Below are 72,089 nucleotides of genomic sequence, written 5' to 3'. Positions count from 1 at the left end.
GATGAAACAAGAATAAGAATTACATTATGCTTAGCCTTCACCAATTTGAATTGATGACAAGCAACGGATTTTTCATACTACTTATTCTCGTAGAAAGGATTGAAAAGAGATATTGCTCAACTTGGGAAGGTCTTCATCGAACCACCGGTAGGATTGAAACAAAAAATAAATTGATATGATAACGAAGGAAGAGAAATCTTGAACGAACCACCGCGAGAATTGAAAACAATTGAAGAAAAGAGGACGAAACACCGTAGGAATTAAAGAACGCGCGAAAATACTCGAGGGAATTTAGATACATAAGAACGAATAGATCACGAGCTGGCTAGAGGATACTTGAACGATGCACCGGGAGAATATGGAGATGAACGAAGAGACATCAATTTAGAATAATTGGAGAACGAAGCTGAAAACTTAGAACGAAGAAATCTTCTGAAATGATGGCCTCCGAAGAATCAAACTGAAAAGACTCCTGAAATGCTCCGGATGGGTGAAAAGAATTCTCACAATCAAAAACAATTATGAGAGGATGGCATCAAGCTAGAACCATGAATCTTGAAGAGAATGGAGCAAGATTTAAGAGAAACTCTTCTTCAGTCTTCAAATGTTGAGAATGATGACGAGAAACACCACCATGAATTGTTGAGATACTCCGGGATGAAAATTAGAAAGATTGAACCAACAATGAAAAGAGTTTGAAAGATCTTGGAGAAAGACATTTGACTGATGATAATTCATTCTTACGTCAAACTTTGCAATGAATTTAAGAATAACTCCGGAAAGAATTAGAAGAGTTAGGTAAGATCCTGGGAAAAAACCTGTGGGTTAGGGCCCACTCAAAAGAAACCCCGTTGGAATGATTTAAAAGAAAGATTGCGCCGGTCGAATCAAATGGCTTGAATGTGATAACAACCTCGAAATAGCTTGAACAGATTGATAATGGAGACACAAATCTTCTGAGATATCTTCGGCACTCCAGAACAAAAGAATGGCGAGAAGTGGATGATTAAGAGGTACACCGGCATGAGAAAGCATTTGAAACGAGGAAAGGGTATGATCGACAAAGCTTGAATTGAATCCACCGGAGAAGAAAAGAATGAACAATGATAAACTTGAAGCTTCGTTAGTATCTTCATGGGAAATCACCGGATAAGAACATTGAAAGAAAAGAATGAAGAGACTTCTCACAAATAAAAGGATACATGGTTGAGAAATCTGAGTCCTTGAAGAAAAAGGATGGGAGGGCGGGAAAAAACAAAGGCAACTTGGGACGGATGTAACAAACAACGTTGGGAAAAACTGAGAGGTGATCTTGTGAATGTTGAAATGATCGGATCCACTTGAAGAGAAGCACACCGGATGAAAAGAATTAATATGACAACCTCAATGATCGAAAGGATTAGCAACCACCTAGAAATATGAGAACACCGCTTAGAATAAGGTATGGAATCAACACTTGACTTCGAAGCAACTCGAATACCACAAAACAAAACAAAACAAAGGATTTGGCTTGCGGAATAAGCCGTAACAAACATATGATAGAGATTTCGTCCGAAGTTTTCGTGGTGGGGCCCACACGGGCTCGATCGTACAGCACCATCATGTACAAGGCAGTGCACATGACATACGAAGCGTCCCCGAGTCGGCATAGCCAAGGACTCTTTAAGACACTACGAGACCACTGTAAAACCAACCGTGGAAAGGCGGACCACTAGACGTCGAACCCCAATCTCATATCATGCATCTGTCGGAAAGCTATCCTAGGAGCTACTTGAATTCCCACTTATAAACTCCCGAAACTTTCTGGTTATGCAATCAGGTGTTGGGGATACAGGGGACACAATATATCTCACCCAAACTAACAATACCTAGATCCAGCTGTATCCATCCTTCAACACATAACCAAGAAACCTTCGGAAATCATTTACCTCAACCTTCGAAAAGCATCCGTTATACGAGTTATGGCAATACTCCCGAACTCCCGCCCAAGAACTGGGTGGCGTCGAGGTGATCTCACCAACAACTGCATAAAAGAGATTTTCGATGTCGGCGAAACTCAGGTATTCCAGAACAGCAACGATAAAATTGTGACGACAACACCTCGGAGCTCAACTCCCCGGGACACTGCCACAACCCCTAAATGTCAGGAGGCACCAAGAACAATGTTCTCGTCACAAAACCGTCGGAACGATTCCAAGATACCCGCGTGATCCTAATTTTTTTTTGTGAAATTTGAGGAGAGAAGAGTCAAAACTTGTACGTCAGGAGACCTCACCAGAGCGACGAAGGGACTAAGGAGTAAAAAGAATCCTACTCTCCGATATATATAATCCTAAGACTCAAAACATTTTTGTTCTAGACTCAACAACGCCAGCGATTCGATCAAGCAGGGGGCTCCTAAGTCGGGGATGGCTCTGATTACCAACTTGTAACGCCCACGATGCGGCTATATCTCCCACGTGTCGAGGCACGACTTAGAGGCATAACCGCATTGTGGTTTGTCGCAAGAAGGGTCATCTTCACACAATCCCATGTAATGAACAAGAATGGGATAAAGAGTTGGCTTACAATCGCCACTTCACACAATACATAAATAAATCATACATCAATCAGAGTACGCACATAGACCGACTATGGTCAAAGCCAAAAGAAAAGAAGATAACCCAACTTCTAGATCCCTGATCATCCCAACTGGGCACCACTACTGATCAACATGAAAAGAAACAACACAACGAACAAGATCTTCATCGAGCTCCCACTTGAGCTCAGTTGCGTCATCTGCACTGGTATCATCGACACCTACAACTGTTTTGGAAGTATCTGTGAGTCACGAGGGCTCAGCAATCTCACACCCGCGAGATCAAGACTATTTAAGCTTATAGGAAAGGATGGTGTAGTGAGGTGGAGCTGCAGCAAGCACTAGCATATATGGTGGCTAACATACGCAAATGAGAGCGAGAAGAGGAGCAACGGAACGGTCGTCAACTAGTAATGATCAAGAAGTGATCCTGAACTCCTACTTACGTCAGACATAACCCAAAAACCGTGTTCACTTCCCGGACTCCGCCGAAAAGAGACCATCACGGCTACACACGCGGTTGATGCGTTTTAATTAAGTCAAGTGTCAAGTTCTCTACAACCGGACATTAACAAATTCCCATCTGCCACATAACCGCGGGCACGGCTTTCGAAAGATAATACCGTGCAGGGGTGTCCCAACTTAGCCCATTATAAGCTCTCACGGTCAACGAAGGATAAACCTTCTCCCGGGAAGACCCGATCAGTCTCGGAATCCCGGTTTACAAGACATTTCGACAATGGTAAAACAAGACCAGCAAACCCGCCCGATGTGCCGACAAATCACGATAGGAGCTGCACATATCTTGTTCTCAGGGCACACCGGATAAGTCAAGCTACGAGTAAAACCAGACCTCGAGTTTCCCCGAGGTGGCCCCGCGGGCTGCTCGGTTCGGATCAACGCTTGAAGGAGCACTGGCCCGGGGGGTTCTAAAATAAAGATGACCCTTGAGTCTGCAGAACCCAAGGGAAAAAGGCTTAGGTGGAAAATGTTAAAACCAAGGTTGAGCCTTGCTGGAGGAGTTTTATTCAAAGCGAACTGTCAAGGGGGTCCCATAAATCACCCAACCGCGTAAGGAACGCAAAATCAAGGAACATAACACCGGTATGACGGAAACTAGGGCGGCAAGAGTCGAACAAAACACCAGGCATAAGGCCGAAGCCCTCCACCCTTTGCCAAGTATATAGATGCATTAATTAAATAAGAGATATTGTGATATCCTAACATATCCATGTTCCAACATGGAACAAACTTCATCTTCACCTGCAACTAGCAACGCTATCAGAGGGGCTGAGCAAAAGCGGTAACATAGCCAAACAATGGTTTGCTAGGAAGGTGGGTTAGAGGCTTGACATGGCAATATGGGAGGCATGATATAACAAGTGGTAGGTAGCGCGGCATAGCAATAGAGCGAACAACTAGCAAGCAAAGATAGAAGTGATTTCGAGGGTATGGTCATCTTGCCTGAAATCTCGCTAGGAAGAAGAACGAGTCCACGAAGAAGACAAACGGATGTAGTCGAACGAATCCTCACAACTCCGGAACGAAACCGAAGCTAACGAGAGAAGCAACCCAGAAAAAAAAACAACATAGTAAACAACCACCACATACACATGGCATGATGCACACACAAGTATGATGCATGTCCGATTTAATGAGGCATGGCATGGCAAAATGCAACAAACAATACTACAAATTAAGTGGAGCTCAATATGCAACGAGTTGCATATTGAAGAACACCACATCAATTGTTTAGTTCTCTCTCGTTTATGTACCCAACAATATTAAATGTTATTAAACATGGCAAAGGTGAGGCATATGAAAACTACCTAGCTAGGCAAGTTTAAATGAGGCCGGAACAACAAACAACAATTCCGGAAAATCCCCATATGCAAATTTAGCAATTTAATGGAAGCAACAAATATAAACATTTTAAATGTTGTTATCATGATGCAGATGACATATGCAAGTTTTTAGCAATTTTTATGAAAATGTTGACATGAGCATGTTTTATGAAGCATTTGTCACCGTGGTGGAAGAAAGGGGTGCCACGGCAACGAATCCGAAAATGATGCCACGGCAACATATCGATTTCGGTAGCTCATGGAGATACCGGTGCAAAAGAAGTGGGCGTGAGCGTGCCATGCAAGATGGTGGGGTGATCCCGGTTACCGGGTGTCCCACAAGACGGTGGCAAGGAAACAAGTGACAGCGTGCGACGAACAAGTCGGGCACGGTGCAAACGCAAGCGACTCATACAACACATGCATTCGTTCACGGGCGGTCGTTCTCGGCGGTTATACCTTTGATGCGTGTATTTCGGGGCGGTTCAAAATCGTCAAGGGAAGTAGTGGTACACACGAAGGTAGTTGAACTTGACGGTTCCGTTACACGGGTCTTCGGCGACGGTAGTGGAAGTAGTGGCACACGTTCGTTTTCGGAGAGGTACTTGACGGGTCCGAGGTCTCCGGCGTAGTGGTACACATCTCGGAAGCGGTTCACGACGATGGTAGCCGAACTTGGTGATCCGAAGGGGTACTCGGCGAATGACGACCGTAGTGGTACTTGGGGGAAAATCTCGGAGACGATGCTTGGCGGTCCTGGTGTGGCCTTGGCGTCCAACACAAAACAACACAAGCGGCCTCGGGATGCCAGCAGCAAGGAGGCGATGGGGGGGCACGTCAGGGCGGCGACTGAAGCAGAGGAGGGCCGCGGCGGTGCGTCGATGGTCACCGACAGCGGTGGGTCCAGGCAGCGGCGCGCCCAGAAGAACTTGGCGGTGGCGGCTTCATGGCGGTTCGGGCACGGGGACGAAGGTCAGGGCCGCGGTCGGTGGAGGAAGGCAAGGCGACGCTCCGGCGAAGGGGCATGGCTCCGGTGGAGCTGCTCGCTGGCGGCGGCCGGAGGCATAGGCGGGGAGGTGGCGGCGATCCAGCGATGCGGTGCGGGAGGGGGAGGCGCGAGGAAGGAGGGGCCTGCATGGGCGCGCGCACAGGACGGCGGCCTGCTGGTGGTCGGGAACTCGCGGGCACACCATCGGGCAGAGGACGGCGTGGGGCTCTGCTCCTCTCTGTGTGTCGCAGCGCAGGAGGAGGACGATGGGGAGAGGGGATCGGGCGTGAACGAGAGAGGGATGACGGCGCGCGTGGGAATGAGGAGGAGGAGGAGATGGATTGGGGTGAGGCTAGGGTTAACAGCGGGGCGCGGCTGGGCCTTAGAGGCCGGCCCGGTAGAGAAAGAAGTGGCCAGAGGCCTGGCTGGTCTCTTTTCAATTCCCTCCTTCAACCCTCTTCCATAAACAGAAAAGCAAAGAAAGAAGGGGAGAGAAAAGAAATGGGTGGACAAAGAATTGGGCATGGGGATTATTTTCCCGGACTCACAAAAATACGCAGAATTTGACAAACATGGCCTGAGGATTTTTAGAGGAAGTAAAATCCACACGCGTTGGATTTAACTTGGCAAGTTTGAATTTCGAAACCCACTCAAATAAGCTCCAAATGGGTTGAGATTAAAGGAGCTGCCCCTACACACCAGATGTGATTTATGGGCAGATTTGGAACATTTATGGAGAAGTAAAATTGCAACTCCATTTTACTAAAAGGACGAAAAGGAAGGATAGGAAGTTGAGTCGGATAAAAGAAGAGTTGAAGAATAATGCAAATGTGTTATGAGTGATTCCCAGCCAATGGAATGGTTTAATATAGCTCCCTAAATATTAGGAGGATATGTTTTAAAGAGAAACCACCATGTGAGTTCCCTCAATTTAAATGGATCAAAGATCCATGCAATTTATTTAGTTGAGTTTTAAAAATTTAATGACATGATGCATGATGACATGATGCAATGAAAAATAAAAGAGCAAGCACAAAAGAAACACACGGTGATCACGAAAATATGGAAGTTTTCTGAAGCGTCGGTCTTGGGGCGTTACACAACCTCTACAGCCTGGTAGGCGCGCTCGAGAGAGCACACCGCATCCTTCTCCTCGCAGGCGATCGTGATGATGTCGTGGTTCCCTGGCATCTTCAGTACATTGTAACCATGATGAGTCACCGCCATGAACTTGGCCAGGGCTGGATACCCAAGGATGGCATTATACGGAAGGCGGATGTGGGTGACGTCGAAGTCGATGAGCTTGGTGTGGTAGTTGTCACGCTGGCCGAAGTTGACAGGGAGGCGGATCTGCCCTATCGGGGTGGTGGAGCCGTCGGTCACTCCTGAGAAAGGCTTGGTGGGTTGTAGCTGATCATAGGGCACTTGGAGGCGGTCGAACGTCTCGATGGAAAGAACATTGAGCCCCGCACCGCCATCGATGAGGGTCTTGGTGACAAGGACATTGCTGATGACGGGCGAGCAAAGCATCGGGAGGGCGCCGGCAGTTCCGGGCACTTGAGCTGGTCGGACAAGCTAAAGGTGATGGTGCACTTGGACCACTTGAGCGGACATGTGGCCTCGAGCCTGGGGAGGGCAGCGTTCACCTCATGAGCGAACTACTTGAAGATGCGCTGAGAGGCTGGGGCCTGAGCGCCGCCCAAGATGCAGGCGATGGTGCGAGGCTCCTGGAAGCCCCCAGCCCCCTCGTCCTAGTGGTGGCCGTCGTTCCTTCTTGGTGGTGGTGGCAGCGGAGGGAGGCCGGCGTTGCCCTGAGGACAGTCCTCACGAGTCTGATCTCTCCAGGAACCCTCGCGAAGCTGGCCCTGCTAGCGGTCCTCACGAGGCTGGTCGCGCCACTCCTGGCGGGGGCCGCGGTCGTCCCAGCGTCCCCCACTTCGACCTCCTCTGCGGCCGTAGCCTCGATCACTGCGTTCGGGGCGGCGACCGAGGCGCCTATCGCGGATGGCCCTGAGCTCTTAACAGTCATTGGTGTTGTGGTTGTGTATGTTGTGGAAGACACAGAACGGACGGCTGCCCTTGGATGACTCTGGGTGGTCGCAGCCGCGCTTCATCTCCAGCTCAGCCGCGAGCACGGCCGCCCCCTTGCGCTTCACATCCTTGGCCTTGGCCTTCTTGTCTTCTGGGTCGGCCGCTGGGAGCTCGAGGAGGGAGAGGCGCCCTTCCTCAGCTCTCGCGCACTTGGTCGCCATGTTGAACATCTCCAGAGCCGTGCACAGGTCCTCGTGGATGGCGAGCTCCTCCTTCATCTTGACATCACGGACGCCATCGTAGAACGCCGAGATGATGGCCTTATCCGAAACCTTGGGGATCTTGAGGTGAACGGTGTTGAAGCGCTAAATGTACTTCTGCAGGGTTTCCCCTGGCTACTGCTTGATGCGTCGTAGGTCACCTGCGGCAGGCGGGCGGTCGCGAGTGCCCTAGAAGTTGGCGATGAAACGCTCGCGCATCTCGCCCCAGGAGGAGATCGATCCCACGGGCAGGTTCAGGAGCCATGAGTGCGCGCCATCCTTGAGAGCCATGGAAAACCAGTTCGCCATGACCTTCTCGTCGTCGTTGGTCGCCTCGATGCTCAGCTCGTAGAGCTGCAGGAACTCCGCAGGGTCAGGGGTGCCGTCGTAGCACGGAGGCAGGTCGGGCTTGAACTTGCCCGGCCAGACGACGTTGTGTAGCTCGGGAGTGAAGGCTCGGTAGCCTGCAGTGGTCACGGGAGCCTGTCATGGAGGTGGAGCCTGGTCTTGGCGCTCACGCGCCGCCACCGCAGGCGGCGCGCGGTCTTGATGCGGTGGTGCAGGGAGCGCTGGAGCACCTTCTTGTGGCCGCTGGACCTCCTGGCAGCTTTCTTCTTCGTGCGCGGGTGCCCTGCGCGGCGGGTCACGCCGTGGGGCTGCGCGCCTGGGACCGAGGGCGACGTCCTAACGGGGAGGTGGTGGAGGCGCTCCATGGGCTACGTCGCTCGCAGCAGGCGGCAGGTGAGGTAGCGAGAGGGATGGTGCAAGCGAGCCCCCAGACGCGCTGACAAGCTCGGTGATGCGGTCCAGCCAGCCCTCGTAGAAGTCGTCGACGGGGCGGTAGCGCAGGAGCTCGTGCGCCATGAGCAGCGCAGCCTGCGCGTCCGCCGGCCCGCGACGAGCATGAGACGACGAGCCAGCCGTAGTCAGCGACGGGGTGGCGGTGCGCCCATCATGCCGCACGGAGGGGTGCAGCGATGAAGCTTGCTGCTCGTGCCCCGTCGGGCCGGTGGCGGCGTTGGCGGCAGGCGATGGAGAACGACGGGGAGGCCCGCCGACGGGTGCTGTCTGGCCGACGTGAGCGGCGAGGGCGGCCCGACGCTCAGCACGGGCTCGACGGGCATTGGCCATGGAAGCAGTGGAGTGGTGGTGGGTCGACCGGCGGAAGAGAGGCTCCGACGCACCCCTACCTGGTGCACCAAATGTCGGATTCGGGGTTCCGCAGACCCTTGAGAGGTTTGAACTCTAGGGTGCGTGCGAAGAACTCGTCCTCCCCAGTCTGCCCGCTCAAGGATTGCAATGCCTAGCTCAACGAACCCGAGGGACAAGAGACACGACAGTTTATCCTGGTTCGGGCCACCTCGCGGTGTAATACCCTACTCCAGCTTTGTGGTGGATTGCCTCGAGGGGCTGAGGATGAACTAGTACAGTGGTTGAATAGCCTCAGGAGGTGAGGTGTTCTTGAGCTCGATGAGCTGGTCAGGGTGGAATCGATCCGTCCTCTCCTATGGTGGTGGCTAAGTCCTATTTATAGTGGCCTTGGTCCTCTTCCCAAATGTAGGCGGGAAGGGATCCCACAACGGCCAAATTTGAAGGGGGACAACTAGTACAAGTTATCCTGATAAAAGTAGTCTTCGCCTGCAAAAGGCTCTGGTGGTGACGTTGCGGTGGGCTCCGCGATGACCTCCGTCTTGCCGTCCTGGCGGTCTTGGTCTTGTTGCACCGATATGGAAAGCTTTGCTTGATTCCTCGGGACCCCGCGCCTGCGCTTGCCTCCTTAGCACCAAAGAGGAAACTGGTACACTATGCCTGCTGGCGCCTGCCTAGCCTTGGTCGTCATGGCTCACGTCATGTGAACCTCGCGAGGTGCGCCTTGCATAGATATCTCCGCTCCTCGGGAGCCAGCCTAGTGAGGCCACCCCCAGGGAGGTCTTGGTGTTGTCCGCCTTGCGAGGCTTGGCCCCTCGCGAGGGTCTTGGGTTGTTGTTGCTGAAGCTAGGCCGTACCGGGCCGTTGACGGAGCCACGCCGTGGGCCGCAGGCAGGCAAGTCTGGGTACCCCCGTTCCCAGGACGCCGACAGCTTCTACCACGGTTTTTCCGTCATGGACGGCCCAAAGAATGTCATGCAGCTGCGTCTCCGGCCCGCCCAGGACGAGGACGAAAAGCCCATTTTCTGTCATGATTTTTTATCATAGAAGTAGGAGCCCACCACATCTATGATGATACCGGGTTTTGTCACAATTATCATCATAGAAGTGTCATAAGCATGACAGAATTTTTTTTTTGTTCGGCCCAAAATGTCAAGGATGTTTCTTTTTTTAGTGCATGCATGTGTGTGAATTGACATGAGGCATTTTCGCTGCGCAGTGTCACCGGGAGGCGTGCGAGTAGTTGTGTGAAATGATGGTAGGAATGCCAGAACTCCGCCGCGCAGGCTCGCCGGGAGGCGAGACAGCCTTTGACCGCCACCTATCTCGCTCCCACTGGTCTGTATTAATTGTGCGCCCGAGCCGCCGACCATAATAGGCGGCCGCACCCCCGGTCCACAGTGGTCAACAACGTCTCTGGACTCTGGAGTGTATGAGGATGCCTCTGAAGCGCACCATCAGAGGGAGTGGCGACGCCGGGGCTGGTGAAGCACCCGCGTAACGCGTGAAGCTGGGCACAGAGGTTGCCGTCGCCGCCAACGAGGTCTCGCGCGGGCAGCAGCACGGCCTTGACTTCGTCAGCGCCGTCGTGCCCCCCCCAGCAGGAGGTCAACAGCAACCCGGCAACGACTGCGACTCCGACGGAAAACCGGTTAGTCATCTATATACCCATTTGTGCGGCAAGCATATCATGTGTTTTCTCTAGTTACCCCCCTCTCTAATTTTCTTGGAATACAAAATCCTATGGTTATGTTCTCTTAGTCCATGAAATCAGAGTAATTAAGATCTGTTAGATGCACATAGTGTATTGATTGTTTGAATGGTATCCGTATAGGGTTAGTGATTAATTGTTTGTTCTATACAAATGATTTTTGCTAATAATTCGATTAGGGTTAGCGTGCGTGCTAATAATTCATGGCCAGATCTTGAGAATTGAATTTGAACGTCCTACATATATGGTTGTTCCTTTTTTTCTTCCAGATCTTGAGAATTGATTTTGAATGTCCTACATGTATGTTTCTGCCATTTTTTTCTTTCAGATTGGTGTGTACACAGATGAGGCTCCGGCCAGCGCCGCCACCGGATGTAGATCTTGGACCCAGCTGCACGGCCAGAAGCGGCCACGCCCTGCCCCCTGAACCTCAGGAACCAGTAGAATCTCCGGCGGTCCGCATCAGCGATCTCCCGGACGCCATCCTTGGAGAGATCATCTCCCTTCTCCCCATCAAGGATGGATGCCGCACACAAGTCCTCGCATCTCGGTGGCGCACTTAGTGGCGCGTCGCGCCTCTTAATCTCGACTATCGTCAGCTATCTGTCGATGATGATTCTGAACTTCCCGGAGCCATCATCTCCTCCCACCAGGGCTCCGTTCAACGCATCTGCATCCCGACATGCTACATCCTGGACATACCCTCCATGGTGGCCACCTGGCTGACATCCCGTCAATTCGATAAACTCCAGCAGCTTGAGTTCTAACATTACTACAGTAATAGGTTACCACCAAGAGCTGCATATGTGCCCTCACCACCGATGGCCATCTCATGGTTTTCCTCCTCTCTCCACACCGCCACCTTGCCCCGATGCCATCTAGCAGACAATCTGGTACAAATGCTTCGACTCCCACTGCTAAAAAAACTTGCGCTTGTTGGTTGATCTATCGGTGGCCTCACTGCACAGCATCATCCACTGCAGCTGCCCTGCACTGGAGCGTTTGGTGCTTGTTTTTAGAAAAGGAATCAATATCCCTTGTCTCAAAATAAAGTCGCCACCTTGTAAGCATTGGAATTCATTTTGAAGGACAAGAGCTCATCATCGAAGATGCCCCTTCACTTAATATACTCCGTCTCCATTCTTATGGCATCTTGTTTGCCCAAAAAATGAGGTTGAAAAGCTTGGTTAGCCATACTATTGCTATGTCCCCGAGGACTTTCCATACCTCAGTGGGGATACAATCAGGGCCTATCGCCTTGCCTCCTTTCATCCTTTTTAAAGCCTCCTTGACCTCAGACTCCTGGATTCTCCGCATAAAACACATGCTAGTATCATCAAAGGAGTCGTCCAGTTCAATGGTAGAACTCTCATTCTCCCCATTGAACAGCTTGTCGAAGTACTCCCGCCATCTATGCTTAATCTCCTCGTCCTTCACCAAGAGTTGGCCTCCTCCGTCCTTGATGCATTTGACTTGACCAATATCCCTCGTCTTCCCCTCTCGGATCTTGGCCATCTTATAGATGTCCCTTTCGCCTTCCTTCGTGCCTAACCGTTGGTATAGGTCCTCATATGCCCGACCTCTTGCTTCACTGACAGCTCGCTTTGCGGCCTTCTTTGCCATCTTGTACTTCTCTACGTTGTCTGCACTCCTATGCAGGTATAGGCGTCTGAAGCAATCTTTCTTCTCTTTAATCGCTTTCTGGAGACATCATCATTCCACCATCAGGTATCTTTATCTTCACTTCTCCTTTCCCCGGACACTCCAAACTCCTCCGAGGCCACCTTACGAATGCAAGTCGCCATCTTCATCCACACATTGTCCGCATCCCCTCCTTCCTCCCAAGGGCCCTCCTTAATGACCCTATCCTTAAACGCCAGAGCTACCTCCCCCTTGAGCTTCCACCACTTCGTTCGACAGACTTTGGCACGCTTATCCCGCTGGACACGAATCCGAAAGCGGAAGTCAGCAACCACCAGCTTATGCTGAGGTACAACACTCTCTTCAGGTATCACCTTACAGTCTAGGCACGCACGCCTATCTTCTCTTCTCGAGAGGATGAAATCAATCTGGCTAGAGTGTTGGCCACTACTAGAAGTCACCAGATGTGATTCTCTGCGTTGGAATTGGCAAAAAATTAAAGTTCTGGAATTGTCCTAAACCAAGTCTATATAAAAATATGTCAACAACTACAAAACAAAAATTACCTCATTAGATTAATTATGAAATGTATTTTCATATTATATACATGCATGTATTTGAATTTATAATTATATATATGTATTTTTCTATAGACTTGATTAAACTTAAAAAAGTTTATAATTTATAAAAATCCTAAGACTTCAATTATTTTGAAACAGAGGGAGCAATAGTTGAGTATAGTAGAGAAAAAAAAAGTTCTAATGAGGTCCCCAACCGAGCCGAACGTGACGGCCACGGCGCCACCTCTGCACCGGCAAGACTCGACCTAAAACCCTAAACCCAGCGCCCCCATATATACGCAACACCCACAGGAACTTGACGACTTCCCTTCCCCCAACCGCCGTTGCCGGTGTCGCTGCCGCCCGACATGTCGCTCGACCGGAGCTTCTCCACCTCCGCCGCCCTCTCGCGCCTCCTCGCCCGCTGCCCCGCGCTCGGCGCCGACCCGTGCCTCCTCGCCCTCGCGTCTGCGCCCGCCGCACCTACCTGGGACGACGTCGCCGCCGCGCTCGCCGAGCCGCTCCTCCACCCACGCTACACCGTCCCCATCATCGGCTGCTTCCGCCCACTCGCGCCCGCACTCGTCGACCACGCCTCTGAGCTCCTCCGCACCGCAGCGCCCGCCCTCCTCGTCGACAGTGTCGCCAGCCAGGAGGAGGAGGTCGGGGAGGGGGATGCCCGCGTCGTTGAGTTCTACCTCTCGAGGGGAAGGGGCTTGCGGCTGCACGAGCTCGCGTGCCTCGCGCTCTCCCGGGCCCTCGACCTTGCCCCCCACTTGATTCGGTAAACTGGCTGTCGTTTCCCACGCCACTCTCGCATGATTCAATGGAATTTAAATTTCGAGTGCTACAATCAACGCGTTTATCTGTTTGCACATCTGTATTTCGGTACAAAAAATTGACTCGTCATTTAGTTCGTTATTACTCAAGTCACCGCAACACTGACCTTCTTTTAGGTATGGACACACCAAAATTTCCATGCCACTAGAAATGTTTGCATTCGTTTAATGGGTCGAGTCACACAGAAGGTTTAACTTTCAATGCTTTGTACTCAGTATAAACGTCTTCTCTGTAGACTTTTGACGATGTGTGGAATCTGACAAATCGTTTTCAGTTTTGACTTTTGAGTTCATCTGAGTCAGGCTCTGTATCAAATTTTCTTCAGTGTTGCGTTCATTTGAGTTAGATTCTGTATTGGTTTATATTTTGTGGTATAATATCCCATATCGTGTACTCTGGGACCAGGTCTATTTTAACACACACGAACCCATTGACCTCCCATGTTCCTGGAGAGCGTTGCATTACATTTGACTTTACAGTTATCAGAAAAGCTAGGGGTTGCGTCACACAAAGTTCTGCATTGACACTTAGAAAGTATGTGTAGTGATATGCCATTTGCTGAGGCTATCTACAATCCTGTTAAAAGGCAACTGCTAAACACTGAAGGGCAATGGAAATCAATTTGTAGATTTTCGCAGTTTGATAAATTATATTAGTGGTATCTCTTGCATTTATATAGGGAAAACAAAAATAGCTACCTTTATGTCGTATGCTACTACATTAATGAGGAAATAATGTAGAAAAAAGAGGTTGGCGGCACTGGTTTGAAGGAAGAATGACCCTTTGAAGAGGGTGGCAGATGGTTCTTGCTGAGGTAAAGAGGAACTAAATCAAGGAGAGGCGGTCTAGACTAATTCATCTAATTTTCTTAATTGTAACAGGACAAGTCCTCTCTTAGTTATCTCCAATAACCAATGCAATGTTATCAAAATAATTAATGCATCTAACCTCAGGTCTTAGCTAACAATAACGATGCGGTCATTTTGATCTGCCAGTTGGACAATTTTTGCTTGACCAGGATCATTGTGTATGGTATGTCCATGCTGTCCTCAGAGTTGAATGTGCGTGAAAATTTGCTGCTTCCTTTTGTGTCACTGTCTCTGTGTCCTGGTTATTTCCTTTAGCAACGACCCTTGGTATTCACAACAATTAACATAGATTTATGTATGATTCAATAATTTGCATGCGGAATTTACCCTAAATGATTTCCGGTGGATCTGCTGTCTATGTTTGGCTAGTTAAACTTCATTCAGTGCTGTTGCCCCATCCTGCCATTAGCCGTTTAGCTTGGAAAGTGACATGGACAGAGGTCTTCATGAAATTCCATTTCTTCCACATATATACTTAGCAAAATATGATCAAAATGTCCTCTAAATCTCCTCTGGTCAGAATTGAGGCAATACCACGTGTACCGTCCATGCCTGTATATAGTGAGTATGGACAATAGTTCCTGCATTTGACAGTCTCTCTGGGTAGGTATTTAATGGTTCACTTAAATCTTGGAATTACATATAGCAAGTCCACGTCACACAGAAAAACTTTATGGCAGGCTTTATTAGTTATTTTATCTTGACAAATCTGTAAAGCTACAGTCCACTAGTCTCAGATAGGATCAAGAATTCAAGAATGCTTACACATGTATTGTAATTTTCAGGCAGGACTTACAGTTTACAAGGCGCTTGCATATTCTTGGATCATCAATTTTACTACTGAAATATGTACTCCCTCCGTCCCATAATATAAGAGCGTTTTTGACACTACATTTGTGTCAAAAACGCTCTTATATAATGGGACGGAGGGAGTATTATACTGTACAAAACAGTACCATTGAATTTGTATATGAAAGACGTTTCTAATAGTATACTTTCGGTGGCATATAACTCACATTTGGTTGATCAAAATGATCTAGGAATACACGTGTGCCTTAACAAACCAAAAAGGAGGGAATATGTTGTGATATTATTTCACTTGGTGCTAGAGTTATTTCTTACATCCCAAGGACTAGTGATAAATTCATTGTATTGAAAAGTAGCATGCAGTGATTTAGTGGTCTACTTCTCAGCAAATCACATAAGCCCATCAGAGAGAACTAATGGATTAGAACTCACAAGACGTATTTGGTTTATTGGTTTGATAAATTTTGTAATAACTGCTGTTCACTTATTATAAATTTCATCTTCCACAGTTACATTAACGATTTCGTGCAATCATGGCATTTAAGTGATGATGGGCTGCTCTATGTTATATAATTAGCTAAAACTGTTATTTTTGCAGACGCGTATTAAAGTATTTCAAGTTTTCTCCACCGCCATTCCAGAGACTTCTTCGTGAAGGTGTTCCATCGCTTACTCAGGTATTAATTTTCATGTGGTAAATTTGAAGCCCATGTTAACTTATTTGCTTGTTCACATAATGTTACTCCCTCTGATCCATATTAATTGTCCCCGATTTAGTACAAGTACAAAGTTGTACTAAATCAGTGACAAAGTAACATTATTTTGATGAATGCAGTGTGTTAATGCGAGTTTAAAAAGTGGAAAGGTAGTGTTGCTAAAATATTTATACATTCTGTGGAGACATAATGGGATTTTTGTGCTGCATATTTTTTTTTGCATGTGGCACTACTAGCCTTTTTCTCTAGGTGCGTCTTCCGCAGAGTTCATACTAATAAACCATTTTTATCAGTGCGGTGACATGATTATTGTTATTTGCTTTCAGGGATTACATCTGTTCCTTGATGCCACCCAAGTATCATACCGGTTTCTAGAATTGGAACCCAGGGTATTTTGTGAACAATGGGACTGGTCTTGCTTTTTGGACCTTGTAAATGGTACAACTGATTATAGGCTAGTGGACGACTCACTTCATAGTGTTGTATTGGATTTAAGATGGTGTGCAATACAAATACTCGTGGTGGTTTTTAAAGCAAGTGATATGGGCAATGCAAGTTTTGGTCTTGGGGCGGATGATGCATTTACATGTTTACTGAGGTTCCTTTTCACACTGTGTTTTAATATTGTTTTCTCTTGATGTCGACTTCCATGTCTCAATGGTACACTTATTGATCTTGTAGATGGAAGGAGTTTTGCACGGACACTTCGTTAGAGAAAGCCTCTTTGTATCTGCAGACTGAGGAAGGCAATTCTAACATTGATTTAACTTCTTTGGCTGATACTTTGTTGGATTGGTCAGAGGTTACAACGGGAAAGGAATATAACATTGGATGTAACATATGGTATGAGCATTTCACCTAACTCCAATTGCTCTATGGCTTGCTAGATTCATCTTGCTTATACAATTTCTAAGTTGTTTTTCTCTGTTAGTCCGTTTGTGCTCACAGCCACTATGCGCAAGAGTCATGAGGTAGCTCTGATGGCAGTTAGCCAGAGGTGGCCTGTACTTCTCTATGGTCCTGTTGGAGCGGGGAAAACCGCACTCATTAATGAGTTGGCACAGAATCGCGGGAATCGAGGTATATATCTGTATCCTGCAACTGGTATAACGTTTAGAAATCTGCTAGAAGGTTTTACGCAAGTTCAAAACTACCCTGAAGGTTCTGCCCAATTGATTTTTCTATAGGATTATGTACTTATATATGTATAAAAGAGAGTGCACATGGAAACTGTTGCATACTCACCTGTAGGGAGTATACCATGGAAACTGTTGTATACTCACCGGTAAAACATTCTATTGTCTGCTAATTTCTGACTTGAAATTTGTTAATATACATGTTGGCCTTTTTATTCCAGAAAAGCATGTACAGCCAGTATTCAGTTTTGTATACAACACAATCTATTTCACTGTTAATGTGTTGACACTTGCACTTGACAATCAGAAAGGGGAAATAGAGGTTCGTTAGATATTTATATCATGAAAATAGCTGCATAGGAATGTTGTGTTCCAGCAATAGAGAGGTGAACTCCCTGTTTTATCATCGAGTACTTGAGTTAAGCCAAACCCATGGTCTGCACTTGTCATAGTAAGTTTGAATGAAAGTGTTCTTTCATTGTAATTTTGTCCATTGAAAACTATATCTTCTCGACACTTTTGGAACTCAACTAATCATGTCATCCCTGATACTGGTAATTCCAGTGCATATTTTTACTAAGTGCTTATTGCCAATTATGTTTGCAGTACTTTTTATCCACATGGACGAGCAAATGGATGGCCGGACATTAGTTGGGAGTTACGTTTGCACTGAAAAACCTGGTGAATTCAAGTGGGCTCCTGGTTCTCTCACACAGGTCTGTACAGGAGCATTGCTCTCTCTCTCTCTCTCTCACACACTCTCTCTCTCTCTCTCTCTCTCTCTCTCTCTCTCTCTCGACTCTGTATGTATCTATGTATGTATCTATGTATCTATGTATGTATGTGTATATAGGTAAATTATCTGGGGCACCGGTGCCTTGGCACCTTGATTTGGTCAGACCCTATATATATTTCTGGGGGATTGTTCTCATATATTTATCTTTACCATCTTATGGGTCAGGCCATTGTCAAAGGGTTTTGGATTGTGTTTGAAGACATCGACAAGGCACCCACTGATGTGCAGTCAATCTTACTACCCTTATTGGAAGGTTCAAGCTCCTTCTCAATTGGGCATGCGGAGGTGAAATTGCCTTTTTCTTTTAATTGTTTAACATAATTATAACTACAATGCGACTGCAAGAGGTGTATTATTTCTGTTGTTAAAAGTACCGAATATGTGTACATTTTGATAAATGCCACTTGCCTGGTGGTGCTTACCAGTTGCGGATTTTTAATTTCTAACGCAGGCAGTTGAAGTTGCCGATGGTTTCCGTTTATTTGCTACTGTCACCACCTCAAAGCATGATTTTTCACATGCCCTGGAAGGTTTGTCCATTTGATTAAAATACTGCATAATATGTTACATCTTGCTTTACTATGCACCACAGAACATTTGTGCTCATAGGTGTGTACTTGAAAATTACATAAAACCAGAGTCATGATACAAACTATTCAACCACAGAGTGATAGTTGTACATTTTTACAACCCCACAACTTCTCATCTTCAATGAGCAAAGTAGTGACCTGTGATAATCTGACAATCATTCATTGTTTGAATCTTTTCAATCAGGGAGGTTAACCTATAGTGGCCTGTGGAGAAAAGTGATGCTGGGAGAACCTAACCGTGAAGACATGGTTAATATAGTTAATGGATGCTACCCAAGCTTGGATACTATCTCCTCTAAACTCATAGGTAGATAGAATTATATTGTCGTTTTTGTTGTTGTTGTGAATTGTGTAACTAACATATCTCCTTGTAGATACCTTTGAGAAGGTCAATTCTCTGGTATCTTACCAGTTTGGTGGGCTCAACTTAGCTGGAGGTTTTTCTGATGGCATTCTACACAGATTCTCATTAAGGTGCATAATTCTTGCTGTTACGGTGTATTTCTTATTTTAACATTCGATGAGAACAATCCTTACAATCTTCATTTGTTAGGGACCTGCTCAAATGGTGTAAGAGAATAGTTGGAGTTGATCTCAACTTTGAGGGTCTGGGACTTGCATCTAGTGGTTACCAATTCATCTATTATGAGGTTTTTGTTTTCTCTTCCTTCTAATATGTATTTTGACATTCTACCTGTGGCTACCGGCCCTTGTCATTGTGGGAAGCCTGCAGTCAAATGTTGTGACTTCATAATCTAGATTTGTCACTTTTAAACATGTTTTGGTTTGCCCTATCTATACTCCCATACCATTATAACTAGAATTAATGTGATGAAAACCAGCTTGTTCAACTTGCATCTTGGACATGATTGAAAGTATTTTTGTTTATGAGTATTCGAATGCGTGCATTGAGAAGACAAAATGACTATTTGATTATTCTGCTTTAATGAATGTAATAACACTTTGAGAACTGAACCATTGTATAATTTTTCATCATCAGGCATGTACTTTACGATCACTTTGGATGCAATACTCCAAAACACTACTATTCTTGGAGTTGAATTCCAATCCCATAATACAAGGCCAATTGTTGGCAGCTAAACTTTGTCTACAGTATTTTTATTTAAGGATATAGTGTTAATGGACTTGCAGTATGGTTATGCTGTATAATGTAGAACAGTACTGCTGCCTGTGAAAAGGCACCTACATAAAGTACATGGAAGGAAACATGATTTTTTTTGATATGCACTCATGTTGCCATGCCATTTTCCTAGTGGGAACCAGTGATTCATAAGAAACAACTTCCCATGGGGATACCATGAGCTTTCCAGGCTCTTAGTAACCTTTGTCTTTCCTAAATCCAGGCTGCTGATATTTTTGCTGCTTCCTTATCATCTCCGGATAAAAGGCAATATGTAGCAAGAGAAATTGCTAGAATATTGGGTTTATTTCATCAGGCAGAAACCATGCATCCTACCGACAAGCCCATTATTCAGGCATGTGTAGCAATTTCTTATCTATAACACATGTTTTGTTTATTTGGTTTTGACAAAATTAATAGTTCCTAAAACACAGGCTCGGCACACCGACTTGCAAGTTGGCAGAGTTACTCTGCAATGCAGCGACAAACCAGTAATTACTATTCCTTTCTTTAGTACATTCTCCCTCTGTAAACTTTTATAAGACGTTTTAGGTCACTACAGAGGTATTATTTTGTAAGCTTCTGTTTGTTTGCTCACTCTGGGTTTAAAAACTATGCAGGCATTAATTCAGAAGGGGCCTTTTGCTGATATTCGCAGCGCACTAGATGTTCTTGAGAGGGTTGCATGTTCAATAAAGTTCAATGAGCCTGTTCTTCTTGTTGGCGAAACCGGCACGGGGAAGACCACTCTCGTGCAAAATCTTGCTTCCTGGCTCAAACAATCTTTGACTGTAGTGGTACGGACAAACAGTAACAAATTACCTTGTGTTGAAAGCATAACTTGTTTACCATTGCAAATCCATTGATTATCAAATTTGTTACCCAGAAATTGATTGTATCTGCTTATGTGGGTGCAAAAGTTTTAATATTGTGGAAAGGATATAATCTCCTAAAGCACCTCTACACCATTCAGCATGTGTCAGTGTTACTGTTTACAAATATTTGAAAGGACAGAAGATTATCAGCTAGTGGCATAAAATCTGTATTTCCATTTTTGCCATGGCATGAAAAGTCCAAAATTTGTTTCTCTTTTGTACTCCCTCCGTTCCTAAATATTTGTCTTTTTAGAGATTTCAAATGGAAATATTTGTCTTTTTAGAGATTTCAAATGGACTACCACATACGGATGTATATAGACATATTTTAGAGTGTAGATTCACTCATTTTGCTCCGTATGTAGGCACTTGTTGAAATCTCTAGAAAGACAAATATTTAGGAACGGAGGGAGTAATTTATATGATCTAGCGGGGTCGCACAATTTTTGAGATTTGCAATATACTAATATCTTGTCTTGACATCTTTCAGAACTTAAGCCAGCAAAGTGATATATCTGATCTCCTCGGTGGATTTAAGCCTACAGATGCTCGGTCAATATGCTTTCCTCTTTATATGGAGTTCAAGGATCTATTTTGTCAAAGTTTTTCTAAAGAGGTGCGGCCATTGTTGGCTTCTTATGGTTTTGCCCCGTACTAACCTGCTCAATATAGCTTACAGTTAGCTTGGGATCTTATTTGTAATAGATCATAAGTTTAAGATGCGCTTACAAGACAAATCTTAAAAATGTTATTTTGTTCAGCTTAAGTCATATAAACTTTCTTTTTGTGGCTCGTGGTTTATTGCAAGGTTGGCTTAAGCTTGAGGGTGAAGTGAACGATAAGTTGCATTATTGACCAAGATTATCTTGTTCATAAGCCTAAGATTTGCATACACCATGCAAGCCATAGAGATCATCTACTTTGATTTATTAATTGAATTGTTTGGTTGTTCAGGCGAATGAAGATCTTTTACGTTATTTTGATGTATACGTAATGGAGAAGAATTGGGTAAAATTATTAAATTCGTTGGCGAAGTGTGCTAAGAATGCTCATAAGCTACTTGAAGGCAAGAAGAGAAAAAGGTCTTTGGGTGAATGGGACTCCCTTTTTTCCAGGCTAAATGTTGCCCATAGTCAACTTGGTTCAGCAAGTGGCATGTCATTTCAGTTTGCAGAGGGTGCTTTTGTTTCAGCTTTAAGAAATGGCCATTGGATTTTGCTTGATGAGGTCAACCTTGCACCTCCAGAGACTCTTCAGAGAATTGGTGCTGTACTGGATGGAGAGAAGGGCACGCTGTGCCTTGCTGAAAGGGGTGATGTGGATTATATTGAACGTCATCCTCGCTTTCGTATGTTTGCTTGCATGAATCCGGCAACGGATGCTGGGAAAAGAGAGTTGCCATATGCTTTTAGGAGCAGATTTACAGAATGCTTTGTTGATGATCTCATGGATGATGATGATCTCCGTCTTTTTGCCAGTAAATATTTGGATGGCCTGCATACTGCTAAAGGAGTTATAGATAGCATTGTTTGTTTCTATAAGGCGGCGAAAAAGGAATCTGAGGAGAAGCTGCAGGATGGAGCCAATCAGAAGCCCCAATTTACTCTGAGATCTCTTTCTCGTGCATTAGGTTATGTAAAAATTGCAGAGAAATCTTTTGGCTTCAGGAAAGCTCTTTATGATGGCTTCTGTATGTTCTTTCTTACAATGCTGGATGTCCCTAGTGCAAAAATCATTAAGAACATAATAGTATCTCTTTTGTTGAATGGAAGAGTGCCACCAAGCATTTCTTTTGCTGACTACTTTGTTGAAAAGCCTAAGCAACTAAATGATTCCGAATCAGATGAATTTTTGTCCAGCTATGTGTTAACCAGCAGTGTTACTGAGCACATTGTCAACCTTGCCCGAGCTGTTTACATTAAAAGATATCCTGTTCTCCTGCAAGGTCCAACATCAAGTGGCAAAACTAGCTTAGTGAGGTATCTTGCTGCAAAAACTGGCCATGAATTTGTCCGCATAAACAACCATGAGCATACTGATCTTCAAGAATATCTTGGTACGTATGTCCCGGACAGTCACGGGAAGCTTCAGTTTCAGGAGGGTGCTTTGGTGAAGGCTGTACGTGAGGGGCACTGGATTGTGTTGGATGAGCTAAATCTTGCACCTTCTGATGTTTTGGAAGCTTTGAATCGGCTGTTAGATGACAACAGGGAGCTGTTTGTTCCAGAGCTTCAAGAGACTATTCCTGCTCATCCTAACTTTATGCTTTTTGCTACTCAAAATCCACCTGTGCTCTATGGGGGACGTAAAATGCTGTCTAGGGCATTCCGCAACCGTTTCATTGAAGTGAATGTTGATGAAATCCCGGAAGATGAGCTAATCACAATTTTGGAGCAGCGCTGTATAGTTGCTCGCAGTTATGCCACAAAAATGGTTCAAGTTATGAAAGATCTGCAAATGCATAGACAAAACAGTAGAGTGTTTGCCGGCAGACATGGTTTCATTACACCAAGAGATTTATTCCGTTGGGCCAATCGGTACCGAACATTCGAGGGGAAGTCATACGAGGATCTGGCTAAGGATGGGTATTTACTTCTTGCAGAGAGATTGAGGGACGACAATGAGAAAATAGTTGTTCAAGAAGCATTGGAACGTCACCTACGTGTTAAACTCAACATCCCTGATCTATATAACTTGGTAAGTTGAATCTTTCTATGGCGTATGGCTAACTATTCATTAACTTTCTTTCTTCTATTCGATGTCATGGTAGATGAAAGTCCACTTTTTTAAAAACACTTGTGGATAAATCATAATGTTGCACTGATATCATGTTATATGGCACTTGATACTAAAATAACATGATTTAAATTTCTGAAAATGCGTGGATGCTGCTTAGCAGGTATTCAATGTAAAAATGAACTGGACTGTTTTTCTAAATGCGAGGTACTAGAAGGTGTCGATTTGTAGTTGATGTACATGTATGAAATTTTGCAATACATTGGAAACTATATGCTGACATACTCTACTAGAGGACGGATGCTATTTGATGGGCGAGGATTCCCATTCTAGAAAATACTTCTTTGTTCTTTTGACATTGTTTGCTCTGCAGTGACCTTTCCCTGTTATGTTATTTATTAATGCAAAAAAATATTAAGTAGAGTTTCTGCATGGCATATTTATGCTTTTCTGTATTTTGATACTTGTTTGATGATTGCTGCATGGCCTTTGAGCCAGTTGTCTAATTGAGTGTTTTTTTCTTTGCAGGAAAGCATCTACGGGGAGAGCTTATCTTCTCATGCTATAAGACAAAGAGTACAAGAAAGCTTTGGACAGTGAGTTCTCATTTACTTTAGGCTACAGCATGTGTTTTTGCCTTCTCCTCATCTAATGCAATATCTTTTTGAGCTTTGCAGTATCACTTGGACGAAAAGTATGTGGAGGTTATTCTTCCTCATTGAGCGTTGTTACAGGTCACGGGAACCTGTCCTCCTTGTTGGTGAAACTGGTGGGGGGAAAACAACAGTATGCCAGGTCTTGAGTGCTGTTCTTGGAGTGAAGTTACACATTTTGAACTGCCACCAATATACTGAGACATCAGACTTCATCGGGGTAGGTTTTGTTGTCTCTCAAGTTTTTACCATGAGTTGTTATTTGCTGTTGCTGTGCTTCAGATATTTGGTTCACTAGCATAATGCTGTTACTTGCAGGGATTTTCTCCTGTGCGTGATAGGTCAACAATAGCGTTGGAGTACAAGCATCTTATTTCAACATTGAAGGGAATGAAAATTTTCATTCATGTTGCTGGAGATGTGGTATGTTCTTTGTTTTTAACATGTGGTATTTCAACAGCAGATTGTACACTTCTCAAATTAGGTAACTGATTCTCTATTGTTCACAGCTATTTCCATCTGATATATCTGGAGCCATTAGCGTCGTGAATCGTATGAATGAAATACTTGATAGATACAGAAAAGAAAAGGAACTGTTTCCGGAGGTGCCACCTCAAGATATTGATGACATGGAGCAAATTAAGTTGAAATTGATGCATCTTCATCAGAAGTCGAAGGCAATTTTTCTTTGGCAGGATGGGCCACTTGTGCAAGCAATGAAGAGCGGAGATCTTTTCCTTATTGACGAAGTTTCTTTGGCTGACGACAGTGTACTTGAACGGCTGAACAGTGTTCTGGAACCTGAAAGAAAATTGGTATGCTTTCTTCAGTTTGCTTCTTTATGCTGGAATTGCCTGCTTTTCTTACTAAAGTAGCAACTCATGGATAATTAGGTTAATAAAAAAGGAGCTGAAATTGCAAATTTAGGGGCCTAATGGATCAACTCGAAAGCTTATGGACCTAAGTGATACAACCTTGCAAATTTGGGCACCTAATAGATGATAAACCTGCAAACTATAGGGCCTAAATAACACAATTTTTAGATGACACATATACATTTTACTCTAAATGTTACTCTCTCCGTCCCATATTATGGGACGGAGGGAGTATTAATATGGGATGGAGGGAGTATTTGTGCATTTACACTGCTGATATTGTTAAGTTCAGTTTCCTGGTGTAGAGGTGTTTGAGCCAGCTTTGCATTGCCATGCTTTGCTGTGGAATCTAGTTACAGTAAATCCTTAGCAATCTGGTAAAATTTTAGGTTTTCATCCATTCATGTAACGTATAGTTTTTAAGCTATAAACTTAGGCACATGTCTTCATTAAAATTCTTTATCGATTTCTCTTATCATGATGGAAAGGCAGATCTTATCTTGTTACTAACTACAAACATTTTTTTGCGGGGATGGTTCGATGACATGGCTTGAAGAGGATTGGGTTTTAGAAGGGATGTACATATATTTGGATGAGAGAGGGGTTTAGAGATAGCAAATACAGTGCAAGGTGGTTCTTTTCATAGCCCTGGCCTGACCTATCCCCTAAGATTCATAGCCCTGACCTGACCTTGTTCCTTGTTCTCATAAAAGACAGTTCCTTTCATAGCCCTGACCTGACCTATCCCCTAAGATTCATGTAACTCTACACTATTCTGTGCCTTTATAGTTCCTCTTAATAGTTCTCTCATGCTTACCCCTGCTTATCCAATCATGCAATTGTTGTCTTTGATTCCAAAGGCGTGTTGAACAATCAACTATTCTCTTTTGAAATTCAGTTTTATTAATTATGATTGTGCATTTGTGTCTTTATTATTTTTGTAGTCACTGGCCGAGCAAGGTGGTTCTGTGCTAGAGAAGATTGTAGCACATCCAAATTTCTTTATCCTTGCAACAATGAATCCAGGTGGCGACTATGGAAAAAAAGAGCTTTCTCCAGCACTAAGAAACCGATTCACAGAATTGTGGGTTCCAGCTGTTACAGATGTTGATGAACTCAAGAGCATAGCTGTAGAGAGGTTCAGCAAAGCTGAACTCTCTTGCTTTGGAGATTGTATCGTTAATTTCTTGAAGTGGTTCAACCACCTGCACACTGGAAGAATGCTCACCATACGCGATCTGTTATCCTGGATTTCGTTTATCAATTTGACAGAGATGAAACTTGGATCACAACAAGCTTTAATACATGGTCTGTTCCTTGTACTACTTGATGGGCTCACATTGGGAATGAATCTTGCTAAATCGGAGGCTACTGAGTTGAGAAGAACATGCATGTCCTTTATTTTAGAAGAGCTGCGGAAGGTTGAGGGGAAACCCTTAAATTCACGCTTGAATGATCTAAAGAACTATGGCTGGGGTGATGATATAACAAAAACTGATATTGATTGTAATCATCCAGATGATTTTGGCATTGCACCATTCTATATCACTAAAGGTCATTTTGCTTGTAAGCAGCAGGGATTTTTATTCACGGCACCCACTACCAGCAAGAATGTTTTGAGAGTATTGCGTGGCATGCAACTGCCCAAACCTCTTTTGTTAGAAGGTAGTCCTGGAGTTGGTAAAACAAGCTTAATTATGTCATTAGCTGGATTTTCTGGTCACAATGTCGTGCGAATAAACCTATCTGAGCAGACAGATATGATGGATCTTTTAGGTTCGGACTTACCACTTGAAGGGGAGAATGGAATAGAATTTGCCTGGTCGGATGGTATTCTTCTTCAGGCTTTAAAGAACGGAAGTTGGGTTCTGTTGGATGAACTCAATCTGGCTCCCCAATCTGTCCTAGAGGGTCTTAATGCCATTCTAGACCACCGTGCAGAGGTCTATATACCCGAGCTTGGCCAGACCTACAAATGTCCACAGTCCTTTCGTGTCTTTGCGTGCCAGAATCCTTCATCACAGGGTGGTGGACGGAAAGGCCTCCCCAAGTCTTTCTTGAACCGCTTCACCAAGGTTTATGTTGATGAATTAAAAGAAGACGATTATTTTTCCATTTGTAAATCAGAATATCCATTACTCAGTGATGATCTGCTCAGAAACCTGATTTGCTTTAACAATAGGCTCTTCACAGATACCATGATACACAGGAAATATGGCCAAGAGGGTTCTCCTTGGGAATTTAATCTACGTGATATTATGAGGTCTTGTCAGATGATAGCAGATTCACCAGATACTTCAAAGAATGACTGCTTTCTAAATACTGTATATCTTCAACGAATGCGAACTGCGGTTGACCGCAATGAAGTTCTCAAGCTTTTTGAAGAAGTCTTTCAGATAAAGCCCAGCATTCATCAGTCGAAAATGCTTTATGTCAATGCGCATTGCTTAGTTGTTGGAAATGCGTCTATTAGAAGAAATAATTCCCGGTCATACGCAGTTCAGATTAACCAACTAAACATACTTCCTGGTATTCTTCATAGTCTTGAAGCTGCTATCCACTGTATCCATCAAGGTTGGTTGTGCATTCTTGTCGGACAACACTCATCTGGGAAAACCTCGTTAATCCGCTTGCTTGCTCAGCTGTCTGGCAATACAGTGAATGAGTTGAATTTGTCATCTGCAACTGATGTGTCAGAATTGCTGGGGTGCTTTGAACAGTATAACTTCTTCAGACACTACAAAGAGGTCATATCACAAGTTGAGCGTTATGTTAATGAATATTTCAGCTTGAGTATGGATATACGTTGGAAGAAGGATTTGATTATGGTCAGAAAGGGTTTGTTTGAGAAATGGTTTAAATTTGTGGTTGCGAAAAAATATTCTTCAATCGACACTTCCACATTTATTGAGATGGGCAGGAATGCATCTTTGCCACCATTGAGCTTGGTCATAGACATAGTTGAGCAGATGAAGAGTGACCTGGAATTGCTTGACTTGCCTATATCACTGACCAAAGATGATTTGAGTAAAACACTGAAGTCCATCTACAGCTTGCAGCAGAAAGAAGCTCTACACCAACCAGTTAAATTTGAATGGGTCGCTGGAGACTTGATCAGGGCCATTGAACGCGGTGAATGGGTTATTCTGGACAATGCGAATTTGTGTAATCCTACTGTATGTTTACTAATCTCTTGTACTCTGTCATTTATCCTACAATTTGATTTTGCTAATTTTTGTTTCTTTGCTCTTTCAGGTACTTGATAGAATAAATTCTTTGTTTGAGAAAGAAAGGTCCATTGTAGTGAATGAATGTGGTCTCGTTGATGGAAATCCTGTAGTTCTGAAGGCTCATCCTAACTTCAGAATGTTTTTGACAGTTAATGCGAAGTATGGTGAAGTTTCAAGAGCCATGCGAAATAGAGGAGTGGAGATATTTCTGATGGAGCAAAGTCGGTGTCTGGAAGGGTGCCCGAATGTGCCTGAGAATAGTGAGAGGAAGGACGTGACAAGATTTTTAATTTCTTGTGGTGTACCTAGAATGGAATTGATATCATCAATGACTGAAGCACACCTCTATGCAAAAGCTGCTGGATTACGTCTTGGTATAAATATTACTATTCTTGAGATCACACGATGGGTTCAACTGTTCCAACAACTTCTTATTAAAGGAAATCAGCTTAGTTGGAGCCTACATCTAAGTTGGGAACACACTTACCTACCCTCGTTGGGTCAAGTTAGTGGATCTGATGTTGTTGAGGAGGGAAAATTAAGGTTTTTGACCAATGTTGACGGTTGTTCAGCTGGTTTGCCTTGTGATTTTTCGTTGTCCTTGCCTGGTGGTTGGCCAATTGAACTGAAACTAAGGGATTTTATTTGGTACTCGAAAGAATCTTGTGTCCAAAGAAACTGCATGTATCTACAATCATTGGGTGCCCAGTATGCTGCTTATCAACTAAGCAATTTGGAAGGTAGTTCATCCTTAATAGGACCTAGTAACATCCATCCATATGTTCTTCCTGCTTCAAGCTTATATGCACTGCAATTTCCGACTTTGTCCGGTCAGCATTCTGTTAAGACTCGTGTAACTGGGGGATTTAATTCAGAGTTAGCTGGTCAGATGCTTTTCATTGCCGCAAACTGGGTAATGGAGCAATCTACGAAAAGTGATCTTGATTTGTATGGGATATGGTTTAAATGGTATAATGGTCTGCTCCAGCCATACTGCAGCTTCTTTGAAAACTATGGTAATATTCTTAAGCAAGAATCCGAGCATCCTGTCTGGCATAGCATCCTCGAATGTTATGGGGAAATAACTGCTTATCACAAGGTTGATGCTGCTCATCCTATTCCATTGCTGTCGACGAGGTTGCTGGATATGGGTGGTTGTGACACCCTTAAAACTTGCCAAAAGCGGCTTCATAAGGCTCTTAATGGTTTGAACTTGTTGCGGCTTACATTATGGCAATGGCAATCTGAGACAGTTCTTCCTGATTTTGGTGTTCTAAAAGCTGCTTTGTTGCCGGCATTGAAGTCCCTCAGATGCTTGGAGGATGAGGTACTCAAGTTGATTGTGAGCTCTCGGAAGCTGCTGCAGATATACACTCGTATCCTGGATTATCACAGATCAATATGGAAGATGATAGTCTCGTCTCAGTTTGAGGGCTTACCAGTTGTTTGGAATCTTCTGAGGAAGGAAATTCTGAAGCTGCAGCCAAAATTCCCAGAAGTAGTTGGTATCTTTCTGGTAAGTTATAATCATTATCATTTTTTTCTTGGTAATATACTATGATTGTGAACTGACATCACAATCATACAGATGGAAAGCGTCAATCTGAACAACCTCCAAGATTTCAATTCACAAAATAGCAAACCAACTTTGTGGATCCATGGTGGCCATCCTCTTGTACCATCATCTGGAAGAGTCTTCTACAAATTCCAAGAAATTGTAGCATTTTCTGCAGCTGTTTGGCCATGCAAGAATCTTTCAAAGAAACAGCTTGATGGTAATATATTGCAGATTTGGCAGCTAAAAAGAATCACTTGTTCTTATCTTGGTCCCATCCAAATTTAATTACCTTTTGTTGCTTGCAGATAAGCAACAAATAATTGATGCCATGTTGTCAGCCAATCAGGATCTTAGATGCCTTGCGTTGGAAGGTACTCCTGTTATTATTCCAAGAGATCTCCTTGATGCTAATACTTTTTCTAGGGTATTATACGGAGGACTTGTAGGAAGAGCTACACTTATTATAAAGAAGAGTTTTCCTCATTTTTATTTTTATGTTCGGCAATATACTTTATCTTCTTTTTCTCTTATGTTAGTTGTGGTTTGATCTTTAGATGTAGCTGAAACACAATTTTGTTTAACTGACGAAGGTCTAGTTGCTTTCTTAATATGTATTTTCACTTCATTTGCTAAGTATAATATTACCAGTTTGAAACATTCTGACCCATTAATGGGGAGTTCCCTTTATGATTCTATTGTTTTTGTGTCAAGGTGTTTATATAGCTTTCCGTGCTGTATCTAAGCCTGAGGAAGAGGAGTCGACAGTTCTGGCCCAGTTGGATGAAATTCATAAGGTTTTTTAGTTACCTGTAGTTTTCCTAAGATGGCTTTATCCTCGACTGTTTGTCTTACTACATTTTCTTGGTGTAGAGTCTTGTTCGAAAGGTTGAGTATGAGAGGAATAATCTAGGATTATTGTTGAAGACTTCCAATGCTGAAGTTAAAGTCTGTTGCTCAGTCTCATCTGATATCTTGTGTAACACTTGTGGTTTCAATGGTTGGTTAGCGAGTCTTCCTTTGCTCAATTTGAAGAGCTTGAACTTGGACACTGCTTTACTTCAATGCCTATCCAAGTGGATACAGATAGATTCTTCTCAAATTCGGCAGGTCTCTCTCCCTCTCACTTAACTTTTGGATGATTTTGTCCTCTCCATTGATCGTTCATACAATTTGTTGCTCTTGAACCCATTATATTTGTTGTCTATTTTTTCCCATGACAACTGAATAATTTCTGTGAGATATCAGTAGGAGGCAGACATTTGTAATACTATGCAGTTTTTTCTTTTGCTACACAGAGTATAGCAAACTCAGAAGCCCTGCTTACATATGCTATTGACTACTCATTGGAGTTATCGTCAAGATCTCCTTCGGAGTTTACCCAGCATAAGATCGTTTGGTGGATTCATCATAACTGGGACACAGTTGAGAATGGTAAAAATCAATATCTCTACTTTGGGTGCAACTCATATGAGTTATGTGTCTGTTTTTTGGGTTATAACTTGAAGTTGACACTTAAATGCTGTGCAGTCGATGCAAAATTTGCTAGCTCGCTTCTTGAAATATGGTACAACTATCACAAGTCTCTGTGGACTTATTGCTCTGGAAGTCCAAAGGTTTTTCTCTTAGATTTTACATACAGTTCCGTAAGTATTTTAATACAACCATGATTCTTTCCTCACGATTTTATTCATTTTCAGGCCCTGTTCCCTCTTACACACGATGAAACCTCTGATCTAGCACACCTGACAAAAATGGATGCCATCAATACTATTATGTATGCCATCTCCTTCCTTGTCCTTTCTGCTAGAAGCAATTGTGGGGACATAGTGCTTGTTCCTTGTTTCTCATTTATGCGCTACTGCTTGGAGGTGATTATGCTGATATTTGTGCCTTAAGGGCATGTACAGTGGTTGAGAAGGCAGTCCTCTGTTTAAGCCTCCGTGTCTTCATCTAGTTATGACAATAAAAGCACATTATACAATGGTTTATCTCTTTAGTGTTATCTGTTGCAGTTACTTTTTGCATGCGCCTAGAATTATGTGGTGATCAAAATTAAATAAGGAAACGTGTGACTAAGAGATGACATCTGGTAGTGGTACAATGGAGAAAAATGTCTTATCTTAAGCGCTAAGAGGTCATCTCTTAGTAAAGAGAAGGCACACACCTTATTTATTTTCTCTCTTCCAACTTAGCAGTTACCCTACGTGGCATCCCTAAGAGAAGGCCGACAACACCCCATTGTACATGCTCTACAGGATGACAATATTCTTATTGTTTGTCTGTTTCTGCAGCCGCGGTGATTTATGTGTGATGGATTATCAGAAGAACAGTTTAATGCTTAGAATGTCATCTAGAAGTCTCTGGGAAGGTGTCTCGTATGCGGGAAACTTAGTTGGTGGTCTCTATTCTGCTGCTGATTCCCTCTTCAAACAGGTAATGTTCTATCTATCCCTGTTTAGTTTGCAACCATCCCTTTTAGTTGCTGTTCTGAGTTCTGACAATCTGTTGCAGATCATATTTGCCCATAAGAAGCATTTCAAGCCAGAAGAGTACAGCCAGTTGGAGCACATCCTGTTTCAACAATCGGAACATCATCTGGAGGTTCGTGTATCATCCTTGTGATGTTGTTTAAAAGTCTTGTGTACCACATTACTTGCGAGTTGCATGTACTTTATTTACATTCTTTTAATTCTAATCATAGCCACCATTTTAGCTGACACGAAGAAGTGCATTTTCTATGCCAGAGACTCCGCCAGCGTTTATTTGGGACATTTTATGGTTTAGATTTTAAGCTACTGTTGAAATTTATTAATTTCTGTTTGGAAAATTTGTGGGCACACTACATAATTAATGATAATGGTGACCTTGAATTCCTGTACACACTTGTTTTTTACTGCGATTACCAGCTTTCATGCTTGAAACCTGAACCGTGGGTTATATTTTAGCATAGAAATCTAACAAATATTATCTCAATCCAAATATATGTCATCAGTGGAAGCTTTTGTTGCGAATACTTTTCGATATGTTTTCCAAGGACAAGTTTTTCACCAGATGTGCCTATTAAATTCTTATTGGTATTGGGGATTGAAAGATGGGTAGTTAATAAGGGCAAAACAAGTAAAAAACTGAAGGATTGTCTACATTCACGTAAATGGCAAACAAGAAATCCTTTCACACCGTTGCCTGTGTGCGTCCAAAGCAACACAAGTTAGTATGGTTGTAGGTTTAGTTCTTAGGTGCTGAGTAATGTGAACATAATCGACCAACATTATACAGGGTAATTTCTGAACTTCATCATATTATGGTCTTTGTAATTTCTTCTTATGTGGTGTCTTCCATTGTCACTAATAATCACAGTACATCTTGGTAGATGGTACCCTTGATTGCCGAGTTTTTGTTTTTCTTGAAACAATTTTCTGGCCTTGCATTCTTCTTGACATGTCTTGCTCTATTGCAGGATAAATGCCTCCATACTGCTTGTGCACTGTTATCTTCATCAAGTCATGCAGTACTTGCTTCATTCTCAGGGTCAAATAAACTCATAGGGTCCTTGCTTCTGGAGTTGTACTCATCGTACTCGCGTGGTACGTTTTTTTTGGATCTCTAGAACTAGAATGAATGATTTGTGATATACGCAAGTTTACCAATTCAGCCTCAACAGTGTCTAAACTTGCTGGTATGATATATGTATTTGCTTTTTTAACGGAATATATATGGATTTGCATTGGATAGCTCAATTATGTGCTGCTTTCTGGCCTGATGAGTTGTTGAGATAGTATCCTGTTTAGCACAGGATACAGAGTGACTACGGAGAACAGTTAGGCACAGCACCACCCATTACAGTTTACAAATCCTTCATACATGTTATTCCACAACAGGCTGTCTCAAAGTGAAGGGCTTGCTACAATATTTTGAATTCTGCTCTCTTTGTTGTTGCTGTGCACTTATTTTTTAATTATCTTTTCGGGCTTGCAGACTCTTTATTGCATCTTGGGGCTGCCTGGGTATATATTGGGATGTTGCGTTTCCAGCTATTGTTGAGCTCATACAATCCAGATCCTGCGTTCCTATCTGCTTTTATGCATTCTCAGATTCTGGAGAAGATTTCACTCCTAGATCTCAAGGGAAAGGTAAAAATCTCTTGTTTATGGCACATAGCTCCTGTAAGCTGTTTTGTGCTATACAGTATGGTGCAATGCAAGTATCGTGAGCTCATATAATCCAACTTTCTATGTTGTATCAGTCATTCATATAAAGTCATTGCTATTTTGTTAGTGCTGAAACTGTATTTTGATTGTTTTATAAAATCATATACCTAGAGGGTGTTCATAAGACATTGCCTTTACTCAAGAAAAGGTCAAGTAAATTTATGACATCTTTTTTCTAATAGGTTCGTCATGAATGTGAAGAATTGACGGGCTCTAACTTAGCAGGAGATTGTCATGATCAGAAGTTAATGCAAGAGCTGAAAACTGAAGAGAAGAATCTCCGGTCAAAGGTTCTGTTTATAATTGCATAGCACCCAGAGCTTGCAGTTCAATTCTAAGTTCTAGATGTTTAGTACTTTTTTTTAATCCCGTGGTATCTTGCCGATTCTACCATGCTGCTAGTTTTTTCTTTCACTTCTTAATTCTTCGCTGGTCAGGAATTGGATGCACTATTGTAAATATTCATGTTCCACAGCTAGATGAATGCCCTATCTCTGAAAGTAACATGCACAATGTACATTGTTTTCTCTGTGATATGGTGCTACGGTGCTTTCTTGCCCATGGTAGTGAATTGGTGATGCTACAAGCTGTGGAAAGCCGGCTATTATGAAATTTATCTCTAAATGTTCGGATCGCTTGGCTATTGCACAAGATGAAGCATGCCAAGCCTTCAACATGATTATTCAATCTTGTATGCATGTGCTTTTTTTTATTGATAAAATGCATAATGTACATTGTTTTCTCTGTGATATGGTGCTACGGTGCTTTCTTGGCCATGGTGGTTAATTGGTGATGCTACAAGCTGGAATAGCTGGCTAATATGAAATTTATCTCTAAATGTTTGGATCGATTGGCTATTGCACAAGATGAAGCATGCCAAGCCCTCAACTTGATTATTGAATCTTTCATTGCATGCACTTTTTTTTATGTAATCTATGCATGCAAATGGACGAGATTCTTACTTGTCCTCGTACACTATTGCAGGTTGTATTTCGACCTCGACAGTCTAAACACAAGAGTTTGATTGCAGCATGCTGTGAATTTGAGGGACGGTTGTCTGACTGCAAGGATCTGGTAAGTCATTTAAACTGCAATGGTGCTGGGCAATTGGAGGTCAACAGAATCTGCAATTGGCAGGTGAGATTTGTTGGGACTGATTTTAATGTCTTAGCTATAGCCATAGGGCTGTTTTTATTCTTCTCTTCCACTCCTCATAACTGCAGTTAAAATTGATTGGTCGTGCAATCATTCTATGACAGATAACATCAAGAAACTTTATTAAGAGGCTGACAGAAGAGTATGGGGAATATGTGGATTTGATTCAGCCAGCGCAAGTTGCCGTATACGAAATGAAACTTGGCTTGACAATTGCTCTATCTGGTTCTCTTGAGAGAGAATATTTGAAGAAGGTGAAAGAAGATGATATTGAAAAAGTTCTGGTATGTATATGTTTGCAGCTGTAGTTGAAATATGCAAGTTTCTTCCATGGACAATCTTTTAGAATATAATGTCTAGAGTGCACTTCATATAGTCAAATTTGTTCTTCACCAAACAATAGTTCACATCTGTTTGAAGATGTTGTGAAGCAATATAATGTCCCTGGTTAATGTTAATAGGAACACACTCGATGAATATATGGTGCTTATGGCTGTACTGTTATCATTTTCTGTTCTGCAGGGTGCAGTTTTTACTTTTATGCAGTTTCCCAATGGACATGTTGCTGGAATGACCGTAGTGGGCGTTCCAGATTTAACAAATTATTCAATGGGTGATCAATTGGAAACTCAATACAGTGAGTTCAAGGATGTAGATATATTGGAGAAGCTGTCTTGTGTGTCGAGTCAGTTAAATGTTGGCGAAGTTGCAGATGAAGTGGTTAGTGAATTGAACCGTCTTCTATCCTATTCAATTTTATGCTTCTGTAGATTATAAGTATTTGGAAAATGGAGCTGTTTGTAAGTGTTTTCTGTACTGATTGCAGAGATCCCATTCGCAGATGCTAGTAACATTTCATCATGTTTCTTTAGTACGGACAACATACCGTATCTTTCATTCCCTTATCATGGATAAGACTTCTTATCTGGTATGTACTCCTATCGTCATGGTTAATAAACCTCGAATTGAAATAATGTGTGTCTTACCAGTTTCTCTTTCCAGTCTTTGAAGAAGATCTTCGATTATTTTGAAAGCATGTGGATCAATATGAAATCTAGCGTGAAGGCTAGGGAAAATGATGATTCTCAGTATTACAAGTTCAGGTCCCGTATCATCGATATACAGGACATCTTTGAAGGAGATGTGCCTTCAATTTCAGATATAGACTCTGATGGCAATGCTGGTCCAGATAATGAAGAAAAATTGGAGCTTGAGTTTTTCAAAATTATGGTATTCCAATGTTCTGTATTCCTTACGAGTGCTTGTATTTTCATTCTATATTTTTATTGAACACTCTTGTTTTATTCAGGAGAGAAGTGACGAAGATGATGGTTCTGTTGAAGACAAATGGGATCTTGTTCCAGAGTCTGCTCTGAAATGTATTATATTAACACATAACCAATTGTTTGGATCTCCTGATCTTATTGAAAAGGTAAATAGTAACATGAGAAAGAAGATGCATCTTCTGTTAACTTTCATGATCAGTTCGAATGCCTATATGGATGCTCACGGTAACAGGAGTTGATAATTTTCTTGACCTTTGTTGGGTGTTGTCTTTCTGACCTTCTTTTAGATGGTAATTTCTTTGACATAGGAGGCCAAGATAATAAATAAGATGAACGCAGGAACTTCAGACTGAAAAATTTGTTTCTCATAGCTAACTAATATTTTTCTTGATGTATTTATTTCAGACTGAAAGATTCCAAATTAGTGATCAGCAGAAACTTAAGTCTTTTGTAGACTCGTACGATTTTGGTGCAAGAATATTGAAAGGTATGTACATGGACTATGATTTCAGACAGTGGTGTATGCTCGACTCTTTGCTGATTTTTGATATCATTTTCCAGGCCTGCCAGAATTGACTTCTTCAACACTAGATGAGAAACTCATGCCTGAGCATTTACTCCGTGTTTGTCTAGAATATCAGCGAACCTGTGCAGCCTCTCTAGGCAGCAATAGTTATAATGCTTACAAGGTATCGAGTCCTGCAAGTTACACCTTTGATACCCAGTCGTTCCTTCTTACTAAGTTTACTTGCTTATTTGCAGGACCCGAATCCTCCTGTTTTATTCAAAATGGTTGAGCCACTAACTGCACTTCAAGAGAAAGTTAGGACCTTTTTAGACGAGTGGCCTGATCATCCAGGTTTACTGAAAATATTGGAGATAATTGCTTCCCTTTTGGCAATGCCCCTGAGTGCTCCACTTTCTAAGGTCTGGTACCCAATAAATTGCTTGTATAATAGTACTAATTTGCTGCTCAATACTAAGCTATCCTTGTCTACTGCCCCCTTATTTTTGCAGGTCTTACTTGGATTGCAACTTTTGGCTGGGAAAGCTCAAACATTGCAGGAAAATGACTCCAAGTTCTTTCTTAAAGGTAAAGGCTGAATCTTCAGTAGCAAGACGAATTCTAGTTTCTGATTCCCACCTTTGTGTTCAGGTGGTAACATCGTATACTGTAAAATGTAGGACTGTTTATTTACTTGTGCTTATGTGCTGTAAATTTTTTGTGGTAAAATCGTATAATTTGTTTTGTATTACGGCTGTAACATTTCCAGCATCTCAAAACCTCTGGTAAATCGAAGCTATGCTGTTCAATTGCTCTAATTCTTTCCCCCACAGATCATCTTCCACCAATATTCATGCTTCTATCTTCATGGCAAAGGCTTGAGTTAGAATGTTGGCCAATCCTGCTTGAGGAGGTCCAGGGAAAGTATGAAACTAATGCTGCAAAAGTGAGTTTGTATTTAATTTGCGTGCCATTATAGTTTATTAATAGTTTCAGTTTTGCTCAACATAATATATTGTTGGACCTGTGCAGCTATGGTTTCCACTGCGAGCATTGCTTTCAAAGTCTTGTGACATTCCAATGAATGATGATTTGTCTATAATCAAGAGGTATGCTTCAGTGCTTCTGCATTTGTTCTCTGTTTGTTTCTCTGTCTATATTTTCTTATGTTAGCTTGATCCAAAATGCAGCATAGAGGAGTTCGTCCAAACATCAAATCTTGGAGAATTCAAGACACGATTGCATCTCCTCCTTGCCTTCCATGGTGAATTTTCTGATGGTTCTAGTGTGGGTGTTTATTTAAGGTGAGGTCTAGAGTTTGCTGTGTAGTTGATCTCATGTTATTTATGGAAGTTGGGTTTTTCGTGTTTTTGCATCTTTGATATTTTTCAAACTGGTCCCTTCATTCTGCAAATGTGCCTTACTATATTAATATCTTCTCTCTCTCTTGGCAGTACTCCAGTGAAGAAAATCCAGAACATTCTGTACAACATGTTTGGTTACTACATGCAGTTCTTGTCACTGTAAGTTTTTGTCACGTGAAGTTATTCCTAGCTCATTTCTTAATGGTTGATTATAATAGTTTTTTTTGCTCCTCAGTGTTCTTCGGCAAATTGAGGTCAGTAAAGAATCAGTTGAAAAGGAGTTGAAAGATCAGGTTAAGCTTTATCGATGGGATCAAGATCCATACAGTCTTGCTTCGATTGAAAATTTCAAGAGGACGAGGCAGAAAATTTTTAAGCTTCTGCAACGGTTCAATGTATGTACTAATTGCTTACTGTGGTTATTTTTCATGTGAATGAATTTGCTGTATTAATGGAGTAATGTCCAAAGCCTTATATTAACAAAACCTAATACATCCTGCATATACAGGAATAAAGGGTGTATTGCTTAGTGCTCCATTGTTCTGACATTTATGCTTATCTTCAATAACAACTTTGGAAAATACATTTATTGGGCAGTTTACTTTTTTATAGGATATTTTGAAGAAACCTGTCATTACCCTACTGAATGAAGAGGCTACAGCAAGAAAAGTTCCATGCTGGCTTGATCCTGAGATATCTGAATCACAGTTTCCTGTTGACACGGAGAAACTTAGTGAAAGGTTGTCCCATAAGGACCATATATTTATTTAATCTGCACCATTGCATGTTCTTAGGTTCCCCTCTTTCTTCCAGGTTTTTGTGGTACAACAAGTGGAAAAGCCAGGCTTCTCTGTCATTGCAAACATTATTGCATGCAAACGATACTGCAGTTCCCAAAATGAAAGGTGATAACCCCCCACCCCACCCACCCACCCCTCTGTGGAAACTTGTTCTTTTCCCACGTGTTTTGTCCCTTCATTTTCCTTTAGTGTGTGTTATTGTGAACCATTGTTCTTTTTGTTGACAGAATCTGTGTATGCTGTTGTGCACAATATGGACCACCAACAAGATGAAGCTGAACTCAACGACAGATTGAAATTCTTTTGGTATGCACTTGAGAGGATTTGTAATGCGGCTGATTTTGGTTCTATACTGAAGCATGGTAAAAAGAACCAGAAGAAAACTGCTTTGTCCAGTTTGTTCAAGACACTTGAGGAATGTGGACTCTCAAAGCACAGGCCAATTAGTCATGAGGTACTGCTAATGGCAAAAACTGATTTTCCACTTACGCTATATGTTGTTTGGCTGTTGAATGCTGTGATGTGAAATTAAAAAAATATATTTATTTTAATGATGTCTTGATTTTTGTCTGCAAAATTGACTCTGACAACTTAATGTCTTCTAGTGGGGAAACGAGTTGGATGCACCAAGCCCATTGTTTTTGGAGCAGTCATACAACACAACACATTTACTCCAAGTGATCACGCAAAAAGCGTGTGAAGATGTTAGCACTATTCATTCTACCCTATTGGGCGCAAATAACTGGAAGCTTGCAAATCAGCAGTACTTCAGATGTTTGGCAACGGTGCAACAACTTAAGCAAATTTCCTTGAAATTTAACAAAGATCTAGACTTGCAAGAGGTTAGTTCCTTTACGTTTTGTTGCTTTGATGCCACAGATGATGCATTATCGAATTCGTGTTTATGGTTTAACTGCTTGAGCCATCTTTTGCAGGTTAATAAGGCTGCGTCCTTTATGAACCATCTTTTGACTACGTTGTGTGAACAAAGACATCTTGCTTATGATCTATTTGAGCAGCTGAACCAGTTTCGGCATATGATCTTATTATTAGGTTCAGGAGGTACCTCTAGATCTGTGCCTTTTCTTTTCCTGTTATATATTTAAGTGAAACTTATGACTTATCCTAAGTGAAAACTTATGACTTATCCTTCTGTAGGGAAGAGCGAATCTCTATCATCCTGCCAAAATGTACTGCTACTTTCCATGTGGCAGCAAAAGGTATGATTTCCACTACTTCAAGCTTTGATGTTGTATGGATCTATGTATTTAACTGACATGTGTTTTTGCACTTTTTATGTAGCAATTTTTTGACAATGTGCTAGCTATGGCCATGGACACCAACTTGTTGCTCAAAACCTTCAAAGGTTCTCATCATGCCTCCTGTGACAACTTTGAAGTAGAAGTTGCCGCGCTGTCAACTCTTTTGGAGAAGTTTATTACAAGATTTTCTGAATCCAAGGTAAGATTGTTTGTTTCTTGACACTTACAGCTTGCGTATAGCGTATGTGTACGAGCTAGCTGAAACCAGGAACTGTAGGGGTCCTTTTGGTTGTCATCTGAGAATTTATGCCCTATTTTTTATGCATGCTTTGAATAAGTTGATGACATTGCAATGTGCCTTTTTGGTCCAATAACTTGAGCCGAATATTCTTTGAGTACTATAACAAGTTGCTCCATCTGAGCCGAATATTCTTCGAATAAGTTAATAATTCTGTTCTATTTTTTTGCAGGATTTATTAGACAAATTCTTAGTTGGATCCAACAATATCCTTGCTGGTGCCCACAAAAATATGCCTCTTGCTACAATAGAGATGGAGCAACTTGTTGCTGCAAATTGCCAGCTTGTCGACACATTTAGAGAGGATATACAGGTTTTATGCCACCAGGATGTTTCACTGAGATCTGTGAAGAAAGTTCTGCTCTCTCGTTTCGAAGAGTTACTGGACAAGGTTCGTGTTAATTACTAGTGCAAAGGATGCTTATTTTTATTCCTCTGGTATGCTTAAGACGTGTAATGCAACGGATGCTTGGTGTTTTGATTGTTTTACTGGTGATATGCTTATTAGTTTTTCCTCTAGTATGCTTAAGAGGTGTAGGTCCTGCAGAAATGTTACTGAGAGTTATGTAACATTTTCAGTTGCCCTGTTTTGCTGGGTGACTGGTAGACTTCTTCCTATTTTATGCACTTCAGAACACTTTTTTTTACTATAGGCATCCCCAAAATGCAGAAAAAGAAGAATTTATGTTTTGGTCTGATGTTGCAGTAGGTGGACTAATAATATCTTGCTCCTGTATGGATATAGTTATTTCAAATTTCGGTCTCTTCATTTTGCAATCATGCTTGAGGAATTTCTCATGTGTTACTATTTGATGCATTTCGTTTGTGTTGTATGGATGTTTGGTTCTTAAGTATCGGTTAATGTCGTGTAGGGGAAGATAGCAACAGAGAGTTTCTCTAGAGAACTTAAAGACAAGCATGGACTATTCTCTGATGAACAAAAGCCTGAAGATTCATACACAGAAGCTTTTAAGGAAACTTTCGCACTAGCTGTCAGTGTTGTAGGACAGCTCACTGGTCTTGGGAGATCCATTGATGAAACTAAAGAACCCTCGTTAGAGGGAAATATTACTTCCTGGAAAGATATTTTGCATTCGTATGTCATGAATCTTCAAATGGACCATGTCTGTGACGCTGGTGAAAATCTTTCTGTTTTAGTGGTATGTTCCTTCGCCCTTTGTTTGTCTTCTTGGTGTGTGTTCCTTCACCTTTAATACCTATGGATTTTTTTGCTTTGCCATCTGATCCTTATTGTTACCCAACAGAGGAAATTGTTGGACTACAAACCTGAGATGTGTTCTATAATAGAGGCGGAGTTAATGCATCTTCGTGTTTTGCTGCGTGTGATCCTGTCATCAGCCGAAGGCATACTTTCTGAACTTTTGGAAGCTCACAGAAGAGTAAGCTTGTCTTTGGTTTAGTAAAGTTTTACTTGTCCTTTTCCCCTGCTTTGGTTGTAATGATCCCCCTCCCCCCTTCTCATTGGCCTTTTCCCCTAATGGTTCCAGACATCTGAAATGACTCATGCACTCGGGGATCTTTTTATTTATCTATGTGCGGAGGGGTTTGGTTGTGTCGAAGATGCAGCTGAAGATGCTTCAGACGGACAGAAAGATGCAACAGGAACTGGAACTGGCATGGGTGAGGGGGAGGGTCAAGAGAGTGCAAGCTCTAAAATTGATGATATATCACAACTTGAGGGCACCAATGAAATGGTTAGTGTGTTTGAACAATAGTTTTAATCTTAGATTCTTTTAGTGAAGCTAACCCGTCTGCTGATATTTAGCAGGATGCTCAGTGTAAGGCAGATCAAACTCCTAAGGATGATGATCAAGCAATTGAAATGGAAGGAGATTTTGCTGCTGAATTAGCTGATGTTTCTGAGAATGAAAGCAATGACTCAGGCAGCGAGGGTGAAGACAACTTGGATAATCAGATGGGTGACACTGGTGATGCCAGTGAAATGGTTGCCAAGAAATCTTGGGACAAGAATGAAGATGATGATTCTAAGACGTCTGACGAGAAGTATGAGTCGGGTTCATTAGCCAAGGGGGCAGATGAAAATGATAGGGAATTGCGTGCTAAGGACGAATGTCCCATGGAGACAGATCCCGTGGAGACAGATGATAACAAGCAAGGCAAGAATAATAATATGGATGATGAACCAAGTGCTTGTGAGGATGCTGATGAGAATACTGATGATGTAATGAACAAAGCTGATGCATATGATGATCGAACAGGACCTGAACTCTCTGAACTGGACAATGATGATGAGGATGTCAACATGGATGATACAGAACAAACCGATGGCCTGGGTGCTGACAATCCTGACAACGAAGATATGGGCCCAGAAGAGGGGCATCAAGAAGATGATAGTGCAGTTGCGTCAGAAGATATGGAGGAAGACGATGCCACACATGATGGTAACAATGTGGTTGATAATGAAGGGGAACATGATGAAGATGGAAATGTTGAGCCAAACAACATGGAGAAGCAACAGTTGGACAAAATGGAGTCAACTACACATCCTTCACAAGGTATACAACCCAACCAATTGGAAACAGACTCCAACAGAGAATCTGAAGCAAACTTGGCCAACAGCATGGACATGAGCAGTGGAGTTGCTCCTTCTGTTGATTTTTCAAGTAATGAAGTGCCTAGTCTGGAAATCTCTATGCCCAACTCTGGTGAAGGTTCAAGAAATTTGTCCAACTCCAAGCCAGAGTTGCAGCCTGATGCTCCACCGTCACACATCAAGCAGACAGATCCTTTCAGGAGCATTGGAGATGCATTGGAGGACTGGAAAGAACGAGCAAGAGTCTCAGATGATACCCAGGATCATCAACCCGAAACTGAACACCATATTGATGATGAGAGTGCTACTGAATTTCGTTATGTGCCTGAGGGTGAGCAGAGCACCTCTCAAGCATTAGGTGACGCGACAGCTGATCAAATCAATGACGAGCTGCAAGTCAGGCAACCTATGTTAGAAGATGAAACCCGTGCCGAAGTTGAACAACCCGATGAGAGGATACCCGGGGATGACAAGCCTGAAATGCCCCATCTTCAAACTTCGCAATCACGTGCCAACAAGTCCGAAAGTGCCAACAGATTGGAGAGAAGAGATATTCAGACTGATGCATCCATTGAGGATTTGGTTCAAGATGAAATATTTGACACTTTTGGAGATGTTGTTTCATTCAAGCAGCGTTTGACAGATGACAGGATGGTTCAGCTGGATGCCCTAACCAGTGACAGGGAGATGTCTACTCATATGGATCTGGACATAATTAATGAAGAAACGGAAAGGGCTATCATGGACTGGAGAAATCTTGAACTGGCAACCATGAAATTGTCCCAAGAACTGGCTGAGCAATTGCGCCTTGTCATGGAACCAACTCTTGCAAGTAAGCTTCAAGGAGATTACAGAACTGGAAAGAGAATAAACATGAGGAAGGTACTTGTATTCTCTTTGCCCCTTGTCAGTCATTGTAACATGCTCTCCTCCTTTTCTCTTGATGTCCCTCTCAAGAATGTGCACTTATAGAAACATTATTTTTATCTTCTGTCAGGTCATTCCATATATTGCGAGCCAGTTTCGCAGGGACAAGATATGGTTGCGACGAACTAAACCCAATAAACGAAATTACCAGGTGGTTATTGCTGTCGATGACTCACGAAGCATGTCCGAGGGCAAGTGTGGAAAAGTTGCAATTGAAGCATTAGTTACAGTTTGCCGGGCCATGTCGCAGCTTGAGGTTGGACAGTTCGCAGTTGCAAGTTTCGGGAAAAGAGGGAATGTTAAAGTCTTGCATGATTTTGATCAGATCTTCAATGCCGAAGCTGGAGTCAAGGTAGGGCATCTCTTTTGCTTTCGTCAGTTATAATAGAGTAATACTAACGTCTGTCTGTCTCTGTCTCTGTCTCTGTCTCTCTCTCTGCAGATGATCTCTAGTCTGTCCTTTGAGCAAGACAACAAAATTGAGGATCAACCAGTTGCGGATCTCTTGATGCATCTGAATATAATGCTTGATGCTGCTGTGGCAAGGTCGCGCACGCCATCAGGACAAAATCCACTTCAGCAACTCATACTTGTAATATCTGATGGAAAGTTCCATGAAAAGGTATACACACTTTTTCTTTCATATTTGCTTATGGATTAAACAATGCTTATTGTTTTAGTACTGAAGTTCACTTTATGGGAGCAGGAAAATTTGAGGCGCTGTATCAGGAATGTTCTAAACAGAAGGAGAATGATTGCATATGTACTCCTAGATAGTCATGAGGAATCCATTATGAACTCACTGGTGTGTACTTCAATACTTACACTGACATTGTTTTGCACAGCCATCTAACTTAGGTAGTTTATATTCTGACGGCATTTTCTTTCCAGGAAGCGTGCTATGAAGGAGACAAGCTAATCTTGGGAAAATATATGGACTCATTTCCGTTCCCTTACTATGTTATGCTGAAGAACATCGAAGCGCTTCCTCGCACACTGGCCGATTTGCTTAGACAGGTATGGAGCAACACATATTTTTGGCTCATGTCATTCCTTAGTTAACAAATGGATGCTGGATTCATATCTCTGCTGTTTTCTGCTGCGCAGTGGTTTGAGCTGATGCAGAGCGCTAATGAATGATCTTTGGGGACGTTGCCAGCTTGTCAAATTGCTCAGGGAACAATTAGTGGTCCAAAGTCCGAGTTTTGTACAAAATATACCACACCTGTTGTAGCTTGTTTTACACTTTGGAACTAATCGTTGTGTAAAGTTTCCATGTAAATGACTTGTGGGAGGTCAGATTTTGAGTAAAACGCACATTGCAATACCAAGGGATCAATGCCAAATCGCTTGCCACCATATAGTTTTATATTGTCACCATACAACACTAATCTTGTGCCCTAAGAGGATTCAGGGATGACCCTATGGAGAATTCTTGAAGGAGTGGTGATTGTTGTAGTCCGAGGCTTGTAGGCACTTAGGTGGCCGTATTAAAGTAGTCGCCTGAGGCTTCAAACTTGTAGTAGCATCTCTTAAGAAATCGATACGATCCATGTCATAATCCATATTGGATTCCCAAATTTATTAAAGAAAAAAGAGCAATTGAAGAATTAGAGAAAGATCTACAAAAGGAAATTAACTCTGTAAACCAGAGATTTAATATTTCTGTCGAAAAAGTGAAAGAACCTTATAGATAGCCTAACATTCTTGCAGAATATATAGCTTTCCAATTAAAAAATAGAGTTTCATTTTGAAAGGCAATGAAAAAAGCCATTGAATTAACTAAAAAAGCAGATATAAGGGGAGTAAAAGTAAAAATTGCGGGTCGTCTCGGAGGAAAAAAATTGCACGCGCTGAATCTATTAAAAAGGGTCCAAACAAGTCGCGCTAAAATTGATGCTATCCAATTCGGACAATCTATGGAGTATTGGTGTAAAAATTTGGCCTCTAAGACTGGCTCAAATGTTGTTGGTGATCATGTTTTTCAGATCTTAGAATATCGTTGAGCGTAACGATAGTCCTAAAACAACATTGAGAGTAGTCATACATGTGCTGTCATAGAAGTGCCCAAAAATTTATCATCACGGAAGTGTCCACTTTCGTACGATAAATCGCGCGTCATAGAAGTGCTTTCGTATCGACACGTGGCATCCACCGTAACGGGTCGCCGTTAAGCTATCGGGTTCCGGTTTGGATCCGATAACCCGTTAACAGCCCCGACCAATGGGGATTTTTCACGTGTAAAATTCTCATTCGCCGGATAAATGCACGTGTCAGCTCATCGTTGGGACAGATGTCGTTCCTACAATGGACGGAAGACGCCTATGATATGTCGACACGTGGCACAACCCAACAGTGGCCCATTTTAGGTAAAAAGACCGGCCTAGCTAAAGGCCCACCATATTTTTTCACACTAGTGGGCTGGCCCGTTAACAGCCTGCCATGTTTTAGATCAAATTGATGCCCATATCAGATCAGGCCCGTTCACAGCCTGCCGTGTTTTGGGCTAAATTACGGCCCATATCGGATCAGGCCCGTTAACAGGCCACTGTTCTTTTGGGCCCATTCTAAGCCAAGTTTGTATTTCAGCCTGTTAAATGCCCGTTTACCAGTTCGACCCGATAATAGTTTCGGCCTATTAGTGGCCCGTGGTGCATCTGGGACGTTGTCGGCCCAGTTTAACTTTAGGCCATTTAACAGCCCATGCAGAAACTGGGATATTTCTTGTCCGAAGTAACTTTAGGCCTCTTAGCGGCCCATAGTCTTCATGGATAAATTTCAGCCCAACTGGCCTATCGGCCTGTTAATGGCCCGTGTAACAGTTGGGCCTAATTGCAGCCCGCGTTGAACCCGGCCTGCTTATAGCCCATCTGTAATGGCCCGTGACACTTTTGGGCCTATGGCTCGCGTGGATACCGGTCTGCTTAAAGCCCATAATTTTATTGGGCCAAACAGACCCGAAATACATTTTGGCCTGTTAACGACTCGTCCTATTTGGCCAAACATGGGCCTTAGGCAGTTTCGGCCTGTATTGGCCCGTGAATTTTTCGGCTCAACGCTACCCCAATCTAGGTTTTAGCCTGTTAAAAGCCCATGGTATTCTCTGGCTCAGCTGGCCAGAACTTTACTCGGCCTGTTAAAGGCCCAAGATGATTATAGCCCAGAACTTTACGTTTAGACCTGCTAATGGCCCAAGATGATTATAGGCCCACGCTTTGGCCCATATGAGTAACGGGCCGGCCTGAAGACCGACAAATCTGAGATCCACTAAACCTTCCGGCCTAAATTACAGCATACCGACCAAGAATAAACCTAGACTATACAATAAAGAAATCACGGCATATTACATCCACTGAGAATGAAAGTTCGCTACCGGTGATAATAAAGCGCAACGTGACCACATATTACATACACTGGGTACCAAAGGTCGCCCCCAGTGCATATAAACGCGCCGACAAAAGAATATACAAAACCGAGAGCACTTCAGAAGGCATTAGGCCTGGCCAGGACGGGCTCCGCAAGTAGCCGAACAAGCTGATGAGACCTTAGTTGTGTCAACGATAGATGCTCCATCCCTAGCTTTATAGCACCATAGTGCACAAGGCAGTCCTCTGAGATCTACATTGCATCATTAACATCAAGTCGGAGCTGAGCTGAAGCAAGCCTTTCCGCTTTAAGTTGAGACTGAAGAAATCGAACAGATTGAGGCAGCGACTGCACAGAGGTTGTCTCACAGCTGCTGGTGAGTAGCTTCAACTCACCGTCTTCATCAAGATAGGACCTTGGGGTCATCTCGCTCTCTTCAAGATGGTTTGGCTCACTATCTTCCCTAAAGTTCTGCCTGGCATAAGAGATACGACTCTGAAAGAGAAACATGAGTTGGTTTAAGGGAAAACCAGCGATAAAAAAATCAGTGCTGGGAGGGAACAACAACAAAAATAAGGATGTAAATATGAAAAGGGAAATTTATGTATTTTCAATATAATGGTACGTGTATATGAACTAGTAAAACTATAGGTAGATATTAGAAAACGGATGTAGGACATGGCGTTTCAAGAGAAAAATAGAACTGGGCTGTGTGTTTGATTCAGTAAAAAAAACTGCCTGCGGATGTTGTAAAACAAAATATAACTAACGCTGGCGGGCCAGAGCCAGTAGATACCTGCTGGATCTTTGTGCCCCGTTGTCGTTATGGGCTAGGCCTGTTAAAAACAAAACCAAGCCTGGGCAGTCTACAGCCCAGTTGAAACTTGCTCGACCTGAAAAAACAATACCAAACTAACTTATAATCTTTTTAGTCCTGGTCCTAGTGTTCGTCTGGTAGAAAATCTTGCAGAGGACCAGCTCCCGCTCCTTCTCTTACTCTAGGTCCCCGAGGTGGTACTGGTGCATCACCTAGTTGGTCCTCTACCGGTCGAAGTTCTTGTTGGTGTGCAGCACCAGAACCTTTTTGCTGCCCGTCTGCCGGCCGTTGACCACCACCGACAAGGTATTGTCGGTCTTGTGCCACATCACGTGCATGCCGCACTCCGACTGTATCTTGCGACGCGTCCACGTGCCCATTTTGAATGCCCTGGAATTGAGCTAGAAGAAATGCTTGCTTAGGCCACTCAGTGTGATACCTGCAGTATTGTCGAATACAGGTTTTAGTGTACGTGGTTGGCATTTTCATAACATCTTTGGCATGTTGCAGTCACTTGTTTCACTTTTTATTAACTGTCAAATTGTAATTGCTTCACTAGGTCCGCGTCTAAAAAAGAAAAATAGAGCTATAAACAAAGGAATATATTTGTGCAAGTAGACGGTCGATCGGTGTCTTACCTGAAAGTTTCTCAGGATGGTGTAGCATATGCCGTGCTTGCTGTCGATGGTTGGTATGAACAAATCGATGAGAGGGTGAGATCTGGTGCTGTCAGCAGTCACTTTGGCCTCAAGGTGCTCGATCAGCTCCTGATCCGTGGGATCAAACTTGACGCTAGCCGGCAGCACCGGCCAATCCTTCTTGGACTTGCATCGCTTAATTCCAGTTATAGGATACTCAATGTATGATCAATCGACTGTTTTAAGTGAATGATGAAAGATTTCGACAGCTAAGTGGTACTCCAAATCTGAAGTCCACAATACCCGAAGACGCCGCCGGGATTCTTGTGTCACCTCACGTGCAGCGTGTTGTCACGTCAATTCAATATGTGGACATGATGAATAATTTGACCGACGTATACTAGTACTGCTACTGTACTACTTACTAGTCGTATTTAGTGTCACATTTTAACCATAGGTTTAACTAACAAGTACGCACTTGAAGCCTAATTGATACAGTATATATATATGGCTTCTTCACAGCATCTCCATCATCATTATTAGTACATCCTACGCCGGTGAGTTAGGATGCACTTGATCCCAGAAAGGTATCTATCCTTCAAACCAGAGGAATGCTTCAAACTAACAACAATACATAATATCCAACAAAAGAGGGTCATGCTACAGCAGCAGAGTATAAGGCTCAGTCTAGATATCAGTACGAATCAAGTTGTGCATATTTGCAGTTGGCATGAACCACATCGCCGCATGTCGGGTTTGCAAAAGCCATCCATCGCATGGAAGCTTGATGCCTTTCACACACTGAAGGTTATCTGGCAACAAGCTGTGTCGACGAATCTCTGGATATGGTGATTCATGAAACCCATGGTATGATGTGTAAACACAGTCCCCCTGGCGAATGGAAGTTGCATAGCATGGTAATCATCGCCGGTGATATGATCGATGATTGGTTGGATGATCGGATAATTGAGCCCGAGGAACATGGAGTGGTTGCCGAGGCTGTAAACCCACCTCCAGTTGAATATGCTTGGCCCAACAGAGCTGGGATCTTTCTCGAACACGAAGCAGCCATAGCCATCAATGTCACGAACGCCCCAGGCATTGTACTACATGTGGTTTGATGTAATGGTTTGGTCAATTTGGTACGTGCGAATGAGCATCAAATGACCGCCGTCAGCTGAACGAGCGATAAACCACCACCCATCGGCTGGTATGATTCCAGGTCCTGGAATCATGAAGGCCAGCGCATTTGCGTTTGCTGCAACAATTCAAATTGGAGACCAAAAGGACAAAAATAAACAACCATGTTCAGAGTATGTGTGGAATTAAGATTATTATAACAGTGAGACATATCATAGACAGATAATTGTAATGCCATGGTCATAATCATACCCCAAGTAAAAAAAATAAGCCAATGGCTTTCGTATTCTAGCAATATGTCATGGTTCAAACATCATGTAACAATGAGAGGAAAACAGCTATGACAGGGCCTACTCATATTCTACCATAGCACTTACTACTGTTCTCATATCAACTCTAAGCAATAACATGCGTTGTTATAAAAATCTTGGAAATGAGAGTAACATATAGCAATCATGAGGTTATGCTTATAATATATATTCTAACAATCATTAGATGCCAATTGTTCCCATATCAACTCTAACAATAACATGTGGGGTCATAAAAATCTAGGAAATGAGAGGAACATATAACAATGATGTGGTTATAGACATACTATCTATTCTAAATTTGTAACAATGAACAGGCAGTCGTATTCATAAGGTAAAGATGAGATGAGATAGAACAATTACACGACGATAGATTCCACCAATATAGGCAGCCAATCTGTGCGTCGACCGCGTAAACAATGCCATCGTGCACTATAGCATCAGACAGAAATGTTGCCTCAACAGGATTGACGATGAGCCATAACCATGTATGGCGACCGGATTCGAGATAGACTAATCCCATGTTGAACAAGGCAATGAGCTTGTAATCCATGTAGTCTTCTGATGGTGTGGGCACTTCGCAGATTATAACTTTCAGCAAATAGAGGTCGAGCCAAAAGCTTGACGCGTCTCGTGCGTAGTAGGCAGGAGTGTCCGGTGGGCCGAGAGGCTCGATGGCGGCGGTATCCAACGATGGAAGGGTGATCTCTCGCTGGGTGTAGATATCCACGAGATGCCATGAACTACCGGATTGGTGGATGAGGACGATCTAGTTGGCCTTCATGCCCGCCCAGTAGTGGCCGCGCATGAAGGACAGGTGGACGGGTAGTGGTAGCATGTCGAGGGGCACCACAGCAACCTCCGTAGGATCGTCAAGTCGGTGTCTGGGCCAACTGCGAGGATCGGGCATCAGCAAGCAGGGTGTCTTGAAAAGAGCCGGCCGGTTGCAGAGGAGTAGACGGTACAAAGACACCGAGCATGCGGCCAGACGGACGATGCTGAGTAGGTCCATACAATTACAGATCTGCTCCAAGAGAACATCGGGGAGGGAATTCCAATCGTGGCTCTGCGTGTCAGTCGGTTTTGCCATAGGTTTTTTTAGGGCGCTGAGTGATTGGGGTTTTCGGTGCCTGCGAGCCAGCAGGGAAGTGGATTCGGGCGGGCGAGCGAAGAAGATGGCGTGTGTGGCCGAGCAGTGAGCGGGGGGATATGGTACGCGCGAGCTACCAAGGAAGATGGCGCACGCGGGGGGGGGGGGGGGAGGCGAGCAGTGAGCGGGGGGAAATTGTGTGCGGCCGACGATGGGGAAGAGAGGAGGAAGAAGAAGAGAGGAGGAAGAAGAGTGAAAGACGGGGAAGAAAGTGCATTAAATCTCAATTCTACTAGTACTACTACCAGGATATACCGTCCTTTGGAGTGTAAATAGTTACGCCGATGACATGTGGGTCTACCTCAAGAGGGCCCATATGTCAGTTAATGGAGGAGAGAGGTGCGTAGGCGTATTTGACGAAGCGTGCTCTACTGGCAAACATGATGGCAGTACTAGGTAAGGCTGATTTAGTAACACCAACACGCGTGTGTCCCATCTGCTGTAGCTTGTATTGTCACTTCACTACGAAGACTAGTTGAATAGTTCTCTCTGACCGAGATGGGGAATAATGGATCGCGAAGACTTCCTATCTACAGTATCCCTATGCCTCTATGCTCACTTCACTCATTTTGCTCCGTACGTAGTCACTTGTTGAAATCTCTAGAAAGACAAATACTCCGTATTTGGGAACAGAGGGAGGCTTTTACTCCGTATTTGGGAACAGAGGGAGTATCACCATATGGAGGGAACAGAGGAAGCTTGAAATATGAACATGTCAATGGGAGGGAGTAAAAGCCTCATGCATGCATGCAACATGCAACACTCACACGTACACATGGACACGCGCAACACTCACGCACCCATGCGGCACACAGCACACGACGCAACACACACGCTCACGCTCAAGTGCCCAACCTACTCCCTACGCCCGTGAAAGACTGTACATTTAGAGATTTACACATTGACTGGGTCATAATTAACGCCCAAAAGTAGCAGACTTATGTGTGCATGCGACCATTGAGAGAAGAAGATTAAATGAAGGTTGTTGCATGCTGTAATTAAGGATAGACATGTAGCCTATACCTACAGCACAAGTTGGTGCATTAGTCAATCAATATCGATTTAGATTAGGCTAGTCATAGCGGGGAGTAACTTAGACTAGTAACATGCATATGTTACTAGTCTATGTTACTACATTCATAGTGGGAAGTAACATATAGTTGGTATCATGCAAGCCAACATTTATTAAGATGTAGACTCATTTTGCCTTGGTATGTGTTATGTTACAGTAACATATTATGTTACTCCAACCATCTCTCCCCTCATTAACTACATGCCACGTAAGCAAATTTTTCTTGGGATGTGTTATGTTACTTGCTATAAGTTACTCCCACTATGACCATCCTTAAAGGCTAAATGCATTGGAAGTATAGATGTACACTCTTTGTTTTCTAGCCGATGTACACTCTTTGTTGGAAGACCGAGGGAGTACACGTGCATGCACTCACATACATAGCCAGGGTGGTTTGCGCGCAAGGGTTGGACTCCTGTCGCGCCTGCATAAAGTTTTGTTTAACTAATTTCTTTGCTCTGCCAACTGACAGGTTGGACCCAGAAACCAGGTGACAATTTAACCAGTCAACAAAGTGCCACGTCGACTATGTGGCCGGTCAGTAGGGTGGAATACGGTGCTCTACGATGAGCTAGTGATCGTATAATCACCGCAAAACTATATATAGTGACCGTAAAGAGCGTATTGTTACATACGTTGACCGCCAGTGTATTTTTCTCATTTCAAATTAAGCCATATTAACCGGAAAGGACGCAGTATGGACTAGTACTAGTACTGCTTTGATGTGTCCTGTCAACTCGCCGAACGAGGAGAAGCTTGCTTACTACGCCTCTCCCTCTCCCACACGCGCGGTGGCTCGCAGGACGAGGTGAGGGTTTTGACTACAGCGCCCTCTCCCTCTCCCTCTCCCTCGCCCTCGCCCTCGCTGTGGATGTGCAAGAGTTCAATCGGTGTCAGATTGCCAGAAGCATATTGTACTGTAGTATCATCATTGTTGGACCTTCCGAAGAGGCGAAGAGCCAAGTGCAAGGTTCACACGAGTACGAACTGTTGAACCTCCCGAAGAGGCAAAGAGCTAAGCGCAAGGTTTTATAGGAGTCGTCGTCCTAGTAGGAGTATACTACTCCCTCCATTCCTAAATATATGTCTTTTTAGACATTTCAAATTGACTACAACATACGGATGTATGTAGACATATTTTAGAGTGTAGATTCACTCATTTTGCTCCGTATGTAGTCACTTATTGGAATCTCTAGAAAGACTTATATTTAGGAATGGAGGGAGTACAACTATAGCGAACGATGCTACTGTATGATGCCGCCACGTCACCTGTATCCAAAGTTGTGCCACCTTTTTTCTCAAATAGCGTGTTGGAGCCCGTGCAACAACCACACAAGTTGCACGTACACATAACACATTTACTAGTAATTAATTCTAAAGGACAAATGCCAGTATGCCACACAAGTTCATCTCCAATTCATGTGATAAATTTGTGCATGACTAGTCTACATATATTCACAGCGCTGCCGTTCATAATTTACCATACTCCACTTACACGTTATAGATGGGCTACATGTGCTCCTCCAGGTTCCAGTCCCTAGTGTTCTTCATGGATGGCACGATCCATAGCGGTGGGCAACGGGAATCATTGTCGCGGCTTTCTAGTCTAGTTCCACACGATGGAGACTCATCCAAGCTGAAGCGACATAAATTAGGGATAGCGTGTCCCAGCATGTTGTTCATTCGGCGGTGCACACTGAAGACACAACCATGCTTCATGAACGGCAGGCCTTCAGTGTCGTGCACGAAAGGTGGCATCCGCTTCACAATGGGGTAGCTGTCCCCAATGAAAAGCGAGTACTCTCCAAGAGTGTTCCTCGGCACCCACGTAGCATTACGGGGGCGAACTCGGCGCCATTCATCTGGTACACGCGGCATCTTAGATCTGGACACATGGTGACGTACATAGTCAAGGTCCATGCATAATAATGTTGTGCTCAAATATGGCGGGCAGTAATACTGTGCAGCAAATAGTACTACTCCGGTATAGAGGAAGTAAAATAACCGGCTTATTATATATAGCCACTCTTGGCTACATGGATGAGATAGTAAGACATGGAAAAACAAAAATGGTGGCAGCTAGTGAGTTCAAGTCTTCAAGGGCCTAGCTAGCTACTCCAAGGAAAAAAGTACTCCTACTAGTACTAGTAAGTAGTATAACAATGAAAGAGAAGGCGAGAGGGTTAAAACATATAATACTAAATGGAATACTTGGGTAGATGGTGACGGTCCGATCGTGGTAGATTGTGTGACCATGTTGCACATTAGTGGTACCATGGGTAACGACTGCTAAGATAGTTGATCCCAATATGCCAAATTCAGCTACAAGGTTCCAGGTTAGACCGAATCGCGGATGCAGATGCACATCCAGGATCGGCGATCTTATTTTGATCGGGGGATGACTGGTCCCTGCAAAATAATGGAGTACCGTTAGGGATGCAAATGATGGTTTGTGGCTTTGTGCATTCCGTTTGTAATCTCCCGTACCGTAGGATGGCAACCAGATGAAACAAGTCCCCTGGCTTGTCACCGCGAAGATGCGGCCTAGATGGCGCACAACGTCTTCGAACGTGTAGGGGTACAAATCTGCCGCGGCCAACATGCGCCAGCCTCTGCCATTGCTGCCTCTTGCATTGATGGCAATCCTTATGTCGAACACCGCGATGAGATAGTAATCGTCGTAGCCGCGTCGCTTTGTCAGCGGGTCCGCAATTGCTATCTTCTTCAATCTCATGTAGGCATCATCTTACGTATTCAAGCCCAACCAGTCCGAAAGGCCGATCCCAATGGTGGAGAAGGGGTCTACGGGAACGGCCGCACTGCTATGGATGTTGTGCAAAATGATGGTGGTATCCGACCGGAGGTATGCAAGCCAATCTTTGTTGGCACCGACCCAGACCTATATATAAGACGGTGGGCAGAGGAGAAATTACGGGATGGAAATGGAATAACTAAGTACTACATGATCAAACTCCATGACTGACCTGCTCATCGGACAAAATCCGACTACCTCTCAACGTCGACAAATCTAGCGGAGTCAACGTGCAACCATGGCCAGGGAGCAGTGGACTGTTCGAAGGATTGTCCCATAGAAGAACCTTCTCCTCGAGGACGCATGGAAGACCAACAAGCATGGCCTTTTCCCAAGCCTGTTTAAGCACTGTCTTGAAAAAGTTGGTGCAGGAAGCACCGAGTCTTGCGGCGGTGAGGACGTCGAAGCGGCGTGCGATTTCTCCCAGAGGATCGCCGTCCAAGTTCTCCCAGCCCTGACGAGGAGGAGAACTGCCTGGCGAATCCATGGGAGCAGCGACGAACTGCCTTCTCTTCAGGGGGAGGGGAACTGGCGAGGAGGAGATAAGAGCGTAGTAACCGCAGGGCCTCGTCCCTTCCAACTGTAGCTCCTCGATCATTCCTTAGCAAAGGGGTGAGGCTATTATTTACTACGTACTCATACTGTAGCAGTACTAGTACTACTTTCTCAACTAGTAGTGCGATGTACTGTACTTCTAGTATAGTGCACCCGTTTTGAACTCTTGAATCTCAGGGCCAAGGAGCTACAGTTGGAAGTGGAGGGTACTACTGTTCTCTAGAACCATCGCTGTACTATCAATGCAGGGAAAGTACACCTGCGTAGTGGGTACTCTTGGTGCTCTATTCAAGCGCGTAGCTGGCCTACTCAGCCGCTCCTCTCACTCACACACTAGCAGCCTGTTTATCTGCGACGGTTACTGCGGGGGCAGAACATCTGAGTTATTTGATACAGCGAGACTAGGCTTTTCGCTTCCATTTGTGGAGGTGTAATGGATCTCGTCGAACTTTGTTAGTAGTTCCTTCTTTATGAATGAGATGAGGCAAACCTTTTTCCTCCGTTTGAAAAAAAACACGTCAAGAGGAATTTCTTTTATAGAGCCGATAATGGAGTGAAGTACATGCGTGCAACGCCACAAGCTACATAGTAGTAGAGTACTAGTAGCACTTTACGTACAGAGCCATATTGCACAGTTCCCAATGCCGCGCCAGGCTTTTCCGGCTCCTCGGGCTTAATTGGGAGGCGCTAGTTTAAATATGCTACTAGCTGACGAGGAAGCTGCAAGCGAGGTGCGGCTAGGGCGAGCACGCGAGCCACGAGATGATGGGAAGGAAAACCCGTTCACGTGGCTAGGCTATCCAGTGCACCCAGAATGTGGTGCGGCACGTCCGTTCGACTTCAAAAATCAAACTACCCATGTATAATATTGGCTCGCAGCGAAGTTACTATTAAAAAAAAGGCCGCCGTGCGTTCGGCCGGGATCGAACCCACAAAACGAGGTATACACTCCCGCGACCACTAGTAGTACTCGTTGGAGTACAACGCAACCTAGAATTGCCTTTTGTCGCTAGTACATTGTTCCTTACAAGAAACCACTAATAATGCCAAGAAACTACTACCACTTGCATATGTGGCGGACTTAAGATAAGACTACCTTATCAACCATTGGACATGCCCTTACCAACCAGCCCTACCAAGAAACGACTACTCTAAAAGGGCCGTTATAGGCATGTTTCAACCCATGTCGCCCCTTAAGTGAACGCCTTCTATTCGACCGGCAAGTTTGGCGTTATGACTTGTGGGACCTACATGTCAGTCTGCACAAAAATCCCCGAGTGACCTCCTACCTCCGGCCCATCCACCTAGTCATCCTCGGCCATGGGACGCAGCTACGACCGCCGGCAGAAGGCGAGGTCAAAACCGCCGGTGGTGCGGAGCCCATCTTGCGGCAGCCCAGATGCCAGCTCTGTCCGGCGCTCGCGGCCGCTAGCCAGCCAAGATAGCTCTGTCCAGCTTCTTGTCTGCAAGGTTTGCTAGCTAGATTGGCACGGCGGCACGGCGGCTTGCTCGCGCGCGCCGCGCTAAGGCCAGCCATCTGGCTCGAGCGAAGGCCAGCGCGGCGGCTTGCTCGCTCGTGAGTCACGCTTGGGCCAGCCTGCCAAACCGTGCGGAGGCCACCGCGGCGTCCGGCCCGTCCGGCGGAGCGGCGGCCAACTCGCTCATCACCGGCGCCACCGACGAACACGCATCAGTACTGTTTGAAGTATTGTTCAGGAAAAATAATGATTTGAGGGGGAATAACAGGATAGAAGGTCAAATGTGGGTCCTTCATGTCAACGGTCAAACAAAATGTGTTGGTTTAAGCTGCCTCGTTAGCACGGATGTGTGGGCCAACCCTGTCATAAACAGGTTTAAACGAGCCTAATCGGCACTAGGTAGTAGTTTTTGGCGCGGATTAAGAAATTTTGGGTATGTTTTTGCTATTTTTTGTACAATAGTTTCTTCCTAGGGCTGGTTCAAAGTGGTAGTTTTTTGTTAAATACTCTACATATTGTAAGTAGGAGCGAAAGTTAAGCTTTGGAAGCCAATAAGAAAGGCTAGTTACATAGTGCATATGTGTACGTGATTGAAAGTAAATATCAACCATGAGTGACTAATATCTTGATGGAAAACTCGAAACTATGGAAATACTAGCATTTTTTTGCATGGTTGGAAATACTAGCAATGTTCCTTTGCGTTGCAACGGATCATAATTAGAATAATACTTATTCACAAACTTGATACAAAACACTCTAATTTTGATATACATATATCACTAGAGATATATTATGTTTCAATCAGAATATATTCCTTGGGCTATTTTGGTGAAGTGAGGGAGGGATGTGGTTGGTTTTAAGATACTAATTATGGGGTTTTCTGCAAATTGGTAGAGAAGTGGGATGTTGGTGAGAAAAGGCAACAACTTACCACACAGTCGTTAGATGTAGATCTAATGGTCAGAAATGACAGATGGCAGACACACCATCATCACCAACTTAGTCTTCTGTAGGAGTACCAGCAAGATGTCCGTGCATTGCACGAAACATCAAGGTGCATTTTTTATAAAAACACTTGTTGTGATTGACCCATGCGGGAGTAATCCCATGTGTAAAAACTAATGATATCTCGAGAAATAGGAGATAAGGTGAAGAGGAGTGGGGCGTGGTGGTGATTGGTGGTCGGACTGAGCAGAGGCTTGGGGATGGACGACGCCGGCAGCGGCCACTAGGCCAGTTTGTTCCAAAGGCTTCCTTTTTTAATTGCTCAACAATGAGGTTGTTGGAGATAAGGATGAACGAGGGAAGGCCTTGTCTGCAAGTGTGGAGAGAGGTGCGGGTATCTTTTAGTTTAATTTCCATCCGTCAGATATAGATCGAACGGTCTATATTGTAAGATGGCACGCGTACCATCATCACCAACTTGGTTTTTTATAAGAGAAGAAATATAAGTATGGAGATACAAACGTATTATCGATACTTGTTTCCGTAAACTAGGATCTACATTCTATTCAACGCCTCAGCATGTGGGGCCCTAGCACAATGACTTCTCGACTGTGTAAAACAAAGGTTTTCCCGTCGCCGATAAGGAGGGGGTGACGGCGGCGCATTTTCGGCTTGCTCTAGTCCTAGTAGTCATACTAGGTGGTCTACGCACGTGTAGATTTATTCTTTTTCATGTCTCGTGTTCGTCGTACTGCCACGACTGTTGATGAATAGACGGTAAGTTATTCACGGGGAAACTCTTGTTGGGCGTGTTTGCGAGAGAGAGAGACAGTGTGCGTGTGTGATATGTCTAGAGACTGGGGCAATGATAAGAGATTCTTTGTGTCTATGTGTGTGGAGGATAGAGAGAGACATGTACATGGGGCTTTGTGTTGTGTAACATGGAGACACATAGACATAATCAGAGAGTGAGTATGTGAGATACACATGCGGACATGGGGAGAGATGAGGATCCAGATAAATGGGTGTTTGTGCGTGTCTGTGTGTGTTTGTGTGCGCGTTTGTGTGTGAGAGGGAGTGTGTGTATGTGGAGTAGAGAGATCACTAATGATGTAAACCTAGTATAAGGGAAGGGGAATGGTGTGACATGTGTGTCAGAGAGAGACAAAGGCATGTGTAGTAGCGGGATAGCATGGGTGCGGGCGGGGAGTAGACTATTTGGAAGAGACATCGAGTGTGTGTGGGAGAGGGGTGTGAGAGCGAGCGAGAGAGAGAGAGCGACGGGGAGAGAGAGAGGAAGAGAGGGGGGAGAGGGGTCGTTTGTGTCCATAAATGGCGTATAGATAGGGAGACAATGTTGATGTTGTTCGAAATTGGCCTATGTACGGAGACGCAAGGGAAGTGAGTCACCGTGTGTGTGATAGGGACTTCATGAGAGATCTAGAATAGATGATGTAGAGAACAACGTGCGAGATTGAGAATGATGATACATTAGGGAGCTATGGAAAGAGTCACGGCATATATGTATACAGGGAAGGAGCTGGGGCGGGTCCGCATGTGGGAGAGATAGAAAGAGGAGAGTGGTGCACAAGGAGACAAAGTGTGCTTGTTTGTAGTGGGGGTGGTGTGTGAGGTGAGTGTGCGAGAACCACATAACTAGGGAGATAGACGTTTGGGGGCGACGTTTTGTGTGTATGGGAAAGATACACTCTACATAGTGCGTGTGCTTGGCAAAGAGAGATGCCGGGAGACCTAGATAGTGGGGGAAGATATGTGTGCATGCTCGAGAGACAAAGTGATAGAGACCTATATTAGGGTCTGGACTTTAGAAGAGAGGGGGGTGTTAATGTGATCGTGTGAGAGAACGACTTGTGTGTGTGGGGGGGGGGGTTGACTTCAGATAAAGAGTGAGGTGTCTATATTTGAGGGACTTTAGCGTAATTGAGATATATATGGTCAATAGTGTGTGCATTCATGGTTGATCAATTTGTTTCACAGTTTGGACTATGAGACAACGATACTTTTGAACATGCGTGATATACCATGATGTACCAGAATTACAAACCTAAATTGGAATTTTGGAATTCGACTCCATCATTAGCTTTTGTAATTCATTTAAATGGAGGTACATTTTTGCTAGAGATATACACATACGGGCATGTTCAAACTTTATAATCATCCAGTTTATTCATACACATACACATTTTTGCTTTTGTCATCATATTTAGGATAAACACGTTTGGAATTTCATTTGAATTGGACCGTATGATGGTATTTACTTGTACTAGCTCAATGATCCATATTTGAATTGAATGGACAATCTAAGTTTCGAGTTGGAGACATTGATTTTCAAAACTTGCACTTTTTTTGCGTGCAAAACAAATAAATTCTCGGCCATGATATCATAGTCGGCCGTACAAGAGCAGAACACTTTCAGGCGCCAAAAGCTTTGAAACTTCCCGCTCACATCGAAATATCTCGCGCCCGAAAGTTTAGCCCTGTGATATTCCTGTTTTACCCCTGCCACATGAACGAAAAAGGGCTGCTTTGGTAACTCCATTGTTTTCCCCTCTTTGCCCCCAACATTCTTCCCCAGAGCCCCTCCCCTTCCCCTCCCCAACCCCCCAACCACGGCAAGCCGCCGAATCTAGTCCTCCGCCGCAGCGGTGGATCACACCCCGCCGGATCTACCTCCCGCACCTTGGAACCCCTAACTGCCAACTCACCACTTCACCGGAGCCGCTTCAGCGACTGCTTGTCCACCGCTCCAGATCTCATTGACCGCCATCATGGTCCACCGCATCGGATCTGCTTAACCGGTGCCCTCGTCCACCACAGTGTAGGCCCTTCACTGACTCCCTCGTTAGCCCCATCGCTGGCCCTTCATACAAGCCCACGTCCGCCGCAACAGGTCCGCCTCACCGAAAGCACTGTACACCGCGCCCGCCGAAGCCTTCGTCCACTGCACCAGACACGCTCCACGGACGCCATATTCAACTCCACCGGCCCTGCTTTACTGACGCTGCAGCCTCATCAGGTTATTTCGATTTGTACTCCTTAGGTTTTTCTCTTCTTGATCGTGCAACTGTTCACTTACCACAGATGACCTTTCTTGCATGTCGACAAGCACCGCAACCGAAGCACCGGAGCCGCTTGAGCGACGGCGACAGCGGGCCCAAACTCAACCGCAACACGAGCACCATCGACGATCCTTATGAAGGAAATATGCCCTAGAGGCAATAATAAAGTTATTATTTATTTCCTTATATCATGATAAATGTTTATTATTCATGCTAGAATTGTATTAACCGGAAATATGATACATGTGTGAATACATAGACAAACAGAGTGTCACTAGTATGCCTCTACTTGACTAGCTCGTTAATCAAAGATGGTTATGTTTCCTAACCATTGACATGAGTTGTCATTTGATTAACAGGATCACATCATTAGGAGAATGATGTGATTGACTTGACCCATTCCGTTAGCTTAGCACAAGATCGTTTAGTATTCTGCTATTGCTTTCTTCATGACTTATACATGTTCCTATGACTATGAGATTATGCAACTCCCGTTTACCGGAGGAACACTTTGTGTGCTACCAAACGTCACAACGTAACTGGGCGATTATAAAGGTGCTCTACAGGTGTCTCCGAAGGTACTTGTTGGGTTGGCGTATTTCGAGATTAGGATTTGTCACTCCGATTGTCCGAGAGGTATCTCTGGGCCCACTCGGTAATGCACATCATTATAAGCCTTGCAAGCATTGCAACTAATGAGTTAGTTGCGGGATGATGTATTACGAAACGAGTAAAGAGACTTGCCGGTAACGAGATTGAACTAGGTACTGAGATACCGACGATCGAATCTCGGGCAAGTAACATACCGATGACAAAGGGAACAACGTATGTTGTTATGCGGTTTGACCGATAAAGATCTTCGTAGAATATGTGGGAGCTAATATGAGCATCTAGGTTCCGCTATTGGTTATTGACCGGAAACGTGTCTCGGTCATGTCTACATAGTTCTCGAACCCGTAGGGTCCGCACGCTTAAAGTTCGATGACGGTTATATTATGAGTTTATGAGTTTTGATGTACCGAAGGTTGTTCGGAGTCCCGGATGTGATCACGGACATGACGAGGAGTCTCGAAATGTTCGAGACATGAAGATTGATATATTGGACGACTATATTCGGACACCGGAATGGTTCCGGGGGTTATCGGATATTTATCGGAGTACCGGGGGTTACCGGAACCCCCCCGGGAAGCTATTGGGCCTTATGGGCCTTAGTGGAAAGGAGAGAGGGAGGCAAAGAGGTGGCGCGCGGCCCCCCTTGCCCCAATCTGAATTGGGAAAGGGAAGGGGGCGGCGGCCCCCCTTCTCCTTCCTTCTCTCCACCTCCTCCTTCCCCCTTCTCCTAGTTGGAATAGGAAAGCGGGGGGACAAACCTACTTGGAGTAGTATTGCCCTCCCTTGGGCGCGCCTGTCCCCTTGGCCGGCCCTCTCCTCCTCCCCCCTTTATATACGGAGGAGGGGGGCACCCCATAGACACAACAATTTATCTCTTGATCTCTTAGCCGTGTGCGGTGCCCCCCTCCACCATAATCCACCTCGATAATATCGTAGAGGTGCTTAGGCGAAGCCCTGCGTCGGTAGAACATCATCATCGTCACCACGCCGTCGTGCTGACGGAACTCTCCCTCAAAGCTCAGCTGGATCGGAGTTCTAGGGACGTCATCGAGCTGAACGTGTGCTGAACTCGGAGGTGTCGTACGTTCGGTACTTGATCGGTTGGATCGTGAAGACGTACGACTACATCAACCGCGTTGTGCTAACGCTTCCGCTTTCGGTCTACGAGGGTATGTGGACACACTCTCCCCTCTCGTTGCTATGCATCACCATGATCTTGTGTGTGCATAGGAATTTTTTTGAAATTACTACATTCCCCAACAGTGGTTTCAGAGCCTGGTTTTATGCGTAGATGTTATATGCACGAGTAGAACACAAGTGAGTTGTGGGCGATATAAGTCATACTGCTTACCAACATGTCACACTTTGGTTGGCGGTATTGTTGGATGAAGCGGTCCGGACCGACATTACGCATACGGTTACGCGAGACTGGTTCTACTGACGTGCTTTGCACACAGGTGGTTGGCGGGTGTCAGTTTCTCCAACTTTAGTTGAACCGAGTGTGGCTACGTCCGGTCCTTGAGAAGGTTAAAACAACACTAACTTGACAAACTATCGTTGTGGTTTTGGTGCGTAGGTAAGAACGGTTCTTGCTCAGCCCATAGCAGCCACGTAAAACTTGCAACAACAAAGTAGAGGACGTCTAACTTGTTTTTGCAGGGCATGTTGTGATGTGATATGGTCAAGGCATGATGCTATATTTTATTGTATGAGATGATCATGTTTTGTAACCGAGTTATCGGCAACTGGCAGGAGCCATATGGTTGTCGCTTTATTGTATGCAATGCAATCGCCCTGTAATTGCTTTACTTATCACTAAGCGGTAGCGATAGTCGTAGAAGCAATAGTTGGCGAGACGACAACAATGCTACGATGGAGATCAAGGTGTCGCGCCGGTGACGATGGTGATCATGACGGTGCTTCAGAGATGGAGATCACAAGCACAAGATGATGATGGCCATATCATATCACTTATATTGATTGCATGTGATGTTTATCTTTTATGCATCTTATTTTGCTTTGATTGACGGTAGCATTATAAGATGATCTCTCACTAAATTCAAGGTATAAGTGTTCTCCCTGAGTATGCACCGTTGCGATAGTTCTTCGTGCTGAGACACCACGTGATGATCGGGTGTGATAAGCTCTTCGTTCAAATACAACGGGTGCAAAACAGTTGCACACGCGGAATACTCAGGTTAAACTTGACGAGCCTAGCATATGCAGATATGGCCTCGGAACACTGAAACTGAAAGGTCGAGCGTGAATCATATAGTAGATATGATGAACATAGTGATGTTCACCATTGAAACTACTCCATCTCACGTGATGATCGGACATGGTTTAGTTGATATGGATCACATGATCACTTAGAGGATTGGAGGGATGTCTATCTAAGTGGGAGTTCTTAAGTAATATGATTAATTGAACTTTAATTTATCATGAACTTAGTCCTGGTAGTATTAGCATATCTATGTTGTAGATCAATAGCTCGCGTTTAGCTCCCCTGTTTTATTTTGATATGTTCCTAGAGAAAACTGAGTTGAAAGATGTTAGTAGAAATGATGCGGATTGGATCCGTGATCTGAGGATTATCCTCATTGCTGCACAGAAGAATTATGTCCTTGATGCACCGCTAGGTGACAGACCTATTGCAGGAGCAGATGCAGACGTTATGATCGTTTGGCTAGCCCAATATGATGACTACTTGATAGTTTAGTGCACCATGCTTAACGGCTTAGAATCGGGACTTCAAAGACGTTTTGAACGTCATGGACCATATGAGATGTTCCAGGAGTTGAAGTTAATATTTCAAGCAAATACCCAAGTTGAGAGATATGAAGTCTCCAACAAGTTCTATAGCTAAAAGATGGAGGAGAATAGCTCAAGCAGCGAGCATGTGCTCAGATTGTCTGGGTACTACAATCGCTTGAATCAAGTGGGAGTTAATCTTCCAGATAAAATAGTGATTGACAGAATTCTCTAGTCACCATCACCAAGTTAGTAGAACTTCGTGATGAACTATAATATGCAAGGGATGACGAAAACAATTCCCAAGCTCTTCGCGATGCTAAAATCGGCGAACGTAGAAATCAAGAAAAACATCAAGTGTTGATGGTTGACAAGACCACTAGTTTCAAGAGAAAGGGCAAAGGGAAGAAGGGGAACTTCAAGAAGAAAGGCAAGCAAGTTGCTGCTCAAGTGAAGAAGCCCAAGTCTAGACCTAAGCCTGAGACTAAGTGCTTCTACTACAAAGGGACTGGTCACTAGAAGTGGAACCACCCCAAGTATTTGGCGGATAAGAAGGATGGCAAAGTGAACAAGCTATATTTGATATACATGTTAGTGATGTGAACCTTACTAGTGTTTATAGTAACCCCTGGGTATTTGATACTTGTTCGGTTGCTAAAAATTAGTAACTTGAAACAGGAGTTACAGAATGAACAGAGACTAGTTAAGGGTGAAGTGATGATGTGTGTTGGAAGTGGTTCCAAGATTGATATGATCATCATCGCACACTTGTTGGGGAACGTAGTAATTTCAAAAAAATTCCTACGCACACGCAAGATCATGGTGATGCATAGCAACGAGAGGGGAGAGTGTCGTCCACGTACCCTCGTAGACCGAAAGCAGAAGCGTTAGCACAACGCGGTTGATGTAGTCGTACGTCTTCACGATCCGACCGATCAAGTACCGAACGCACGGCACCTCCGAGTTCAGCACACGTTCAGCCCGATGACGTCCCTCGAACTCCGATCCAACCGAGTGTTGAGGGATAGTTTCGTCAGCGCGACGGCGTGGTGACGATGATGATGTTCTACCGACGCAGGGCTTCGCCTAAGCACCGCTACAGTATTATCGAGGTGGACTATGGTGGAGGGGGCACCACACACGGCTAAAAGATCAATGATCAATTGTTGTGTCCCTAGGGTGCCCCCTGCCCCCGTATATAAAGGAGCAAGGGGGGAGGTGCGGCCGGCCAAGAGGGGCGCGCCAGGAGGAGTCCTACTCCCACCGGGAGTAGGACTCCCTCCCTATTCCTTGTTGGATTAGGAGAAGAGGGGGAAAGAGGTGGAGGAGAAGAAGGAAAGGGGGGCGCCGCCCCCCTCTCCTTGTCCTATTCGGACTAGGGGGGAGGGGCGCATGGCCCTTGCCTTGGCCGCCTCTCCTCTTCTCCACTAAGGCCCACTATGGCCCATTAACCCCCGGGGGGTTCCGGTAACCCCTCCGGTACTCCGGTAAAATCCCGATTTCACCCGGAACACTTCCGATATCCAAATATAGGCTTCCAATATATCAATCTTCATGTCTCGACCATTTCAAGACTCCTCGTCATGTCCGTGATCACATCCGGGACTCCGAACAACCTTCGGTACATCAAAACATATAAACTCATAATATAACTGTCATCGAAACGTTAAGCGTGCGGACCCTACGGGTTCGAGAACTATGTAGACATGACCGAGACACGTCGCCGGTCAATAACCAATATCAGAACTTGGATGCTCATATTGGCTCCCACATATTCTACGAAGATCTTTATCGGTCAGACCGCATAACAACATACGTTGTCCCCTTTGTCATCGGTATGTTACTTGCCCGAGATTCGATCGTCGATATCTCAATACCTAGTTCAATCTCGTTACCGGTAAGTCTCTTTACTCGTTCTGTAATACATCATCCCGCAACTAACTCATTAGTTGCAATGCTTGCAAGGCTTATAGTGATGTGCATTACCGAGTGGGCCCAGAGATACCTCTCCGACAATCGGAGTGACAAATCCTAATCTCGAAATACGCCAACCCAACAAGTACCTTCGGAGACACCTGTAGAGCACCTTTATAATAACCCAGTTACGTTGTGACGTTTGGTAGCACACAAAGTGTTCCTCCGGTAAACGGGAGTTGCATAATCTCATAGTCATAGGAACATGTATAAGTCATGAAGAAAGCAATAGCAACAAACTAAACGATCAAGTGCTAAGCTAACGGAATGGATCAAGTCAATCACATCATTCTCCTAATGATGTGATCCCGTTAATCAAATGACAACCCATGTCAATGGCTAGGAAACTTAACCATCTTTGATCAACGAGCTAGTCAAGTAGAGGCATACTAGTGACACTCTGTTTGTCTATGTATTCACACATGTATTATGTTTCCGGTTAATACAATTCTAGCATGAATAATAAACATTTATCATGATATAAGGAAATAAATAATAACTTTATTATTGCCTCTAGGGCATATTTCCTTCAGTATCCCACTTGCACTAGAGTCAATAATCTAGATTACAGAGTAATGATTCTAACACCCATGGAGCCTTGGTGCTGATCATGTTTTGCTCGTGGAAGAGGCTTAGTCAACGGGTCTGCAACATTCAGATCCGTATGTATCTTGCTAATATCTATGTCTCCCACCTGGACTAAATCCCGGATGGAATTGAAGCGTCTCTTGATGTGCTTGGTTCTCTTGTGAAATCTAGATTCCTTCGCCAAGGCAATTGCACCAGTATTGTCACAAAAGATTTTCATTGGACCCGATGCACTAGGTATGACACCTAGGTCAGATATGAACTCCTTCATCCAGACTCCTTCATTTGCTGCTTCCGAAGCAGCTATGTATTCCGCTTCACATGTAGATCCCGCCACGATGCTTATTTTAGAACTGCACCAACTGACAGCTCCACCGTTCAATGTAAACACGTATCCGTCTTGCGATTTAGAATCGTCCGGATCAGTGTCAAAGCTTGCATCAACGTAACCATTTACGATGAGCTCTTTGTCACCTCCATAAACGAGAAACATATCCTTAGTCCTTTTCAGGTATTTTAGGATGTTCTTGACCGCTGTCCAGTGATCCACTCCTGGATTACTTTGGTACCTCCCTGCTAGACTTATAGCAAGGCACACATCAGGTCTGGTATACAACATTGCATACATGATAGAGCCTATGGCTGAAGCATAGGGAACATCTTTCATTTTCTCTCTATCTTCTGCAGTGGTCGGGCATTGAGTCTTACTGAACTTCACACCTTGTAACATAGGCAAGAACCCTTTCTTTGCTTGATCCATTTTGAACTTCTTCAAAACTTTGTCAAGGTATGTGCTTTGTGAAAGTCCAATTAAGCGTCTTGATCTATCTCTATAGATCTTGATTCCCAATATATAAGCAGCTTCACCGAGGTCTTTCATTGAAAAACTCTTATTCAAGTATCCCTTTATGCTATCCAGAAATTTTATATCATTTCCAATCAACAATATGTCATCCACATATAATATCAGAAATGCTACAGAGCTCCCACTCACTTTCTTGTAAATACAGGCTTCTCCAAAAGTCTGTACAAAACCAAATGCTTTGATCACACTATCAAAGCGTTTATTCCAACTCCGAGAGGCTTGCACCAGTCCATAAATGGATCGCTGGAGCTTGCACACTTTGTTAGCTCCCTTTGGATCGACAAAACCTTCCGGTTGCATCATATACAACTCTTCTTCCAGAAATCCATTCAGGAATGCAGTTTTGACATCCATTTGCCAAATTTCATAATCATAAAATGCGGCAATTGCTAACATGATTCGGACAGACTTAAGCATCGCTACGGGTGAGAAGGTCTCATCATAGTCAATCCCTCGAACTTGTCGAAAACCTTTTGCAACAAGTCGAGCTTTATAGACGTCAGCGTCAGTCTTCTTCTTGAAGATCCATTTATTCTCAATTGCTTGCCGATCATCGGGCAAGTCAACCAAAGTCCATACTTTGTTCTCATACATGGATCCCATATCAGATTTCATGGCCTCAAGCCATTTTGCGGAATCTGGGCTCACCATCGCTTCTTCATAGTTCATAGGTTCGTCATGGTCTAGTAACATAACCTCCAGAACAGGATTACCGTACCACTCTGGTGCGGATCTTACTCTGGTTGACCTACGAGGTTCAACAACAACTTGATCTGAAGTTCCATGATCATCATCATTAACTTCCTCACTAATTGGTGTAGGCGTCACAAGAACATATTTCTGTGATGAGCTACTTTCCAATAAGGGAGCAGGTACAGTTACCTCATCAAGTTCTACTTTCCTCCCACTCACTTCTTTCGAGAGAAACTCCTTCTCTAGAAAGGATCCATTCTTAGAAACAAATGTCTTGCCTTCGGATCTGTGATAGAAGGTGTACCCAACAGTCTCCTTTGGGTATCCTATGAAGACACATTTCTCCGATTTGGGTTCGAGCTTATCAGGTTGAAGCTTTTTCACATAAGCATCGCAGCCCCAAACTTTAAGAAACGACAACTTTGGTTTCTTGCCAAACCACAGTTCATAAGGCGTCGTCTCAACGGATTTTGATGGTGCCCTATTTAACGTGAATGCAGCCGTCTCTAAAGCATAACCCCAAAACGATAGCGGTAAATCAGTAAGAGACATCATAGATCGCATCATATCTAGTAAAGTAAGATTACGACGTTCGGACACACCATTACGCTGTGGTGTTCCGGGTGGCGTGAGTTGCGTAACTATTCTGCATTGTTTTAAATGTAGACCAAACTCGTAACTCAAATATTCTCCTCCACGATCAGATCGTAGAAACTTTATTTTCTTGTTACGATGATTTTCAACTTTACTTTGAAATTCTTTGAACTTTTCAAATGTTTCAGACTTATGGTTCATTAAGTAGATATACCCATATCTGCTCAAATCACCTGTGTAGGTGAGAAAATAACGATATTCGCCACGAGCCTCAACATTCATCGGACCACATACATCTGTATGTATGATTTCCAACAAATCTGTTGCTCTCTCCATAGTACCGAAGAACGGCGTTTTAGTCATCTTGCCCATGGGGCACGGTTCGCAAGTACCAAGTGATTCATAATCAAGTGGTTCCAAAAGTCCATCAGTATGGAGTTTCTTCATGCGCTTTATACCGATATGACCTAAACGGCAGTGCCACAAATAAGTTGCACTATCATTATCAACTCTGCATCTTTTGGCTTCAACATTATGAATATGTGTATCACTACTATCTAGATTCATCAAAAATAGACCACTCTTCAAGGGTGCATGACCATAAAAGATATTACTCATATAAATAGAACAACCATTATTCTCTGATTTAAATGAATAACCGTCTCGCATAAAACAAGATCCAGATATAATGTACATGCTCAACGCTGGCACCAAATAACAATTATTTAGGTCTAATACTAATCCCGAAGGTAGATGTAGAGGTAGCGTGACGACGGCGATCACATCGACTTTCGAACCGTTTCCCACGCGCATCGTCACCTCGTCCTTGGCCAGTGTTCGCTTAATCCATAGTCCCTGTTTTGAGTTGCAAATATTAGCAACAGAACCAGTATCAAATACCCAGGTGCTACTGCGAGCTCTGGTAAGGTACACATCAATAACATGTATATCACATATACCTTTGTTCACCTTGCCATCCTTCTTATCCGCTAAATACTTGGGGCAGTTCCGCTTCCAGTGACCAGTCTGCTTGCAGTAGAAGCACTCAGTCTCAAGCTTAGGTCCAGACTTGGGTTTCTTCTCTTGAGCAGCAACTTGCTTGCTGTTCTTCTTGAAGTTCCCCTTCTTCTTCCCTTTGCCCTTTTTCTTGAAACTGGTGGTCTTATTGACCATCAACACTTGATGCTCCTTCTTGATTTCTACCTCTGCAACCTTTAGCATTGCGAAGAGCTCGGGAATCATCTTATCCATTCCTTGCATGTTATAGTTCATCACGAAGCTCTTGTAGCTTGGTGGCAGTGATTGAAGAATTATGTCAATGACGCTATCATCCGGAAGATTAACTCCCAGTTGAATCAAGTGATTGTTATACCCAGACATTTTGAGTATATGCTCACTGACAGAACTATTCTCCTCCATCCTGCAGCTATAGAACTTATTGGAGACTTCATATCTCTCAATCTGGGCATTTGCTTGAAATATTAACTTCAACTCCTGGAACATCTCATATGCTCCAGGACGTTCAAAACGTCGTTGAAGTCCTGGTTCTAAGCCGTAAAGCATGGCACATTGAACTATCGAGTAGTCATCAGCTTTGCTCTGCCAGATGTTCTTAACGTCGTCAGTTGCATCAGCAGCAGGCCTGGCACCCAGCGGTGCTTCCAGGACGTAATTCTTCTGTGCAGCAATGAGGATAATCCTCAAGTTACAGACCCAGTCCGTGTAATTGCTACCATCATCTTTCAACTTTGCTTTCTCAAGGAACGCATTAAAATTCAACGGAACAACAGCACGGGCAATCTATCTACAATCAACATAGACAAGCAAGATACTATCAGGTACCAAGTTCATGATAAATTTAAGTTCAATTAACCATATTACTTAAGAACTCCCACTTAGATAGACATCTCTCTAATCCTCTAAGTGATCACGTGATCCAAATCAACTAAACCATAACCGATCATCACGTGAAATGGATTAGCTTTAAATGGTGAACATCACTATGTTGATCATATCTACTATATGATCCACGCTCGACCTTTCGGTCTCAGTGTTCCGAGGCCATATCTGCATATGCTAGGCTCGTCAAGTTTAACCTGAGTATTCCGCGTGTGCAAAACTGTCTTGCACCCATTGTAGATGGACGTAGAGCTTATCACACCCGATCATCACGTGGTGTCTGGGCACGACGAACTTTGGCAACGGTGCATACTCAGGGAGAACACTTTTACCTTGAAATATAGTGAGAGATCATCTTATAATGCTACCGTCAATCAAAGCAAGATAAGATGCATAAAAGATAAACATCACATGAAATCAATATAAGTGATATGATATGGCCATCATCATTTTGTGCTTGTGATCTCCATCTCCGAAGCACCGTCATGATCACCATCGTCACTGGCGCGACACCTTGATCTCCATCGTAGCACCGTTGTCGTCTCGCCAATCTTATGCTTCTACGACTATCGCTACCGCTTAGTGATAAAGTAAAGCGATTGCATTGCATACAATAAAGCGACAACCATATGGCTCCTGCCAGTTGCCGATAACTCGGTTACAAAACATGATCATCTCATACAATAAAATTTAGCATCATGTCTTGACCATATCACATCACAACATGCCCTACAAAAACAAGTTAGACGTCCTCTACTTTGTTGTTGCAAGTTTTACGTGGCTGCTAC

The 72,089-nt window shown here is 43.8% G+C and overlaps 1 protein-coding gene across 2 annotated transcripts; it reads left to right on the top strand.

The window, feature by feature from the left end:
- Window positions 1-13,089: 13,089 nt before the first annotated feature.
- Window positions 13,090-45,310, top strand: LOC109737003 (midasin). 2 transcript variants are annotated; one of them, XM_020296236.4, is made up of 66 exons: window positions 13,090-13,546; window positions 15,877-15,955; window positions 16,321-16,592; window positions 16,676-16,837; window positions 16,926-17,074; window positions 17,737-17,846; window positions 18,092-18,211; window positions 18,378-18,456; window positions 18,701-18,823; window positions 18,891-18,990; window positions 19,070-19,166; window positions 19,881-20,012; window positions 20,092-20,148; window positions 20,278-20,454; window positions 21,023-21,148; window positions 21,487-23,229; window positions 23,797-23,864; window positions 23,946-24,141; window positions 24,240-24,344; window positions 24,431-24,736; window positions 25,741-27,972; window positions 28,052-29,542; window positions 29,615-29,801; window positions 29,890-29,955; window positions 30,296-30,378; window positions 30,455-30,691; window positions 30,880-31,015; window positions 31,112-31,197; window positions 31,282-31,358; window positions 31,876-32,017; window positions 32,096-32,185; window positions 33,042-33,168; window positions 33,560-33,714; window positions 33,975-34,082; window positions 34,777-34,929; window positions 35,052-35,231; window positions 35,470-35,667; window positions 35,774-35,875; window positions 35,950-36,177; window positions 36,257-36,379; window positions 36,639-36,720; window positions 36,795-36,922; window positions 36,996-37,160; window positions 37,251-37,326; window positions 37,572-37,684; window positions 37,771-37,847; window positions 37,929-38,042; window positions 38,193-38,261; window positions 38,338-38,497; window positions 38,715-38,842; window positions 38,916-39,007; window positions 39,130-39,356; window positions 39,508-39,744; window positions 39,838-39,964; window positions 40,061-40,122; window positions 40,205-40,363; window positions 40,635-40,853; window positions 41,335-41,622; window positions 41,728-41,862; window positions 41,971-42,177; window positions 42,252-43,919; window positions 44,035-44,316; window positions 44,407-44,586; window positions 44,671-44,769; window positions 44,856-44,981; window positions 45,072-45,310. In XM_020296236.4, the coding sequence occupies exons 1-66, from the start codon at window positions 13,131-13,133 to the stop codon at window positions 45,102-45,104; spliced, it is 16,071 nt and encodes a 5,356-aa protein (XP_020151825.1). In that variant the 5' UTR covers window positions 13,090-13,130; the 3' UTR covers window positions 45,105-45,310. The 2 variants fall into 2 exon arrangements, with proteins under 2 accessions (XP_020151825.1, XP_073366937.1); XM_073510836.1 differs by having other exon boundaries at window positions 42,249-43,919.
- Window positions 45,311-72,089: the final 26,779 nt, after the last annotated feature.

The sequence above is a fragment of the Aegilops tauschii genome, chromosome 1, assembly GCF_002575655.3.
Source record: "Aegilops tauschii subsp. strangulata cultivar AL8/78 chromosome 1, Aet v6.0, whole genome shotgun sequence".
NCBI lineage: Eukaryota > Viridiplantae > Streptophyta > Magnoliopsida > Poales > Poaceae > Aegilops > Aegilops tauschii.
The sequence above is the reverse complement of the archived record's forward strand: the minus strand, read 5'-3'. Positions and strand labels throughout refer to the sequence as shown.

Bases quoted from the DNA above. Each gene is read 5' to 3' on its own strand.
- LOC109737003 (XM_073510836.1), top strand. From the start codon at position 13,131: ATGTCGCTCGACCGGAGCTTCTCCACCTCCGCCGCCCTCTCGCGCCTC. The intron at 17,847-18,091 runs GTCTGTACAGGA...CTTATGGGTCAG, and splicing joins CTCCTGGTTCTCTCACACAG to GCCATTGTCAAAGGGTTTTG. The intron at 18,824-18,890 runs GTAGATAGAATT...ATCTCCTTGTAG, and splicing joins TATCTCCTCTAAACTCATAG to ATACCTTTGAGAAGGTCAAT.